Source organism: Haliotis rubra, unplaced genomic scaffold (assembly GCF_003918875.1).
Source record: "Haliotis rubra isolate DU_JTF1 unplaced genomic scaffold, ASM391887v1 Scf41, whole genome shotgun sequence".
Classification (NCBI taxonomy): Eukaryota; Metazoa; Mollusca; class Gastropoda; order Lepetellida; family Haliotidae; genus Haliotis; species Haliotis rubra.
Window position 1 is genome coordinate 578,030 of NW_025767091.1, and position 72,089 is coordinate 650,118.

At 39.8% G+C, this 72,089-nt stretch overlaps 2 protein-coding genes across 2 annotated transcripts in view; both read right to left on the reverse strand.

Moving 5' to 3' along the window:
* Positions 1–11,692: 11,692 nt before the first annotated feature.
* LOC124287959 (serine/threonine-protein kinase Nek10-like) lies at positions 11,693–53,299 on the reverse strand. The gene is made up of 31 exons (XM_046724454.1): positions 53,244–53,299; positions 49,183–49,334; positions 48,450–48,510; positions 48,080–48,204; positions 47,651–47,749; positions 45,721–45,847; positions 45,160–45,238; positions 44,348–44,415; positions 43,361–43,440; positions 41,099–41,188; positions 40,600–40,689; positions 38,366–38,497; positions 36,567–36,663; positions 35,443–35,484; positions 33,997–34,036; positions 33,424–33,569; positions 31,475–31,642; positions 30,690–30,863; positions 29,549–29,690; positions 29,136–29,257; positions 27,993–28,095; positions 27,504–27,582; positions 19,747–19,896; positions 19,184–19,301; positions 18,892–19,009; positions 15,697–15,918; positions 15,265–15,453; positions 14,947–15,050; positions 14,292–14,402; positions 13,171–13,288; positions 11,693–12,634 (listed from the first exon to the last, which is right to left on the reverse strand). The coding sequence occupies exons 2-31, from the start codon at positions 49,227–49,229 to the stop codon at positions 12,447–12,449; spliced, it is 3,429 nt and encodes a 1,142-aa protein (XP_046580410.1). The 5' UTR covers positions 49,230–49,334; positions 53,244–53,299; the 3' UTR covers positions 11,693–12,446.
* Positions 53,300–59,655: 6,356 nt separating this feature from the next.
* Positions 59,656–72,089, reverse strand: part of LOC124287957 (cobalamin trafficking protein CblD-like) — a 14,285-nt gene continuing 1,851 nt past the window's right edge. The window contains 8 exon segments of the mRNA XM_046724453.1: positions 59,656–60,497; positions 60,500–60,652; positions 61,553–61,639; positions 62,030–62,166; positions 68,446–68,545; positions 69,821–70,029; positions 71,018–71,144; positions 71,699–71,744. Of these exon segments, the coding sequence (XP_046580409.1) occupies positions 60,447–60,497; positions 60,500–60,652; positions 61,553–61,639; positions 62,030–62,166; positions 68,446–68,545; positions 69,821–70,029; positions 71,018–71,144; positions 71,699–71,710 (876 nt within the window). The 5' untranslated portion in view covers positions 71,711–71,744 and the 3' untranslated portion in view covers positions 59,656–60,446.

Below are 72,089 nucleotides of genomic sequence, written 5' to 3' on the forward strand. Positions count from 1 at the left end.
CGATGAAGGCAACGTTTGAGACACACTTGGCATGTCATGTCTCTTTCTTCACTGTTAAAATAGATGATAAATCTATATATTGTGTGTAAATTGTGTGTGTAGGACACTGACCATGTTATGTTTGAGAGACTTAATATTTTTCCAAAAGTTGAACCAGGAAAATTATTATTTTGATCAAGTTTTAGACAAAACATTAAAATAAAAAAGGTAATTATGTTGTTATGGAGTCATCAATGCCTAAGCATTAGCAGAATGACTACCAAAATAAATGGTCATAGACTTCTGAACATGACACGGTTGGTTTCTTTGATGTGTGAGATAAGTTGATGTCATCCAAATTGCATAATGTTATTTGTTTTGATGGTGATGAGAGAAAGACTCAGCACCTGTTCTTGGTTACCATTCTTCCCCTGTGTCTGGAAGAAGTGCCCAACACACTTCGCTAAATTGGATAAAATGTTTCAGCTCAGTGACCTCCCCATGTCACCTTGCCCCGAGGCCCCAGTGCTCATGCTTTTAGCCACTGGTTTGCTTGGATTATCTACAGGTCCCCTCAATATATCTCGGGACAGTGGGGTAGCCTAGTGGTTAAAGTGTTCGCTCGTCATGCCAAAGACCCGGGTTCGTTTCCCCAGATGGGTACAATGCATGAAGCCCATTTCTGGTGTCCCCTGCCATGATATTGCTGGAATATTGCTAAAAGTGGCGTAAAACCAAACACACTCACTCGCCCTTGATAGCCAACATACAATCACTTTCTTTTTCCTCAGCACTGGTCCTATGTTAACTATTTTTATGTTCAAGGAGCTTTGCCATTTGCTGAAGAATGATTTTATGAATTATATTATTTCTTATTTACAGTTATGCAATGAAACCATATTTGGTTGTTCCATCCCAGTAAAGTTGTCATTAACAAAGCAGAAGCTTGTGAAAGCCGATTTTATTTTAGGATTGTACCATCAGTCAGTCCTATATTTTCTTCAGAAATGAATGTAAACAGGCAGTTGCTAATGGAGAATATTAGTATGGATATTGTTATGGATTGTTGGAGCCTTGTTTGTTTGTTATGAACGGAATAGCATCTAAACAAACAGGGTTTACATTTGAGATTCTTTTGATATTTGAGAAACTGAGAATGACTTTGGATCATGCTGACAATATTAAGAAGGCTGTCTATATGGAAATCTCATCTGATTGGGCCAAATTTCTGTTCTTCCTGTGTTTTCATTGTCCAATCAAAAGTTTGATCAGGAGGCATCTGATGTAACCTTAGTGCAGATGTTGATTTGGAAGAAATATATGCTGACTTGGGCATCAGTGAAATTCCAGCCAGGCATATATGATCAAAGACCATATGCAATTAGTTTACAAATTATTTTAAGTAAGTACAGAAGTGTAGAAAGGATGTGTAACTGCCCACACTTCAGCAACGCATGGTTGTTGTAAGAGGTGACAAACAGGATCAGGTGACTTTGTTTTCACGTGTCTTCATATCCCAATTGGGTTGATCGATGTTCATGATGTTGATCACTGGTTGTCTGGTCCAGACCTGATTATTTACAGACCGCCGCCATATAGCTGGAATATTGCTGAGTGCGGTGTTACACAACAAACAAACAAAAGCCTAGTAACTATTGTTGACAACATTTTAGTTTCATGGACATTTTAGACATTTCTGTTGTTAATTGCTTATCTCTTGACACACTTATGTTTTTATGGTTTTTGATAACAACCTGTCTTTGCAGATTTTCAAAGCACCTTGTCTTTTTTTGCTGAACAAGTTTATTTTAATGACATTATTTTTGAGGTAGCTATTTTACTTTTGAATGTGTTTTAGATTGTTATTTTTATGCCCCCACCATATATGGCTAAGGGGCATATAGGGTTACCCTCCGTGTCCGTCCGTACGAAACAGGGAATGTACTCTATCCACTTCTCCACAAAGACCGCTCTGTGGAATTCAATGAACTTATACATGGGCTTTCTTGAGACTCTAATGGTGTGCATCTCATATTTTGTTTTGTAAGTTTAGAGACATTTGAACTTAGGTACATTTTGCTGAATTTCTCTATGATGATGGTGTAATAGGGGATTAAGGGATTATCCACTTCTCCATAAAAACTGCTCAACAGAATTGATTAAGCTTATACGTGTGTTTCATTGGGTTTCGAAAGGTGTGCATCTCATAGTTGCATAGATGTTTATTGAACTTCTTCGTGAATTTTGTTCAATTATTGATCTTTATATGATAATAGGTTGTGTTATCTAACCCCTCAACACATTGTTTTTAGTGTTTCAAGTACTTCAGTGGGACCCTGAATGTGTGAACTCTCCCTACAGCAGCGGGGGCATCCGTGTCCCTGGACACAATTTTTGCTTGTTAACATTTGATTTAACTTTTGTTCCAATGAAAACACTTATACATGACATGCATATGTTGTACAAGGTTTAAGTTCATGTTGTACAAGAACTTGGTCAAGGTCATCAAGATGACATAACAGGTCATGAGCATATATGTACTTGAAGGGCATGAAAGTTATCTGTTAGATTATTATAAGTTTTGGCCGTTTGCTGTCATTAAGGAATGGCTGAAATATGAAAATTATTTGTTTGGGTCATACATGACAAGGCCCTGAGCCATTAACAAGTTCCATTTTAACCAAGTTTTTGTACTGAGTACATTGGACCTTGACATGTCCATTCCAAACATGTTACCGTCTGTTCACTTTCTTAAATTAAACTGTTGTTGTCTTTGCGAGTCAAGTTTTTATTACCACTTATTCATGCAGTGGCTGGTTACAAAGTATGAATGTTTGAGTGTGGGGAGAATTTGATTTAATGAATCTGCCTGTGTGATGGAATCCATGACATATATAGTGTTTCACTTCCTGTGTGCAATCTGTTTACAACTGGTCCCTAGCAACCGGTTCGTGTGGTATGAGGTGACTTAATGGATTAAGTGGTTCGGGCTCGAGATTTGATTTTGTGCCATCATAACACTAAAGCTGGGATCACTGTTTATGTTAGTTTGTAAGGTCAAATCTTCATATTTTACAGACCACCATCTTAGCTTTCAGGGTTCGAAATACCCCATATATTAGTGTGCCATGGCACAGTAATTATTGAAATGGCACGGCTAAAAAATGTTCTGGGTGCCCTTTTGACACGCCTGATTTTTCAGAGACATAACTCACATTTAGTCATTTAATCCCCAAAACAATTATTTTTTTCCAAATTGAATAGTACCATACATATTTGAATGCTCATAAACCTATTTCTTTATTTAACAATAAATTTCAAATGATCATCATCATTGTCATTTATTCTAAAAACATGTGGGCATACTCAATTTCTGAAAGGCACACCTAAAATATTTGTCTGGTGCCCTAAGGCACACTGAGAAAAAAAAAGTATTTCTATCCCTGGCTTTAATAGTTGTGTGTGGTGTTGAACATCAAACTGTAAAAATTGCTAATGTCCACAGCGTTGGTCAGTAGCGACCAATTATACATCAATACATTGTTGTTCCATAGCTGACTTTGATATTTTCATCAGCTTTAGTTTTCCCTGGCTAGGAAGCAGCCTTTGACGTTGTCCAGCACAGAGGCTAAATGAAAGGTTTGGTGTCTTGGGAACTATCACACCCAAGAATGCAGGCAGGTGTGCGTGTCATTGGTTTAATGCTGTTAAGGATTTCAGTAGTATCACCGCCTTGTGTAATTTTGAGGGTTTCCAGGGGATCTCTTCACCCGGCCTGTCTACAGGTTTTACAACCAGATACATTGTGTCATGCTGACTATCTTGTGAAGGCCTGTGTGACAGCTAACAGGTACAGACACAGTACAAGGTCAGTGGGAGCTCCTTCAACACTAGTTTGGACATACCACTGCCTTTATAAGACTTAATTGGGAAGAAAAGACATTTTAGTAAGACTTTCATGCCTTGGGTGAAATACAAGAATGCAGGGGTGGAAATACCTTTAAATTTGATAGTGTACTCTGGTACAGTGGCACATGTAAAGTCACTTGCCCTGATAATTTTTCCACTATACTGGCCGTTTTCTTGCTGATTTTTTAAATAAACAACATAATTAACATTGGAAAAGTCAACTGGACACCGGTACAGTGTGATGTACAAATTTGCTTGCCCAACAACAAAAAAACACTGGACTCGGACGTCGGGCAATGGGTTATTTCCACCCCAGGAATGGTAGACGATGATCACTGAGAGTGAGTGAGTTTAGTTTTACGCCGCTTTTAGCAATATTCCAGCAATATCACGGTGGGGGACACCAGAAATGGGCTTCACACATTGTACCCATGTGGGGAATCGAACCTGGGTCTTCAGCTGACAAGCGAACGCTTTAACCAATAGGCTATCCCACCGCCCCTGATCACTTAGAGAAATCTGATGTGTGAGTTAAAAATTGCATATAAGATTATTACACATATAAACTCTTTAAAAAGGTAGGGGAACCTGAACTTTCAATTTGGATAGGAAGTACATGCGTTAACAAACTTTTCAAAGACAGACATCTTATGAATGCACCACCATTTCTCTTTATCACCACTTCTAGACACAATGCATGGTGGGATGCACGTCCACAACGCAGTAGCCCCATACACGTGGGGTGTCATTCTTGATTTTGACGGTTTTCAAGCAGGTCGATAAATCACTGTAGGCCATTAGTTTTGACAATCATCTTCCATCACATAGTTGTTAGTGTTTGATTCTGGCCATTTTGTTTGTTTGAAAATCGTACACTTGCAAATTTCATGTCATACACCACTCATCTTTCAAGAGCGATTACTGTGCAGACAACTACTACGATCATAAGAAAGTGCAAGTGGTGATGCACTCTCAAACCATTCATTATTATCATATCAACATTGACTCAACATTGACTGACTCCGATATACCTCCCATTTTTTCAATTGTAAATTAGAAAAGAAGTTCCCCTACTTTTTTTATAAAGTATGTGACTGCTTGTACTGGTCTGCACTTACGCCAGTTTTGTAGCTCTAACCAACTGGATACCATGTTGCAGCTTCACAGGCATAAAGATAAGGTATAACATAGGTGGATCCAGAAGGCGCAGTGCACAACCACCACCACCCTTTGTGCTGAATGTTTGTTAAATGACCATTGTAACTGGTGAAAATGAAGTGTGCACCCCCTTTCTCAAAAGCTGCATCCCTTTCTCAAAAGCTGTATCCGCCCCTGTATAAGGACACTTGTATGAAGATTGACCAGTCCTCGATTTATTCCTTACATGGCAGATGGTTTCATGGCATAAAGGACAAAAACTATTTCATTTCTCATGTACAATTGTTTACTGAACTGCTTCAAAACATCGGCACAAAATAGTGGTTTGCAGAAAATAAGCTCCAGTCATGATGTACAAATACAACTATGGTATAAGAATAAAATGGACGGCATCAAATAATATTAAATAAATTAAAAACAATCACCTCACGCTATGAAAAAAAAAGAAGACATTGTTATAGTTACCACAAACTAGAGGTAATGAGCACTCAATAAACAATGATGACAATGATCACAAATGTGACTCAAAATAATTCAGAAGTCAATCAGGGCCCAAAAACTGATGTGGGCAATGAAGATGATATTTATTGGTGCATGCTCTGGGAACAATTAACATGTCTTCAAGGCTGAGATAATGCCTTCTGGAGATCAAATACATGGATGAATTATGTGCAGCTGAATTACAACGCAAAAATTATTGGCTCTAATGCCAGTGGACGGAAACAGCTAAGAGGACAAACGGGAAAATGACAGTTCTATATTTTATAAAAATAATTTAAGAGCAGACCATTATTTAGGGAGTGATTAGTTATTATAGGGAGTAGAAGGGGACTGTTAAACAATATACTACTGCCCTAAGAAAAATCCAACAGGCACGACTCCCTGTGTAATGAATTATCAGTCCCTTACAACACAATAATTATGACTCTGTCTTTTTCCTAGTCCTTTTCATATTTCTATTGCTTTGGCTACACCATGTGGCTATGGTTACTACTTCAAAGTGGGTGTGTCTACATAAATATTCAATCTATGTATGTTGTGTAAATATTCATAAATATATGAATGGGACTTATTTATCTTGACATTTGGTGCAAATATGTAACATAATATGCAACAGAAAAAGCGAAAAATTTGTGTAAAGGATGCCAAATTTCACTTTCGAATCTGAATTGCACAACACATGGACGGAATATGTCTTTGGCAAACTGAAACAACAATAGTTAACAGAAGAATATCACTGACTACAGTGAAACAGAATCACACAAAACAGTGGTCATTAAATAAATATACAATAAATATTAATACATCAACACCTATGTGACCTCATCTCAAAGACAAAACAGCTTTCATTTGTAATATTAGCCTACAATCTTGGCTCTCTTTAACAGTAAATACTGAAAATATGTGATATTGATAACCTCATTAAAAACATCGTGCCAAAGCAACTAAGTTAGATCATGGAGTTTGATTTAACACCTTCTTGAACAATATTACAGTTATATCCTGCTTCCTTGAACAGAATTACAGTTATACGCCACTTGCCTGAACAGTATTACAGTTATATGCCACTTGCCTGAACAGTATTACAGTTATATGCCACTTCCCTGAACAGTATTAGTTATATCCTGCTTCCCTGAAAAGTGTTGAAGTTATATCCTGCTTCCCTTAACAGCGCTGAAGTTATATCCCGCTTCCCTGAAAAGTGTTGAAGTTATATCCTGCTTCCCTGAATAGTGTTGAAGTTATATCCTGCTTCCCTGAAAAGTGTTGAAGTTATATCCCGCTTCCCTGAAAAGTGTTGAAGTTATATCCTGCTTCCCTTAACAGCGCTGAAGTTATATCCTGCTTCCCTGAAAAGTGTTGAAGTTATATCCCGCTTCCCTGAAAAGTGTTGAAGTTATATCCTGCTTCCCTTAACAGCGTGAAGTTATATCCCGCTTCCCTGAAAAGTGTTGAAGTTATATCCTGCTTCCCTTAACAGCGTGAAGTTATATCCCGCTTCCCTGAATAGTGTTGAAGTTATATCCCTCTTCCCTGAACAGTGTTGAAGTTAAATCCCGCTTCCCTGAACAGTGTTGAAGTTATATCCTGCTTCCCTGAAAAGTGTTGAAGTTATATCCTGCTTCCCTGAATAGTGTTGAAGTTATATCCTGCTTCCCTTAACAGCGCTGAAGTTATATCCCGCTTCCCTGAATAGTGTTAAAGTTATTTCCCGCTTCCCTGAATAGTGTTGAAGTTATATCCTGCTTCCCCTGAACAGTGTTGAAGTTATATCCCTTCCCTGAATAGTGTTGAAGTTATATCCCGCTTCCCTGAAAAGTGTTGAAGTTATATCCTGCTTCCCTTAACAGCGCTGAAGTTATATCCCGCTTCCCTGAATAGTGTTGAAGTTATATCCTGCTTCCCTGAATAGTGTTGAAGTTATATCCTGCTTCCCTGAAAAGTGTTGAAGTTATATCCCGCTTCCCTGAAAAGTGTTGAAGTTATATCCTGCTTCCCCTTAACAGCTTGAAGTTATATCCTGCTTCCCTGAAAAGTGTTGAAGTTATATCCCGCTTCCCTGAAAAGTGTTGAAGTTATATCCTGCTTCCCTTAAGTGCTTGAAGTTATATCCCGCTTCCTGAAAAGTGTTGAAGTTATATCCTGCTTCCCTTAACAGCTGAAGTTATATCCCGCTTCCCTGAATAGTGTTGAAGTTATATCCCTCTTCCCTGAACAGTGTTGAAGTTAAATCCCGCTTCCCTGAACAGTGTTGAAGTTATATCCTGCTTCCCTGAAAAGTGTTGAAGTTATATCCTGCTTCCCTGAATAGTGTTGAAGTTATATCCTGCTTCCCTTAACAGCGCTGAAGTTATATCCCGCTTCCCTGAATAGTGTTAAAGTTATTTCCCGCTTCCCTGAATAGTGTTGAAGTTATATCCTGCTTCCCTGAACAGTGTTGAAGTTATATCCCGCTTCCCTGAATAGTGTTGAAGTTATATCCTGCTTCCCTGAAAAGTGTTGAAGTTATATCCTGCTTCCCTTAACAGCGCTGAAGTTATATCCCGCTTCCCTGAATAGTGTTGAAGTTATATCCTGCTTCCCTGAATAGTGTTGAAGTTATATCCTGCTTCCCTGAAAAGTGTTGAAGTTATATCCCGCTCCCTGAAAAGTGTTGAAGTTATATCCTGCTTCCTTAACAGCTGAAGTTATATCCCGCTTCCCTGAAAAGTGTTGAAGTTATATCCTGCTTCCTTAACAGCTGAAGTTATATCCCGCTCCCTGAATAGTGTTGAAGTTATATCCCGCTTCCCTGAATAGTGTTGAAGTTATATCCTGCTTCCCTGAACAGTGTTGAAGTTATATCCCACTTCCCTGAATAGTGTTGAAGTTATATCCTGCTTCCCTGAATAGTGTTGAAGTTATACCCTGCTTCCCTGAATAGTGTTGAAGTTATATCCCGCTTCCCTGAATAGTGTTGAAGTTATATCCTGCTTCCCTGAACTGTATTTCGGTACATCCCGTTTCCTGAACAGTGTTAAGTTATAACCCGCTTCCCTTCACAGTATTTCCATTGTATTACTCTTACTTAGAGTTATGGATCTGGGAAAACAGTGAGCACAAGTATGGCGCCAACAAATCAATGAAAACAATATCAGGGCAAACAGGGAAAATGAGCCCAAAATGCAGTTACAATGGTTATGCACAACAAATTACATTTCGCTTAATTGATCTGGACACACTTCATAAAATAATGAGTTGATTGGAGCATTAACTGATCACAGGTTAACACACACGCATGCATGCAACCACACACACATACACACACACTCACATACATAAGATACAGTGCAGGTCTATGAACATATCAAGAACACAAGTCTGAGCTGTTATGCTGCGTCAGGTAGGTTGTTACCTTGTGGAAATACATTCACTGCATTGATATTCAAAAATGATAACAGATAATTATTTAAGGGGAGTTACATCACTCTGAAAGATGTTACTTGGCTTCCATTGAGCTTAAAATGTGAGCTATACCAAACAGACCAACCCGAGAAATTTAAGGGAGCAGTTACAAAATTAATTTTGAGTTTTTAAAAGTTAATTCCATAAGTTCCGAGACCTATCTGAATCCCCAAATGTTTATAGTGAAAGTGGCATCCTCATGAAGAACCCCCAGATACCATTTAAGTAGGAACAAGCCAAAACTGTTCAAGGAGAGCAAGCACCATCCCTTCTAAATTTCATCTTGTTTTACCTATGACAATGATGCTGTTCACTCCCGAGTTAGAGTCTGAACTGAACCCAGAAATATTCAGGAACAGTAATATAGGATGGTTACAACAAAAATAATAATTTGATTGGTTTGCCATGATTCTTGGCAATAATGGCGTACATATGGGGGTACTTGTCTTCTTGTAGATCAGGGAAAGAGGCGAGTAGTTACGAATGGAGTTACATCTGAACTGTTTGATACTTCCTGCATCACTCAGGGCATTGACCCAGAAGACAAGAGCTAGACTACAGATTGAACAACACATTGTGGAAGGTGTCTGGAGTTGATAGCTGATGTTTGTTGATATCAGACCTGGACATGTCTACAGTAATATTATTGAGCAAGGAGGCCAGTCTAAGAGTGGGCATGGACGGACATTCTCATCTTTAGTGCATAAAACATCAATATTTCTGTGAATACAAAGTTTGAGGATGACTAATCTAATTATTTCCGCATCTGCCGTGGCATGAACGGACATTATCATTTTAAGTGTGTAACCATCAATATGTCCAGGAATACAACATATATGTGAATGATTAATCTAATTCTACTGCCAGGGATATGGACGGATATCCTCAATTCTAGTGTGCAAACATCAGTAACTCCAGAAATACAACATATATGTGGATGATTAATCTGCTTCCCCGTCGACTACCATGGACATGGACGGACATCCTAAATTCTAGTGTTCAAAACATCCACATTCCTGAAAATGTCAAGTCGTAGGGAGGACAAATTCTCCCCTCTCGTGATTTGCTAACTAGGCCAAGTCTTTGTCACATAGTCTGACAGAAGAAACCAAATCTCTTCCTATGACAAACAAGTTAATATCACTGATACAAGCAATCACTGTAAATGATGCAAGGTGAGCTGAAGCAGCTGATTGGTGGGTTGACAGCATTCAAGTTTGTTCTCTTGTCAAGACAAGCATGTTATACCATCATATCACACGTCTGTCCACTTCTCATACCAAATACATGAGCTGCAGATGTACATATATAAAATACCTTTTAGGTACTGGGCACCAAAAACATATTCTGTTAATAGTCTAATAAGAAACTTCTATAGGTTTCTTTAGACCTTCACAAATACAGGTATCAAATAAAACAACACACCTGATTGTAATGGCTTTAAATGAGGTGCTGAGAGTTGATACTATAGCTATGGTAAAGTGATAATCCATGCTGATATTGCTCACCACTTAATACCTTAAAGCTCAATATACCATGGACATCTGGGGTAAATAACTAATATTTGGTGTTGTGAGGAATGTTAAAATGTTTTGCCTTTAGTATACATCACATGTATGCTTTCCTTAGCTAAACCGGGAGCAAGTGTCCTGTTTAATGCAGGTATGTGTTTCTGAGGACAGCCAGTTATTTTGGTCAGGCTTCTAAATGGTAAACTAATTTCCTACACAAACTTAAGAATTTATAAACTATGACATTGAAATTGAATCTTAGATAATATCAAAATGGTCATATTTTGAAAGATTTTACCAAAATTTACCCACTTTTAATCTCAACGTAGCATGGAAGACAATATGTTAAATACTAGCTGTTAAAAATAGGAGCAGAACAAATTACATTTATTCATAGGATGGCTGTCCTCTGAAACATACCAGCACCAAAAAACCTATACAATGATATGTTTAATACCAACCGGCTCCTCTGTGGATATGGCCTACTAATCACTCTTATTCTAATGTCCCATGACATAATCATAATATCAGTTGGCAGCATGGAATCAAATTCTAAGATGCACTATAATAAAGAAACAGTCACTTATTACGAGGGAGGAGGAGAAAAGAGCATCATGCAGGTCATAGATTTTGACCCGAAGCTTTTTTTGGGGGACTACAACTGTGAGGCATGCTTTAGAACACTGGACCTCCCTATAGCAGTAAAGGAAACTGAAGGAATGATCACCCAAAGACTGATCAAACAAGTGAAAAAAGATGTGAAAGAAAAATAGGAAAGAATATCAATAGTATTCATATATACTTCTCAATAAGTACTTTGACCATTTAATATCACAGGAAAGTTAAAAATTGAAAGGGGCAAGCATTTAATATGGTAAGGAGGATAAATATTACATATATGACGAGACCATGTTGATCTGGACGGGTGATAAAATCTGATAGACCAAATGTGTAAACTAATCATTTGCACAGGGTGATGTTCCTTTAAGCCTGCACAGATGATCACAAGAAGATTCCGGGGGAGGCATGGTTTGTAGACAAAGGGATGGTGAGTGAGTGAGTTTAGTTTTACTCCGCAGTCAGCAGTATTCCAGCTATATGGCGGCCGTCTGTAAATAATGGAGTCTGGACCAGACAATCCGGTGATTAACAGCATGAGCATCGATCTATGCAATTGAGATACGATGACATGTCAGCCAAGTCAGCGACCCTGACCACCCAATCCCATTAGTCACCTCTTATGACAAGCATGGGTTGCTGAAGATCAATTCTAACCCGGATCTTCACGAATCAAAGGGATGGTGAGATACTTGTATATACAGTGTACACTCACGGATCAAAATACGTCTTCATTCCACATAACAAGAACTGATTTCAAATACTCTTGGTCACACAAACTCACAATACCAGGAACCACTTGCACAAACCAGTCTCTGTGCTAGACGCTTGCTTGTCTATATTAGAGCATGGGAGTCAGGACCATCATAGTCCTATGATCACATTGTGTCAATGGGACCAGGAATGTATCCAATAGATAGTAACCATGGTAATACTGTCTATTATAGTCATAATGCCTGTGTTGAAAAAACAGTTACAACACATCTTAACAAAATACCTTCCAAATATTGCTGTGCACGTTCTTGGGTAACTACAGTGCATGTATTGCATGAAAGAACAAGTGCAAGGAGAAGCTATTTTATAAGTAATTTTTTTTTCACAATTTATCTGAATAACTTGTCAATTTAAACTCACTGAATTTCATATCAATGTGAGTCTAAATAAGTCAGGCTAATAGTAATTTAGATCATTTGCTCAGTGTCCCTGTTGGAAAGCACTTAATTACACCTTGAGTAACTAAACTACAAAATTCCAGCACAAAGACTAATATGATATTTTTTAGCCTAAACTTATTGCAGGTCACTCCATGAAACAATATGTTCCATGTTACGACCCAAAGGAATCCATTCTGCTTCGGAAAACATCATGGACGGATGAAAGGGGTGGTGTCTTCTGCCGTTGCCTTGCCGACACACTGTAGTACCCACAATCCACTAGAGTATCATCTATCATATTTTGCATCTGTTCGTATGTAATTCCGACATCATGAAAGTCTGGATTGTAACTCCGAGTTGCTGCAAAAAAGGTTCATCTTTATTAGCTCAATTCCTTAGTTACATATCTTCAGTGATATTCACAGTGACACAGTAAATGAACTCCTAAAATACATGCAATCATTGTTGAATTACACCCCAAGGTATGCACACATCCCTGAAAAGTAATCATAGCAGTGTGCAGTTATCTCACTTCCTGTCCCCATCATGACCCATGTCCACGTATCCCATCTATGTTACCATATCAGGAATTAGTAAAGGATTCTAATCTGAGTGCCTTTGGCAGGAAAACATGAGAAAAAAATGTTATTTTGTTTGTCGAAACTGGGACTTATTTAAGCCCTAATTTACTCATTTTTTTCTTAAACCTATCTTTCCATGTGTCTTGTTATCACACACTTTTGTCTAGTTACCACACAATGTGTATGTCCAGTTATCACATATGCAATCCAGCTATCACAACCAGCTCCTCTGCACTGACATCCTATCTAGTTATCAGAATTCTGTCAAGATCTTACACTGCTCAGTTCTCATACAATTCTGTTCAGATATCTCACCCAGCTTTTCAATACTGAAGGAGAACATCTCCTGATCGGACAAGGAGAACTTCTGTTTTCTAGGGGTTTCTGGCACTCCCAGGTTCAAGTCTATAACATCACGTGACCCCTGCAGCAGCTGAAATGTTCAATGAGAAGGAGATAGTCATGGTGTAAAGTCTGATATTCTGATCACTTATGTCTTATGTTAATGAAACATGGACATTTAAACATATCCAAGACATGAACAATTACCTTGCCAATGGGATTGAGAATATATTTCCTCAACATGATTGTGAATAATTGTCCAGTCAACTATTGACTCTGATACAGGCATGAGATTGAATGTTGTTTCATCCCACAGTCAGCAACATTCCAGCAACATCAGATCAATCTGTCAGTACTGTAGCCTGTGCCAGGCATACCACTGATTGGCAGCACAAGCAATAATCCATATCATCTGGTTGAAAAGGGAAGTCTGACCAACCTTCCATCACGGGAGACAAGTCTGACTAACTTCTCCACCAAGGAAGACAATCTTGTCTTACAAGTAGCACAAGAAATTATTATCCTATAATAAATTCAAACCAGGGTGAGCACAAAGCATATACTACTGACAAGTCTTACAAGCCTTCCATCAAGGGAGACAAGTCTGACCAACCTTCCATCAAGGGAGACAGGTCTGACCAGTTTTCCAACAAGGGAGACAAGTCTGACCAGCCTTCCAACAAGGGAGACAAGTCTGACTAACTTCTCCACCAAGGAAGACAATCTTGTCTTACAAGTAGCACAAGAAATTATTATCCTATAATAAATTCAAACCAGGGTGAGCACAAGGCATATACTACTGACAAGTCTGGCCAGCCTTCCATCAAGGGAGACAAGTCTGACCAGCCTTCCAACAAGGGAGACAAGTCTGACCAGCCTTCCAACAAGGGAGACAAGTCTAACTAAAATCTCCACAAAGGAAGATTATCTTGTCCAACCTTCAACAGGAGTGAAAAGTCTGACAATCTTCTCCATCAAGTAAGACAATTTTGTCCAACTCTCCAACAAGAAAGGTAAGTCTAACCTATCCCGTGTGACTGGCATTCCTCCAAGAGAAACAATACTTTCAACCAAAGGAGAGAAGTTGAACTTACCTTCCTGAGCTCATTCTTGAGATTCATGGAAGTGCTGTTTGGGGAGAAGAGTGCTCGTTTGAACTGTTCTATCATTCTCCTCTTGCTGTTGGGACATAGTGTTGGAGGCATCTGAAACACAAGAAGCCAACACAATAGTGGTTAGAACTGCTGATTCTTCAAGTTTCTACCTTAGAAATATTTGCACTGGAAAGGTCCCACAATCTATCAGTCTCCTCCCAGGCATTAAAATGGTGAGTGTTGATCACTGGATTGTCTGGTCCAGACATGAGTATTTACAGGTCCCCACTATATAGCTGGAATATTGCTGAGTGTGGCATTAAACAACAAACAAACAAGTAAATGGTTAGTGGGCAGGCACAATGGCAAATTGTGACAATGTTTGAGTGAGTCACAATGCGTTAGTTATCAATGACAATATGACAGATAATGTGAGAGGAAAACTTGGAAGTGACAGCAGATCTTAAGATAGTGATCCCTTTGGAGGAAACCAAGAAGGTGTGACACTGATAAGTCATGATACTTAATCAGGGATTAATCTGGGATGAAAAATAGGTGTCACACATTGTACCCAGACGATAACTTAACCCAGGCAGCAAGACTGACAATGCAACCTAAGACTACCCCACTGTCCCACCTGTTCATGAAGGCTTACCTGAGTGACATAGATGATTTTATGAAGCTGGTGCAGCATCTGTATAATGGGGTCACTGATCTCCCGCAGGCGGTTTGGAGATATTGCCAGTGTGGCCGCGCTTCCTGTAATGGATCAAGGTCTACATGTGGTGTACAGTGAGTGAGTGAGATTGGTTTAGCACCTATTTTAACGGAGCACCTGTACATGAATGCATTCCACTATAAAAAGTAAGATAGAATAGATTTGATAAAATATATTACTTTCTGAAACATTAACCTGAGTAAACACTCAACATGATCCATATTATAATAACCTGAAACATAAGAACATACTTACGGGAACGATTTTCGAGCTTATGAGACACATGAGCTAACACAGTGTCATTAGAGCTCTGAGATCGTCGGAAGTTAGGTTTGTTGTCCCCCCTTCCAACAAGGGAGGGTTCAACTGGAACAGTGATGGGAGACTGGCTGTTATTGGGGGATGGGTCACCGGAACTGAGACCAGAATCTCGACTTGCCTTTGCTGTAACATGGTAAAACAAAAAACATATGTCTTATTTCTTGACAACAGTGGCAGGAAAATGTTTCTGTGAAGGAAACGGACATGTGGGATACATAATCTTTCTCAATAAAACTTTTGTAATAAAACAATTATTTAGCTACATCGAAAATATAATAATTGTAAATAAGATCATATAAAACCTTCCTACCCAAATGATAAAGAGTATCAATATTTGGACTGGTTATCCAAGATTAGAAGACTTACACTGGTTTGGAATTTCTAGAGTAAGCAACGAGAATGGATCTCGTTTTGCTGCTCTACGACGTGCATCTCGGAAGAGTTTGGGTGTACTGGGGGCAGGTGGGTGTGGCACAGATGATGATGATTTACGGGAGCTGACACGCCCCCGTGACCGTGTGCTACCTGCGCTGCTCTCTCGACTCTCACTGCCGCTACTGGGGCAGCTCTCATCATCACTTGTCCAACCTGGGAACAGATCAAATATTTTATCTCACTTATTTTGTTGATTGCCTGCTAATGATGAGTGGCCTACTGCTTGATGACTGCCTATCAATAGTGAGTGGCCTACTGCTCGATGTTTGATTATTGATGAGTGATCTACTGTTTGATGAATGCCTGCTGATGATGAGTGGCCTACTGATTGACAATTGCATACCAAAAGTAAGTGGCCTACTGCTCGATGATTGATTACTAATGAGTGGCCTACTGCTTGATGATTGCCTACCAAAAGTAAGTGGCCTACTGCTCGATGATTGATTACTAATGAGTGGCCTACTGCTTGATGACTGCCTACCAAAAGTAAGTGGCCTACTGCTCGACGATTGATTACTAATGAGTGGCCTACTGCTTGATGATTGCCTACCAAAAGGAAGTGCCCTACTGCTCGATGATTGATTACTAATGAGTGGCCTACTGCTTGATGATTGCCTACCAGTGGTGGCTGGCTCACTGCTTGACTATTGCCTACTGATGGGTGATTAACTTCAGATGGACTACTGTGATAGTCTAGTTTTAGTGAATAACAAACTCCTGGGTGAGTGAGGGATCTAGAGAATGCCCACTGCGGGTGAGTGAGGGGTCAAGACAAGAGTCATCAGAAGATGACATATCCCCCCGGCCCCACCATCTTTGAAAGAACAAATCATCTGACAGTTACTTAAAGTCCAGCTTGATTTTAGACTAAGTGCAAATCGTTTCCATGGAAATCATGAAAAAAATAAATGACAAAAATCTGCAAATAGCAAAAGGCACCACTTTGGGATCTGCCTCACATATCTGCCAAGTTTTGCTGAAAGATATTAAGAAGTTTTCGCTACAGTTCGAAACAAAACCCATCCCTTCCTTTTGAGACTAAGTTCGAATCATTTCCATGGAAACCGAAAATAATAAATCACAAATATCTGCAAATAGCAAAAGGCATCACTTCAATATCTGCCTCACATATCTGCCAAGTTTTGCTGAAAGATATAGAGAGGTTTTGAGTTGTGCTCGAAACGGCCCACCCCTCACTTTTGGGATTAAGTCCCAATCGTTTCCATGGAAACCGGAAAAATAAAAATGCCAAAAATCTGCAAATAGCAAAAAGGCACAACTTTAGGATCTGTTTGATATATCTACCAAGTTTTGTTGAAAAATATTATAATGGTTTTGAGTTGTGTCTCGAAACGAAAGCAATCCTTACTTTTTTGAGACTAAGTCCAAAATGTTTCCATGGAAACCGGGAAAATAAAAATGCCAAAAATCGGCAAATAGCAAAAGGCACCACTTAAGGTTCTGTTTCATACATCTACCAAGTTTTGTTGAAAAATATTGAACGGTTCTTGAGTTATGTTCGAAACGGCTCCACCCTCACTTTTTTGGGACTAAGTCCCAATCGTTTCCATGGAAACCGGAAAATAAAATGCCAAAAATCTGCAAATAGCAAAAGGCACAACTTTAGGATCTGTTTCATACATCTACCAAGTTTTGTTGAAAAATATTGAACGGTTCTCGAAGTTATGTCTCGAAAACAGAAGCCCACCCTCACTTTTGGGACTAAGTCCCAATCGCTTCCATGGAAACGGGAAAAATAAAATGCCAAAATCTGCAAATAGCAAAGGCACCACTTAAGGTTCTGTTTGATATATCTACCAAGTCTTGTTGAAAAATATTGAACGGTTCTTGAGTTATGTTCTCGAAACGAAGCCCACCCCTCACTTTTGGGACTAAGTCCCAATCGCTTTCCATGGAAACCGGAAAAATAAAATGCCAAAATCTGCAAATAGCAAAAGGCACAACTTTAGGATCTGTTTGATATATCTACCAAGTTTTGTTGAAAAATATTGAATGGTTCTTGAGTTATGCTCTGGAAACGAAGCCCACCCTTCTTTAAGACTAAGTCCAAAACGTTTCCATGGAAACCGAGAAAAATAAAAATGACAATTATCTGTAAATAGCAAAAGGCACCACCTTAGGTTATTTTTGACATATCTACCAATTTTGGTTAAAAAATATTGAACGGTCTTTGAGTTATGGTCCGGCAACAAAATGATTACGGACGGACGGACGGACGGACAGACGGACGAGGCGACGACTATATCCCACCGCATTATATGCCGGTGGGATAAAAATGCCTACTACAGGGTGAGTGAGGGGTCTAGAGAATGCCCACTGCAGGGTGAGTGAGGGGTCAAGAGAATGCCCACTGCGGGTGAGTGAGGGGTCAAGAGAATGCCTACTAAAGGGTGAGTGAGGGGTCTAGAGAATGCCCACTGCAGGGTGAGTGAGGGGTCAAGAGAATGTCCACTGTAGGGTGAGTGAGGGGTCTAGAGAATGCCCACTGCAGGGTGAGTGAGGGGTCTAGAGAATGCCCACTGCAGGGTGAGTGAGGGGTCTAGAGAATGCCCAGTGAAGGGTGAGTGAGGGGTCTAGAGAATGCCCAGTGCAGGGTGAGTGAGGGGTCTAGAGAATGCCCAGTGCAGGGTGAGTGAGGGGTCTAGAGAATGCCCATTGCAGGGTGAGTGAGGGGTCTAGAGAATGCCCACTGCAGGGTGAATGAGGGGTCAAGAGAATGCCCAGTGCAGGGTGAGTGAGGAGTCTAGAAAATGCCCGCTGCAGGATGAGTGAGGGGTCAAGAGAATGCCCACTGCAGGGTGAGTGAGGGGTCAAGAGAATGTCCACTGCAAGGTGAGTGAGGGGCCTAGAGAATGCCCACTGCAGGGTGAGTGAGGGGTCTAGAGAATGCCCAGTGCAGGGTGAGTGAGGGGTCTAGAGAATGCCCACTGCTGGGTGAGTGAGGGGTCTAGAGAATGCCCACTGCTGGATGAGTGAGGGGTCAAGAGAATGTCCACTGCAGGGGGAGTGAGGGGCCTAGAGAATGCCCACTGCAGGGTGAGTGAGGGGTCTAGAGAATGCCCAGTGCAAGGTGAATGAGGGGTCCACTGTTGGGAGAGGGCCTACCTTGCTCAGCCATTTCCTGCTCGGTGTCCTGGTGATCAGTACTGGAGGATGAGGAGCTCACTTTCTCCTTGCGAGACTCCATCCCATCGAGAAACACGCCATCACTGCTCTCAGAATCCTGGTGGCATGAAAGAAGTGGGTTTAAATATATTTTGTAAACATTTATCAATACTACCTGTAGAGGTAGTGAAAGTCAGGTATGGTGTTTTCTAAATCTACATTGCGTCACTAGCACTAGTTCATCTATATTCTCATGTCATTCTGTTCCAGATGCCTTCATGTGACATCTCACCTTAAAGCCAGCAGCACCACCACTAGCAGACAGGTTAGCGAGCTTGTCATATCTCTCCTGTGATGCCAGGAATAACTTGTGGTAGTTCTGCATGTTCCGATTGGCTTCAAAGAAATGCCTGTAAATTATAAACCAAACATGAGTGTGATAACAAGAACGTATCTGCCAAGTATGCTGAAAGTAGATTAACTTTCTCTGATATGGTACATAAGTTACAAAATCTCATACCATATACATGAACAACAATATTCTAATATCATCACCAGAGATAGGCTTCATATATTCACACCATGTCAAAAATAGAATGATGGCATTCAGTGTGAGCGATGACTCTGACTGCAGTGATACCTCATCATTCTGAATTTAACACGAAAGCTATATGCTGTTTATCCTAATTATCCTGTGAATGAGCATGCCAGACAGTAACCCTACCAACACTTCAATATATCAGTGAGTTCGTTATAAGTGTTTGATACAAACATGGTGTACTGTAGACCTTTAACTTAAACATATACTGACTCTTGTAAGAAGTGTGCAGTTCTGAAACCAATATGGCTGCTTACTTCTGTGTTCTCTTCCTCTCTCTGTCCAGCTTCTTCTCCAGACTCATCTGCTGAATTCTCAGGGTGTCCATGTTGACCAGGAGGATGTCCACCAGCTTCCCACTGAGCTGCAGGATGTCTGGCCGTGACTCGGGGCATGCTGTGATACAGCTGTAACAGACGTACATAGTTAAACACATGCTGCGACTCAGGGCATGCTGTGATACAGCTATAACAGATGTACAACCTCAAACACATGTCGTGACTCAGGGCATGCTGTGATACAGCTATAACAGATGTACAACCTCAAACACATGTCATGACTCAGGGCATGCTGTGATACAGCTGTAACAGATGTCCAGACTCAAACACATGTCGTGACTCGGGGCACGCTGTGATACAGCTGTAACAGATGTACAAACTTAAACACGTGTCATGACCCAAGGCACCCTGTGATACAGCTGTAACAGATGTACAAACTTAAACACGTGTCATAACCCAAGGCAACCTGTGATACAGCTGTAACAGATGTACAAACTTAAACACGTGTCATAACCCAAGGCACCCTGTGATACAGCTGTAACAGATGTACAAACTTAAACACGTGTCATAACCCAAGGCAACCTGTGATACAGCTGTAACAGATGTACAAACTTAAACACGTGTCATGACCCAAGGCACCCTGTGATACAGCTGTAACAGATGTACAAACTTAAACACGTGTCATAACCCAAGGCAACCTGTGATACAGCTGTAACAGATGTACAAACTTAAACACATGTCGTGACTCGGGGCACGCTGTGATACAGCTGTAACAGATGTCCAAACATAAACACATGTCGTGACTCATGGCACACTGTGATACAGCTGTAACAGATGTCCAAACATAAACACATGTCGTGACTCATGGCACGCTATGATACAGCTGTAACAGATGTCCAAACATAAACACATGTCGTGACTCGGGGCACGCTATGATACAGCTGTAACAGATGTCCAAACATAAACACATGTCGCGGATTCATGGCACACTGTGATACAGCTGTAACAGATGTCCAAACATAAACACATGTCGCGTGACTCGCACGCTTGTGATACAGCTGTAACAGATGTACAAACTTAAACACATGTCGACTCAGGGCATCGCCAGATACAGCTGTAACAGATGTCCAAACATAAACACATGTCGTGACTCATGGCACACTGTGATACAGCTGTAACAGATGTCCAAACATAAACACATGTCGTGACTCGGGGCACGCTGTGATACAGCTGTAACAGATGTCCAAACATAAACACATGTCGTGACTCGGGGCACGCTGTGATACAGCTGTAACAGATGTAAAACCTCAAACACATGTCATGACTTGGGGCACGCTATGATACAGCTGTAACAGATGTACAAACTTAAACACGTGTCATGACCCAAGGCAACCTATGATACAGCTGTAACAGATGTCCAGACTCAAACACATGTCGTGACTCATGGCACGCTGTGATACAGCTGTAACAGATGTACAAATTTAAACACGTGTCATGACCCAGAGCATGCTATGATACAGCTGTAATAGATGTCCAAAGTCAAACACGAGTCATGACCCAAGGCACCCTGTGATACAGCTGTAAGAGATGTCCAAAGTCAAACACGTGTCATGACCCAGGGCACGCTGTGATACAGCTGTAACAGATGTCCAAAGGCAAACATGTGTCATGACCCAGGGCATGCTGTGATACAGCTGTAACAGATGTCCAAAGTCAAACATGTGTCATGTTTCAGGGCATGCTGTGATACAGCTGTAACAGATGTCCAAAGTCAAACATGTGTCATGACCCAGGGCATGCTGTGATACAGCTGTAACAGATGTCCAAAGTCAAACATGTGTCATGACCCAGGGCACGCTGTGATACAGCTGTAACAGATGTCCAAAGGCAAACATGTGTCATGACCCAGGGCATGCTGTGATACAGCTGTAACAGATGTCCAAAGTCAAACACGCGTCATGTTTCAGGGCATGCTGTGATACAGTTGTAACAGATGTCCAAAGTCAAAACACATTTTGTATCATGTTTTCGAAAATCGATCATGCAGGCTCTTGAAAGACCTTTGAAAATATAAAATGTAATTTTTAGAGTAAAATTGATATTTTATACTTATCCTGACTCATGCTCTTTTGCTTGTCTTCTTCTTCTTGCGAACATAGTGGAAACACTTGTATCTCCTTAATTGAAGCTCCCTTCAATGTAAAATCACTAATCAGTACTCACCACGAGTTGCTCCTCTTGATCCCTTTTGTCGGGAAAGGTGTGGCCACCTCCTACCTCGTGCTTCACTCTCTCTTGATTTTGCGAGCCCAACACTTGAATTTACAGGGAAATCCAAAGTGTTATGTGGGGAGGATGGAGGGTTGACTTCATGAGTCAGGATAAGCATAAAATATCAATTTTACTCTAAAAAATTACATATTTTTCCTTATCCTGACTCGTGCTCTTTGTTTGTAGAACTTAATGAACGGAGGAGGAGTAACAGAATACTTTGGATTTATAATTAGTGATTTTGTATATAACTGTAATAACTGGTATGGGAACTTCATGAAGGCATAGACTTAGGATATTTCCTGTATATAACCATAGGTTTTATAATGCCATAATTGTGTATTACATTGATATATATTGAAAAAACCCCATTACATAAATTATATATACATAAGTGACTCTGATAGAATCGCTGTACAACTAAATATAATGTCCATATATACTTAGGGGTGAAAGACCTAAGCTGAATATATATACATAGCTCTAGAACTCCTCAGAGTTATAAGCTAACTAAATTATGTATATAATACATATTAACTTTGTGATTGTAATATTTTAACGCTTCTACGAGGGACTGTCAGCTGTTGAGCGAGGACCAAAGGGGTCAAAATGGTGAATGCCAGAGACATCTCTGTGGTGATATCTCTCAAGTAGTGATTCGCAAAACACCATGTTCGATTTCCAAAAGCATCCTTCCATAATAGTGTTCAATGAACAGTTACCGCAGGGGCTTAGGGTGGAAGCCAGTGCCCTAATCTCATGCGGATTTGATGCTGTTGGTGGGTCCAAGCCTGCTGCCTTGTATGCTGGTATGACAGTCCTTATCCAAATAGATATGGTAGTACGCTGTAGACTTCTGTTTGATCTGCTGGCTTATAAGGGAATGAATAATCTTTTGAGAAATCTTCGCCTTTGTTTTGGATCGTCAGAGGTAAACTTTGAGAGCTCTGACTGGACACAGTGACAAGTCTTGTGTATCTTGTGATCCGGAGAATGGAGGATAGCTGGTACATGGAATAACCTGTCTGGTTGACCTGGTAGTTGATTTTAGCCATGAAATCCCATCTTAACCGAGGTGCGCTTATGTTTTGATTGTCATCAAACTGTATCCTTTCGTAATCCAGAGCTGAATTTCAGATATTCTTGCTGCCGCGGCTAGAGATAGCAGAAATAGTGTTTTCTGTGAGAGAAATTCAAAGTTTGTCGATTCCAAGGGTTCATAAGCCTCACTTGTGAGGTGTTGTAACACTATATTCAGATCCCAAGCTGGGCGGGAACTTCCGCTTTGGTCCTCCAATCGAAAGCACGTGAGTAAGGCCAGTAACTCTGGAGATTTTGTCAGCTTGACACCTGTTCTCATAGTAATCACAGAGCTAAGCTGCAAGATATGTTGATATCGTCGAACCTCTTAAATGTTTGTTTTGCAAGAGGTAACACAAATAGTCTGCCACTTGAGGATGTGAAGCATCTCTCGCTGTAAATCCTTTATTAGCTGCATAATTTTCAAAACTGTGCCACTTGTCGCCGCATTACGAAGTTGAGTGTCGTAGCGCGTCGCGACCGCTTTTGCCGCTCTGGCAGAATATCCTCTCTTGTTTAAACACATTTGTATACAGTCCATACGTTGAAGTTGGTAAACTTCTGGTTTTCCTCGCACTTGTTTTGTGTGTGGATGTATTAACAGGTTTGAGCGCTTTGGGTAGCTCTAATACTGGTTGACCGATTTCTTGAATTAGACTGGGAAACCATATTCTGGCTGGCCAGTAGGGCTAAACCAAAGTGAGTTGTAGACTCTGTGTTTGTTTGATTTTCTGTAATACTTGAGGTATTATTGCTGGCGTATGGAAACGCCGCACGCCGCTGAGGCCTTCCCAAGATATACTTAGAGTCCGCTTCCCAAGCTTGTGGATCTGGGATTGGTGACACTTAATGTCGGTAACTGATTGTTGAATCTTGTGGCTTAATAGATCTATTAGCTGCGCCAAGCTAACGGCTTCTGATTATCTGAGCAAATATTTCCGTATTGAGCATCCACTCTGTCGGTGATGGTAGATGAGGCCGAGATAGCGCCAAGCCTGCTAGTACATTCTTTGTCCCGAATGTGAACTGCTCTGATCTGTAGATTTAGATCGTGGGTTAGGATCAATAGTTGGAAAGCTTAGGTTCAAAAGGTTCAATGATCTCGCTTGAGCCTTGCTTGTTTATGGTGAACGCCACTGTGGAATTGTCTGTATGAATCATCAGGCGATTTTGTAGAAATGTGCTCCAATGTAGAATGGCGCTGATTACAGCTTTCATCTCTAAGTTGTTTATGTGGAGTTTGCTTTCTTGTTGATTCCATATTCCCGATGTCGCTTATTGGCTTGCAGATGAGCTCCCCAACCTTGAAGTGACGCCCCACATATAGATGGGTTTTGAATTCCTGCTCTGCTAAACAAATCCCTTCGCAGACATTCGATTCCTTTGTCCACCATAGTAGATGAGGTCTGAGATGTTTCGTAGACTGAATGGCTGTAAATCGCCGAGATGTGCATTGATGAAGACCTGTAAAGGACGAATCTGTAACCTGCCTCTGACTGTCATGTCTTGGGCTGATGTGAGGAGACCTAGGAGGCTCTGCCATTGTCGGCGGTAACGGAGAGCCGAGAGCTGGTGGAATGGTCTGTTGGATCTTGATCCAACGGTCTTCTGGTACGATCGATACGGTTGAGATTTGTGATAAATCGAATGCCTAGGAACTGTAGGTCTTGTGGACGGTACTAGGTCCGACTTGAGTAAGTTTACTAACCATCCTAGCTGTGTTAGTAGCTTTATGGATGTAATTTAACTGTAGTTTGAGATGCTGTGGATCTTGATCTACTTGTATCCCGTCGCCGAGGTAAAACGCGACCGCGAGTCTCTTTGATGATGAAGATAGTGATAATCGGTTTCGCTATCCTCGTGAAAAGCCAGGGGCTGATGATATTCCGCCAATGGGAGCACTTTCCACTGGTAATGTTGCCCGCCTAAAGTAAACCGTAGGTATTTCCTGGCTTTGGCGCGTATCGATGTGCAGGTAAGCCGCCCTGTAGATCGATACTGCCCATGTAGTCCATGGGGCTTAATCAACTGCCGCAACTGAGGTAAATGTATCATGCGGAACTTCGTGGTTTGGCGAGATAGTTCTTGTTGAAAAGCTCATGTTGTAGATGAGTCTGTATTTCTCCTGGAGTTTTTCTTGGGAACTAGGAAAACTGGGGAGTAGAAACCTGGTTCTATGTTGTCCTGGTCTAGTATTTCTATGGCCTGCTTTATTAAGAGCTGATGTAACAGCCTCTCTAACTTCGGTAGTTGTTGTGTCTGCACGGCCGAACTTGTGAGGGTTGACTGTCAGCGGAGGCTTGGCCTTTAGTGGGATAATGAAAACTGCGGATCTAAGAATGTTGGAGACATAAGGGTCTTGTAATATTCCCCAGTTTTCCCAGTAAAGTTGGAGGCGCCCACCCACTTGAGATGGTTGTACTGGAACGGCTGGGGTGGAAGACTCCAGTCGCTCCAACCTGTCTTTCAGCTGCTTATAGTTGCGGGAACCTCTGGGTGTCCTGCCTCTTCCTGAACCTCCTCTATAGTTGTCGAATGGCCTAATTTAAAAGAATCTTTTCCTCTAGAGCTGGCTATCTTCCTGTCTCGCGTACTCTCTGTAGGTCCGTGAATTTAGATCTTCCTGAGTATCTTTGAGAGGTCTGTCGGATGACGCTGGCTAGTGTGTCCATCGATTTAATCATCAGGACTTCTCTGGAATCCTTAGTGACTTCCTTTGGAAACTTTGTCTATTTCTCCATTAAAGATGGATGTTGAAGACCACGGGCTGTATACAGTGGGGGCTGTAAAGTTCTCACCCCAGTTACAGGAAGCGAGGAGGCCTTGACGACGAGCTAAGGTCAGTGCTGCTGAAATAGATGTAAGATGATCTGTTAGGAACTGCTGGTCTTTCTTTGCATAAGTAAGGCAGAATAAATCATTCTATCATCCTCAGAAGTCGTATCAATAAATCTGGTGATAAGAGTCTCATTGATCGCTTCTAGATCTATTTAAACCAAAAACATACGCCTCGGCCATGGTTTCTATCTGGACTAACTTATGCATCATCAATCTTGTAATTTGTACTTCTGACATCGCTGATCAACTTATAGTTCTCATCGATGTCCTGAGCTTTGACAAAGGGGTCCATGTTATGCGCGGAAAACTTCTTGGCATGAAAGTTTGGTAGATGTGGAGTCTGAACTGCGTGGTTTTGTGGAATGCTGCATCTAGATTCTGTGGAACTGCTGCAATCGGGTCGATCGGGTGGTAGTGTGATAGCATCTGCATCGCCTTCTTTCATCAGATATGTCTGCTTCACATTGCCATTTTTAGATGGTGATGAGAGATCTAGGTTATTGACCATCCAATACCGTGATTCTCCGCGATCGGAGAAAATAACTCCTCCATCATCCTCTATACCATCATCATTGATGAGAGGTTGGTGCTGTTCTGACCGCGTGCTTCTGTCTCTACGTCCGGCGATGCTTGTGCAGCTCTGTATGGTGATCTGTAAGGTGATCTACGCGGTGATGAACGAAGAGGAGATCATCTAGGTGATCTACGTCTATGGGTTGATCTTCTCGGTGACCTGTGAGGAGAACGTTGATAGCTTCGCGGAGTAAGTCACTAACAATTGAACTATTGAGAATCAAACCAGTACAGTGCTGCTTACTGTCAGTGTACTACAGAGAATCAAACCTAAGTATTGTGCTACCTCACAAACCGCTGGGCTACCCTGTTTCCCCAGACCAGATTAATCTGATCTGATCTGACAAATCAGAGGCTTCAGAAGTGAACACTATCCACAATATCAGTCACATGGCCTTTTTAAGGTCATTTCAACAGGGCTTTTCAAAGTGGGTGCCATTCTAAGTCCTTCAAAAGCATGACAGGACAATTGAAGGCATTAAAGAACATTCCCCCAGCATCCCTAATACCTTTGTGGCGAGGGTGAGCATATTGTTGCTGAAGAAGGGTGGGTTGAGTGTACACATCTGGTACAAGATACACCCCAAGGCCCACATGTCGGCCTTCTCCCCATATGGCTGGTTCTGAACTATCTCTGGGCTGCAAGTACAAAAGATAAATCTGTCATAACTACTTTGTTATTGTTTAAAACACCACAGTTAGCCTATATAGATATGAATCATGTTAATATGTAATTATTGATAATATAATAATAGAGTGAACACAACTATCTCCACAACTGATGTCAAGCTATTCACTATGAATATAGTATCATCCCCACAACTAATATTGACCAGCTCACTAAGAATATAGTTCTGTCCCCACAACTGATAATGGCCATCTCACCCAAGAATAAGGTATTGTTCCCATAACTATTGTCGATGGACTCACCATGATTATTGCATTGTCCCCAAAACTGCTGTCGATGAACTCACCATGAATATAATATTGTCCCTACAACTGATGTCATCTTGCTGCAGTCACTTCTCTTCTGTTTGGCTAACCCAAAGTCAGCTAAGAAAATACAATAAATATGTTTGAGTCTTTGAAGGGCATTTAAAAGTGGAATGCATATGGGTTTGAAGAAGGAGCAAGCATACACTCCGAAACATCGTGCTATTCACAATAGAGAAGTTGACATCCATAAATCTTGCTTTTCTTATGAATATGTTTGAGGTAAGGAAGGTCATGTAAACTTACTCAACTGGTACCAGAGCTTAAACTAGTGAGACAGATCCCTCTCTGGATCTTCTCCTGTATGACCTATGTTCGTTTCTGCCTAATATAGCACTTTTAACATAGTCATAACACCAGTGAGCACCTGTTGATGGCTCTAAAGACATCAATTATTATTATTATTGTATTATTATTATCATTATCAACACAAATATTTCTGTACAAATGTGCATGGTTCTTCAACTTACTGAAGGTGACCTTGTCATTCTCCCCAAGCATGATATTGTTTGGGGTGAGGTCCCGATGGACGATTCCCTTCTCCTTGTGCAGATATCTCAGTGCCAGCACCATCTACATCAACAACATCAGAATCAGATACTGACAGGCAACAAGTATTGTAACCAACATCTGACCTTTCGGGGTCCATGAGGTATATATTGCAGTAGGATTTCAATTCAGTCACCCACTGGTGATGACAAGTTCCCCTTCAGACTTAAATAATGCTTTGTTTTTGTTTGTTTGTTTGTTTAATGCCACGCTCAGCAATATACCAGCTATATGGCAGCAGTCTGTAAATAATTGAGTCTGGATCAGATAATCCAGTGATCAACAGCATGAGTATTGACCTATGCTGTTCTTCACAACAGGAATGGGGTGCTGAAGATCAATTCTAACCTGGATCTTCACGAATTGACTTCAATTCGGAATGTCAAACACTTATAAGTAGGTAACTTAAAGGTGGGTGAAGTGCAATATTCTTGATTATTTACTCTGATACAGAAGCCCTCTTTGTGAAGTATACCACTTAGGTCATGTCAGGTGCACCCTGGGTGAACTTTGGTCACCAAATCTATATGAAGGTGTCCTGAGCCATTTAGGTGTCAACTGCACAAACTTATTAGGATGGGATTTTTTATCTTAGCATCATAAAACCCAAACAGGACAGAAATATAAAAAATACACAAAAAATGGTAAAAATGGTAATGCTAGGAAAGCCCAAATTGTCACAGCTCATGTACATTTAACTGTTTGGTGATATAAGCCTGGACAACCCATGCCTTTAGCCCAATGCATTGTTGTTTAATGTCATAATCAGCAATATTTCAGCTATATGAACACAATATATAAATGATCACACTTCAAACAGACAATCCAATGACTGGCATCATAAGCATCAATCTACGCATTTGATATACAATTTGCATCAATCAAGTCAGTGATCTGATCCCCATAGTCAACTTCTACAATAAGCAAGGACTGTTGAAGATCAGTTCTAACCTGTATCTTCTAACACAAGGAGAAAACCAGATTTAAAGAAACATTTGTTTATCATCTGACTCTCACACCTCACTCATCTTGTGATTCTGATGTAAAAAACTGTACTTAAATACCTGCATGAATATATTCCAAATCCTGGTCTCCTGAAACTTTTCCTTTTTCTCCTTGAGTGAGTTGAAATGTTCCCCGAGTGGAGCGCCCTCTATCAGCTCCATGACAATGTAAAGACGCTCACCTGCACATGGTACCAGATCACAATTAGATTAGACGCTCAGCTGCCGTTCTCATGAATATAGAATCACTACCCAATAATGAAAAGCGACCCCCTAAATAACCTTCAAAACTGATGCTAATTCATAAGCAATCCCTATAAGCACATAAATGATCCCTATAATTATTGGCATATTTAATGAGACAAGAATGGGGTACCTCCACTGTTAGTGAGTTTGTGGTTCAATGCTCTGCTCAGCAAAATTCCAGACAAGCCGATGATCAATATTTTGAACACAACTCTAAGTCTACTCACATTCCACGAAGGTCTTGCAGTATCTGACAATGTTGGGATGACGCAGCTCCTGTCGAATGATGTTCAACTCGTTCTGAATCTCCCCGACACTTTCTTCCTTTTCCTTTGCATTCTTCCCAAATGCTGAGTGCTGCAGATTCAGCTGCACAGGAGAAACATGTTATGATTGGCTGGACTACTTTACACATTAGACAGAAACTGAACACTATCTGGTAAGTAGAATGCAGAGGAAATCTGCCAAGTTGGGATGCAGATAAAATCTGCCAAATAGGGGGTATTTTGGTGAATCGACTGTAAAACCAAACAACATTCACCTCTGACCAATCAGTCAGCACAATATCACATCCTTTAAATCTGTGTGTAACTTTTATACTGGGCTAGCCACATACAGTGGAAGCCGTCTAAACCGGTATGCGTTGAGACCAGCAAAAAATGCCGGTTTAGAGAACTTTTCCCTTTTCAACCTGAGAATGATCTTCCGTGTGCTGTAAAATACGACTGAACAATGTGTTGATAGTCATCATATTCTTTATTCATCAATAAAGATAACATCAAAAATACACGTATCCAACACAGATGTAGGTGTTCAGTACAGCTTCCAGTACATTTACGTTATAATTCATAACTCCGAAGTTTCAAGTCCGAAACTGTTTATCCTGCCAATTTGGTACTTAAGTGCAAGATCTTTTTGAGAAGGCTGAGGAATTACATCAAAATATTTTATCAGCTGAATTTTCTGTTCAATTTTCTGAATTTTCTGACTGTCATCGACCCATGCGATATGTCATGCATCAACTAATTATCGGATCTTGTAGTGAGTGAGTTTATTTTTACGCCGCTTTTAGCAACATTACAGCAATATCAAGACAGGGGACACCAGAAATGGGCTTCAAACATTGTATCCATGTGGAGAATCAAACCCAAGTCTCCAGCGTGATGAGCATACACTTCAATCATTCAGCTACTCCACTGCCCCTCGGATCTTGTAAGTTGCCCCTTACCACATGCATAGGATGCAGTAATATCACAACAGTTTTTATTACTATGATGATATTGAAATAGTAAAACTGCCTTCAATATCACAGCACTTGAACAGTAGGATGAGCTAGTATACCCTAACCATGTTAAACTAGACACCTACCTCCTTCAAAGCCAGGAAAGTCTGTCCTGCAGACCTTTTCTTGACCTTGAAGACTGATCCAAAAGCACCACTCCCGAGCAACTCAAAGACAGCATAGTCACCGATATATTTGGATGCTGATCGCTCCTGGTTTGTATCGCAGATACTTTCCCGGATCTCTTCTATCTGATCTTTCTGCAATCGCAAACGTACCATCAATGAAAGCACCTTACCAAACATAAAAATAATACATCTTTATACTCAGGTATTAAATATCTTGAAGGTGAATATATTCAATGTTGAGGATAGATTATTAGGGTGGCATTATCAAACATGATTCATCAAACTAATATATGACTGTCTGTTTGATAACAGCTGTACATTGTCCCAAGGAAACCATCTAGATTAACAAATGTTAATGAAAACTGGACTGACATGAGCTTAAATTTGCGTACCCTTTCCCTTTATTTTATTTCTTACGCAATACATCTATTCAACTTGTGTATGAAAACAACAGAGTTTAGGATCTTGAATATTTTTGTGCTATCGGTCTTCCGTACAAAAAGACCACAAATCCCCCCCAAAACACGCGCGACGCCACGCACACACACACACACACACACACACACGTACGTAAGTGTTCCCAGCTGTTATCACCATAACTGGACTAATGAGATTCCACTGTACAAGAACTGTGCCTCTTAGCAATTATCTTTTGACATTGTAATGTTCTTAATTATTTCCCAAGCATTCATCAATTCATGGAAGTCCTACTTTCAAGAAATAAATTCATTAAAAAAACTTACTGGCAAACTGTTCATCTTATGCACAAGTTTCTTGTAGGCTGACAGATCCTTGTTGTAATGTCCAACATCAATAAACATCTCATATAGTTTTGGCGGAAACAGACACTTGAAGAGCCGACGATTCCTCTCCATACTGAACAGGAATCTCAGAGCACGGAATGCATTTCTCTGAGGAAGAAAAGTGATTAATACATTCAACAACCCTTTCAAACTTGAAATGCTGTTTTGGAAAATATAACTAACTTAACTTGACATGCATCACTGACTGACTGAGTTTGGTTTTACGCCGCTTTTAGCAATATTCCAGCAACATCACGAGGGGGGGACACCAGAAATGGGCTTCACACATTGTATGCAGGATTCAAACCGAGTCTTCGGGCGAGTGGTGAATAGCGCTTTAACCATTAGGCTACCCCACCGCCCCTGACATGCATCAAGTAAGAGGAAACTTGAAGTAAGCAGGTCACACAAGCTTTGGTGAATCCCTTTGAGCTAACAAACCAAGAATCAAACTCAGAGATTTTAATCCCTCATCACAGTAACAGCTAAGGGAGGCAACTCTTTGTGCAGACAACCCACAAAGTGAGTGAGTGAGTTTAGTTTTAAGCCGCATCTAGCAATATTCCAGCTATATGGCGGCGGTCTGTAAATAATCGAGTCTGAACCAGACAATCCATTGATCAACAGCATGAGCATCGACCTGAGCAATTGGGAACCAATGACATGTGTCAACCAAGCCAGCGAGCCTGACCACCCGAAGCCGTTGAGTCGCCTCTTACGACAAGCATGGGTTACTGAAGGTTCATTCTAACCTGGACCTTCACGGGTAGACAACCCAAAAAACACAATCACGGGAAATACAAGATTTCAATAAACAATAAGGGACAAACTGAGGGCTTCCCACTTGCATGGTGCCGGCACTGGGTAAAGATATGGTTTCTAAAAAAAATTACACAGAATACTTTTCAAATAGTTTTTACTTGTGACTAACATATCTTGTTGGTTAGGTAGTAACAAACTAGTCATTAGATTAACACCCAAGCTGCCTCCAGTCTAAGTTAACTTAGGCTCAGTATTATTTGTTACACTGCTATACTGAGTCTAACAAACCCCACTAGAAGGTCGCATCAGCTAACCTTTTTAATTTACCAATCAGAACACAGCTTACCAATCGAAAGTTAACATTTGCACATGTCGTTTAACCTCGAAAACGTTTCCGTACTCCAACAATTCCGAATGCTATTATACATCTGATCGTTTCCAAGTGATACACATGGACGGCACCATTATTCACAACAATGAGGAAACAGTCGTTGAAAATAGCATTTTTGTCCATATTCCAGGATGCCATCAATGCGGAAAAATAAGCTAATAGTAACCATGTCATTAGAAACCCCTAAGCATATATACTGTCAAATATCTGTGTTTATATGCGGGTTTTCATTTGTTGAAGGATCAGTGTCAACTACTGGGGAAGAGAAAATCCGTTTTGTAAGTCATTTTGTAGCAAATGGCTGATTGGTAAAACCGTTCGGCCATCTTGTGTTTGATTGGACAGTCATAGATCGCTCAAAGGTTAGCTGACGCAACCTTCTACTAGGGTTTGTTAGTATAGCAGTGTAACAAATAATTTTACTTACACTCAAGCTGCCTCAATACTAACCACACTAAATAATTATTCTGCCCCAAAGTCTCCATTGTTAGTGCTATTCTACATGTACAAGAGACATACACCAAGTATTTCCAACCAAACATTCGCACTTTGTTTGAATGATATCAGTCAAGATTCACCATACAGACAGTAGAACAGTAGTTTTAACAATAAAACAAAACCTACAAAACATAAGAGAGTTGCCTCTTAACTTTATTATGTCAGATTTGGATGAAACTATTATAATTTATTATTTCAATGTGGTCTCATATTGTTCCTAAACAAAGGTGGGACATACTTGTAATTTCTCGACCGTCTTGGACTCCTTGTGTCCAGCTTCGTGAGGCAGGATGAGCAGTCCGAGGGAGTAGACACCGTTAGCCTGGACAATCTGTTGAGCGTTGGTATCATCCAGGACCAGCTCTGTCAACGCTGCACAGCATGCTGGGACAGGAAGATATCATTGCATACACGAAATGTGGGAAACAGAGCAGTATCTTAACTAGGCAGGAAAACTCAAGAAAGCACTATATAGTACAAAATCTTCAACACAGAATGTTTTTTACAAATTACGTCAAAAGCCATAATGTAAAACTTCATAGCGACCACAAATTATAAAAAAAAATAATTGATGTTCGTTGTATTACACCACAGTCAGTGATATGCCAGAAATCACAGACTTTCCTATAATCAAACCTGGGCCAGATTAATGGGTGGTTGATAAGCAGCATATCCCACCATCAGAGAATAACTGCCAATGAACCTGAACCCGTGGTTCATTTAAATTGCCTTTAATGACAAGCATGGGTTATTTGGGACCAGTTCTAACCTGGAATCCCCAAGGAGCTGTACATGTCAGAAGAAAAGTTACCTGATTTGAGATCATACTGCCTGTACAAGATCTCCTCTTGCTGAAAAGAAAGAGATACAGCATTAATTCACAGAGTAAGGCATACTATAATTAAATTGTGATATATTACAAATCTAACAATATAATGTTTCTGAAAAATGTAAGAACTGTAAGAGTTGTAAAAATATATGGTTAAAGTGATAACATCTTGAGTAAATAAACCAATAGTTGAAGGTGTGTGAGCTATGAGTTATCTTCCCTTTGTATTGGGCACAGATAAGAGTTATCTCTACTTGTACATAGATGAGAGCAGAGACCATGGTCTCTGATGAGAGTTATCCTTCCTTGAATATGTTACAAACAGTGAGTGAGTGAGTTCAGTTTTACTCCCACTCAGCAATATTCCAGCTATATGGCGGTCTGTAAATATAATAATTCAGTGATCAACAGCATGAGCATCGATCTGCGTAATTGGGACAATTGTTATTGTAGAAATATTCTAACAAAACCACAGTGGACACTTGCAAGAAGAGAGGTACTGCATCAGAGGAAAGATCCAACTTCAATGAGACACACAGTCTGTAACTTTCCAGTATCTGAGAGTTATTATGTCTGAGGAAGGCAAATTCGCTGTTACCAGCAGAAGCAACGATCCAAGCCATACAGACGCACAATCACACAGGATTGTATGTTTCATTCAGCAGTGTTTTTCAGCACACAGGGCACCATTTTATACCCAGACTTTTATAAGAAATGTCTCTCTTGTGGAACAAAGTACATTAAAATGCATTCTAGAACGGTTCCATTTCAAAAGTGACTCAGTTGGTGCAATGTTGTAAGATGACAAGCAAACACTGAGGCATGCCAGGTTAATCAGGAAGTGAATATGAAATAATTAATGGCAGACAGATGGGGTTAATAGCCATGAGGAAATTTCATTCATCAGGTGAATAATTATTATCTAATAAGAATGTCCATCAACAAATGGAACATCAGTGTTTTATTTACTATTTTGTTTTCAGTTACAGGCAAAATAATTGGACATTTCTTTCAGTGTTATATTTTCCTTTCCAAAAATCTCATGATCAATAAACTTTAGATATTATAAATCAAAACACTGATAAATGTTGCATGAACTCCAAAGACATGTTAAATTAAAGCACAACAAGTTGCATTACCCTGATAACAGGTATTACAAGTGAAGATTTAAATGGTATTCTTTGGATGAACTTGAACATATTGTTCAAGGGGATGCATAAGATCTGTGTCACATGCAAATGGTACAAGGGTTTGTTAAGGCTAAGGTAGAAAACAAATTAGTAAATGCTTAAAAGTAATGTCAGAGACCAAGTTTGTGAGCCCTCCCCACCTCACCATAAACCACACAGCAATGAATCACGGCACACCAGACCCCTGCATACAAGGCAACCAAGCACACACCCAGCAACCAAGGCACATGCTTCTCACCTTGGTCCTACCACGCTTTGCCCTTCCATAACCCTCCATACCCTGGTGATGTAGGATCATATATATATAATAGTAATAGCAATAGTCATTTATATTGTGCATTTATCCATGCACATTGCATGCACAAAGCGCTGACATATTATCCCTGGTCAACCAGTACAGAACACTCCCTGTGGAGAATACAACCAGTCGCCTGTCAGGCACTCAAGGTTCAAATTCAGACTACCATCGTATCATACCAGGTACCCAATTTTACTGCTGGGTGGACAGAGGCAAGTTTGAACAAACTCACTTGCCCAAAGTAAGACCACATGTATCATGTGTGCTTCATTGTGGGGCAGGACTGATGTCCTAGAAACTCTCAGGAGTCAAGCTGCCAAACATGGTCACCCATCCATGGACTCTCTGCGCCCAACGTTGCTTAACTTCAACTGACTGTGACCTGAGCTCTACACACAGGACCACACACCACCACAGGTACTTTTCAATATGTGTCATTGGTATACAGTAGGTGACTTTAGCCACTTGTCAAAAATGAGGGTCTAGAAAAATTCTGTACAGTCTCATAACCTCAGCTTATAATATGCCATATCATGACAGAATGAATCTGGCACAATATTGAAGCCCCATCTCTTCTTATTTCCACTAAGAGATCATTTGGAGTAATCTTTTTCTTTCTCCTGCATATGCAACTGCACAATTGTGAAATCATGAAGCCAACCTCATCCCTCCTCTTCCTAAAAACAGGACTGCTCAGGATTTCTTATTGGATCCCACATATTCAGCGCCTTGAGCATGCACTATTTGCGTGGATATGTGCGCTATATAAATATCCTATATTAATATTGAATATTACTCAGACAAGGGCAAATTGTGTCACTTAAAACACATGGTAGGTGTGTCATATCATCAGCTTTGGGAGTAAAATACACCTGATATCTATCAGCATGATAAGTAAATTACACATTTAAAATAATGTACAATATCCTGCTTTCAAATGTATTGGTACTTGAACACATGACACGTTTTATGGTTCATGTGTAAATTACTGATAATTTTCATGATGAAATGACTGGTATCCACTATTAAGTTAATGAACACTGATTAACTGTTTGTACACCTACCTCAGCATCTAAGATGGCCGGAGTCCTGCCATGTATTCCCGCACTTGCCATTGCACCATCACTAGCCTCCGATCTCTCCGTCACAAACGTCCGGTCACTGAAACATGACACACTTGATTATCTCCCCTTATACTTAGCATAAAAGATTGACAGTTTCATTGCTTATTAAAACCTAAACTAACATTTTGTTCCAGAAATGATTTCTAAAAAGTTTAAGTTAGTGTTTGCCTCTGATATGGCAATGACCCCTGCCGCTTAAGAATGGAATATCTATATTTACTACTTTTTATTTTTGGGTCACATACAAGATGCCTGAAATGACTGGTGTCTGCATAATCACCCAATGTAGGCTGTCGACATAATTGAAGACATTGGGTGCAATGTTTTATGAGATATCGCGTTTAAATAAGTTTGAAAAGTGGTCAAAGTGCCGTGGTGACCTTGAAGATAAGGTCAAGGTCACCCAAGTCAACTGGTGTCTGCGTAATCCCCCAATGTAGGCTGTCACCAAATTTGAAGACATTGGGTACAACAGTTCATGAGATGTAGAGTTAACAAGAGTTTTAAAAGTGTTCAAACTGTCATGGTGACCTTGCAGATAAGGTCAAGGTCACCCAAATCGACAGGTGTCTAAATAGTCCCCCAATGTAGGCTGTCGTCAAATTTGAAGACATTGGATACAACAGTTCATGAGATATTGCGTTAACAAAATCAGGACGGACGGACGGACGCCACTGAATAAATACATAGTTAGGATTAGGAGATGGCATATCTCCCCTAGTCTAGTCATTAGGAAATGGTGTTTGGCTACTATTTTCTACCAAATTTAACTGTTCATTTCCATTGGCTGCCTTCTGTTCAGTGCAAAAAATAATTTTGGTGCATTTTTGGTTAGCTTCATGTTAAAATATTATATAAATACTTGCTGAAAACCTCTTAACGTAAGCCTAAAATCAGCATGCATTGAAAAGGGCTGCTAGTTCTCACTTATGTTCATTGAAAATGGAAACTATCATAACAATTTCTGAACCTTATGCTATTTTTCTAAATAATGAAGATACGAAAGGCCCCCTGCTATACCTTGTCCACTGCCCAAGCAGTAGTTATGTAGTTCAAGAGGTATTAAAGGCTGGGAAAGTTTGTGAAGTCAAGAGTTACCTCCCATTATCAGGGCTTCTGTTTTATGTTGTTATAGACCTGGATAAACCTGGTTTGTATTTTTTGTTGGTGTACTGTACAAATATAGGTATTGCTTAACATTAAACATTCTCACTAGTTGGCTGAGAATGGGAGTTGTGTTTAACACAGCTTTGAAGAATATTCCCATCACATCATGTACGCCAGCTTGATGTAGGAGTGAGTGAGCAAGTTTAGTTTTATGTCACTTCTTGCAATATTCCAGCAATATCATGATGAGGGACAACAGAAGTGGGCTTCACATATTGTGCCTATCTGGGGAATCGAACCCAGGTCTTCAGCATGATGAACGCTTTAACCACTAGGGCACCCCACCGCCACGCTTGATGTGGGAGTAAAGCATGAAACAACGCAGGGTTCGGACATTTTCAACTTGTGGTTAACAAGCCTAGACACATCGAGGTGATCCAGGCTTCGTATGTTTACAGCCACGTTTTCGCCATGCCTCACTCTACACACTGAATAGCAGAGCCTCAAATGACGTCATGGTATGGTGGTGGTGATCTGCCCAGCATGTAATTCTTGTCAAGATATAAGGGGCTGATACGTTCCTGTAAAGCAAGGTGTAACTGTATGGGAAGAACTACATGTGAGACACTTACTGTAACAGAGAGAGGAGAAGAGGGATCCCGCCCAGCTGTCGGATGTCGCTGCTGGTGTCCGGGTCCGAGCACAGCTGGACAATACACCACACCACATGCCATAACAAGTTCACGTTGTCCGAGTGCAGCTGGCTGCAAGTGTACACTGGTCTCTTAGAACAGTTCTATATTGGTGGAATGACATTAAATCACACTGAAGAGCCATTTTCAATTAACCGATTTACAGGTCCACAGAATTCATTGGTTAACAGGCCCACAAAGACTAAATTTCACAAAAGTAAATTAAAATATTGAGAATTGAGAACGGCCTAAGATGAAGTAAACGCCCTGAAGTAATGTAAACAACTTGATATGATCAAATGACCTGCGATGATGTAATGCCCTGAAGCAATGCAAACAACCTGAAATAATGTAAACGACCTGAAATGATGTAATGACCTGAGATGATGTAAATGACCTGAGATGATGAAAATGACCTGAAGCAATGTAAACAACTTGAAAAAATATGACCTGAAATAATGTAAACAACTTGAGATGATGAAATGACATGTGATGTAATGACCTTAAATTATGTAAATGACCTGAAATGATGCAAACAACCTAAGATGATGTAATGACCTGAGATGATGTAAACAACCTCAGATAATGTAAACGACCTGAGATGATGTAATGACCTGAGATGATGTAAACAACCTCAGATAATGTAATGACCTGAGATCTGAGATGATGTAATGACCTGAGATGATGTAATGACCTGAGATAATGTAAACAACCTAAGATGATGTAATGACCTGAGATGATGTAAACAACCTCAGATAATGTAATGACCTGATATGATGTAAACAACCTCAGATAATGTAAACGACCTAAGATGATGTAATGACCTAAGATGATGTAATGACCTGAGATCTTGTAAACAACCTAAGATGATGTAATGACCTGAGATGATGTAATGTAAACGACCTAAGATGATGTAATGAACTGAGATAATGTAATGTAAACAACCTAAGATGATGTAATGACCTGAGATGATGTAAACGACCTAAGATGATGTAATGAACTGAGATGTAATGACCTGAGATAATGTAATGACCTAAACGACCTAAGATGATGTAATGACCTGAGATGTTGTAAACAACCTAAGATGATGTAATGACCTGAGATAATGTAAACGACCTAAGATGATGTAATGACCTGAGATGTTGTAACAACCTAAGATGATGTAATGACCTGAGATAATGTAAACAACTTCAGATGATGTAATGACCTGAGATAGTGTAAACGACCTAAGATGATGTAATGACCTGAGATGTAACAATCTCAGATGATGTAATGACCTGAGATAATGTAAACGACCTAAGATGATGTAATGACCTGAGATGATGCAAACAACCTTACATGATGTAATGACGTGAGATAATGTAATGTCAATGACCTAAGATGATGTAATGACCTGAGATCTTGTAACAACCTAAGATGATGTAATGACCTGAGATAATGTAAACAACTTCAGATGATGTAATGACCTGAGATAGTGTAAACGACCTAAGATGATGTAATGACCTGTGATGTAACAATCTCAGATGATGTAATGGCCTGAGATGTTGTTAACGACCTAAGATGATGTAATGGCCTGAGATGTTGTTAACAACCTCAGATGATGTAATGACCTGAGATGATGTAATGACCTGAGATAATGTAAACGACATAAGATGATGTAATGACCTGAGATGTTGTAAACAACCTCAGATGATGTAATGACCTGAGATGATGTTAATGACCTGAGATGATGTAATGACCTGAGATGATGTAAACGACCTAAGATGATGTAATGACTTGAGATAATGTAATGTAAAGGACATATGATGTAATGACCTGAGATGTTGTAAACAACCTCAGATGATGTAATGACCTGAGATGATGTAAATGACCTAAGATGATGTAATGACCTGAGATAATGTAAACGACCTAAGATGATGTAATGACCTGAGATAATGTAATGTAAAGGACATATGATGTAATGACCTGAGATGTTGTAAACAACCTCAGATGATGTAATGACCTGAGATGATGTAAATGACCTGAGATGATGTAATGACCTGAGATGATGTAAACGACCTAAGATGATGTAATGACCTGAGATAATGTAATGTAAACGACCTAAGATGATGTAATTACCTGAGATGAAGTAAATGGCCTGAGATGATGCAATAACCTGAGATGAATGTTATTACCTGAGCAGGATCGGGACCCCATCGTACAACCTGACCAGGTCCCTGCTTTGAGCATCAGCACACAGGTACCGCAATAGACTAGCTGACAGCCTGAAACATATACACAGATACAACTGAAAAGCAGTTACCTGGAAATTTTTCATAAACATGACGGCAAAGAGTTTATTATACTTTTGAATTTCTGTAACAATACTTCATGTGGGAATTACGTTCAGTATGAATGAGTTATACATGAATCATACATGTCCCAATGTCATTAACAGGTTTAAATAGACTCATGAGTAAATTACACAGTATATGTTGTATCTGTTTACGGGTAATGGAGAAATGTAATGTATGCCATTATTCTCCATGCTGCAAGCCAAGGAGCTGACATCCCAAAGAATAAGCTCTTATGTACTTTTAATTTATTTCTATCAAAAATGCCTATCAAAGATCTGATCAAGATCGAAAATAATCCTTTTCTAAATCAGCTGTACTAATGTACTCCAACACTTACTTTTTTGACAAGGTATCATACTCCTGTATGAAGCGAAGAAGTATCTCTATACAATAACTGAGTTCACCAATCAGCTGCCTCGGCTTGGGGCTGGAAAACAAATAGTAATGGTGTATCCTTTCTTATAACACAACCAGTAATGGTGTATCCTTTCTTATAAGAGGACCAGTAATGTATATCCTTTTTCATATGAGGACCAGTAATGTATATCCTTTCTTATAAGAGGACCAGTAATGGTGAATCCTTTCTTATAAGAGGACCAGTAATGGTGCATCCTTTCTTATAAGACCAATAATGTATATCCTTTATTATAAGTGGACCAGTAATGGTGTATCCTTTCTTACAAAAGGATCAGTAATGGTGAAACCTTTCTTATAAGGGGACCAGTAACATATATCCTTTATTATAAGTGGACCAGTAATGGTGTATCCTTTCTTATAAAAGGACCAGTAATGGTGAATCCTTTCTTATAAGGGGACCAGTAATGGTGAATCCTTTCTTATAAGGGTACCAGTAAAAGTGTATCCTTTCTAACAAGGGGACACTTTCTTATAATCCTTTCTTATAACACAACCAGTAATGGTGAATCCTTTCTTATAAGAGGACCAGTAATGGTGAATCCTTTCTTCTAAGAGGACCAGTAATGGTGAATCCTTTCTTCTAAGAGGACCAGTAATGTATATCCTTTCTTATAAGAGGACAAGTAATGTATATCCTTTCTTCTAAGAGGACCAGTAATGGTGAATCCTTTCTTCTAAGAGGACCAGTAATGTATATCCTTTCTTATAAGAGGACAAGTAATGTATATCCTTTCTTATAAGAGGACCAGTAATGGTGAATCCTGTCTTATAAGAGGACCAGTAACGTATATCCTTTTTATAAGGGGACCAGTAATGGTGTATCCTTTCTCATAAGGGGGACCAGTAATGGTGAATCCTTTCTTATAAGGGGACCAGTAAGGTATATCCTTTATTATAAGTGGACCAGTAATGGTGTATCCTTTCTTACAAAAGGACCAGTAATGGTGAAATCTTTCTTATAAGGGGACCAGTAATGGTGTATCCTTTTGTATAGGAGGACCAGTAATGGTGTATCCTTTCTTATAACACAACCAGTAATGGTGAATCCTTTCTTATAAGAGGACCAGTAATGGTGAATCCTTTCTTGTAAGAGGACCAGTAATGGTCAATCCTTTATTATAAGAGGACCAGTAATGGTGAATCCTTTCTTATAAGAGGACCAGTAATGGTGTATCCTTTCTTATAAGGGGACCAGTAACGTATACCCTTTATTATGAGTGGACCAGTAATGGTGTATCCCTTTTTACAAAAGAACCAGTAATGGTGAAACCTTTCTTATAAGGGGACCAGTAATGGTGAATCCTTTCTTATAAGAAGACCAGTAATGGTGTATCCTTTCTTATAAGAGGACCAGTAATGGTGAATCCTTTCTTACAAGGGGACCCTTTCTTATAATCATTTCTTATAACACAACCAGTAATGGTGAATCCTTTCTTATAAGAGGACCAGTAATGATGAATCCTTTCTTATAAGGGTACCAGTAATGGTGAATCCTTTCTTCTTAGAGGACCAGTAATGTATATCCTTTCTTATAAGAGGACAAGTAATGTATATTCTTTCTTCTAAGAGGACCAGTAATGGTGAATCCTTTCTTCTAAGAGGACCAGTAATGAATATCCTTTCTTCTAAGGGGGGACCAGTAAAGAGGACAATATCCTTTCTTATAAAGGGACCAGTAATGGTGAATCCTGTCTTATAAGAGGACCAGTAACGTATATCCTATATTATAAGGGGACCAGTAATGGTGTATCCTTTCTTATAAGGGGACCAGTAATGGTGAATCCTTTCTTATAAGGGGACCAGTAATGGTGAATCCTTTCTTACAAAGGGACCAGTAATGGTGAATCCTTTTGTATAGGAGGACCAGTAATGGTGTATCCTTTCTTATAACACAACCAGTAATGGTGAATCCTTTCTTGTAAGAGGTCCAGTAATGGTGAATCCTTTATTATAAGAGGACCAGTAATGGTGAATCCTTTCTTATAAGAGGACCAGTAATGGTGAATCCTTTCTTATAAGAGACCAGTAATGGTGAATCCTTTCTTATAAGAGGACCAGTAATGGTGAATCTTTTCTTATAACACGACCAAAAATGGTGTATCCTCTTTCACTTATTTGTATGCCACTGAAAGCAATTTGAAAATGCTGATTTTCTGAAAAAACTAATATATGAAATATTTACCTCTGAGCAAGTCCAATGAGTGCATACAGAGAGGAGTGAAGAACGAACACATCGCTAGCAGCCAGCAGGAGAACCAGGGTCTATAAGGAAGACAAGATCGACTTTACCACTACGTGTAATAAAAGTGTCAGCTGAACATTGTCTTAAATTTTGTAGCTGTAATATCATCACCATTCTCTTCCCACAGAGGTTACTCCTGTCATATCTTCCTACGTAACCTCTGTTCTAATACGGCCCTTTCATGGTGTGAGCGTTCAAGACTCGTGATTGGAGGCAATCAGATTTAGTTGTGCAATCAGCGACGTTGTTTCAAAAGTGATCATTCGCAAGGCCTCAGTAATTTCCGTATACTTCCGGGAAAACTAAACCTCTTCCCCTGCGCGATGCGCAAACGTTTCTGCTAGACAGAACTTAGTCATATTATGGCGGATCAGTGGCGTCTCCATCGCCCTCGTTGACAACGGACAAGCTAGCCATTAAACGTCTTGTGTGTAACATCAACACAAGTCCCCGGCAGATGGGGGATATTTGTGGCCTCACATTTGCTTGTGTTAGTCAAGTTGAATCTAAGTCGATGTAACACGTGTTCTGATTGGATAGAAAGAAGGGAGATAATTCGTGTTGCAATCTTTTGCCGCTAGGGGATTTTACGAGAACCGGGAAATATGGCCGTATTAGAACAGAGGTTCGTAGGAAGATATGACAAGTAACCTCTGTGGGAAGAGAATGTATCATCACTTGACTTGAGGATTTCAACTTCTTTATTGTTTCAAAGCAATAGTGTGGTTCAGATGACAAGGGACAGAATTCTTCAATCATGGTGTCAATGGCGTGTTGATGGAAAAAAAACCACTGCAACAATTTTTAAACAATCAAAATTTTGTCGATTTTTGTATTTCCTACTTCTGTTGGAGGTTAAACACTGAAAATCAATTTCAGACTAATCTGGAACTAAGCATAGATTGCAGTCAGGGAAAGAGTACCCACCTGATGGGCTTCACAAGCCACCAGCCATTCCCTCTGTTCCGTCACTGCAGACAACTTCTGGAATATATCTGGACAGACACAATAAAATAAAAAATTTAAAACAGGTGCCATTGCAATATAAGAGCATCTATGAGGAAACTATATCATGCCTTCCTGAGAAGAAAATAAGTGATGGAAAGGATATTTTGAGTTATTGTGCATGCAGTGTTCAATATTATGAATGATGAAACTCAGTGGAATGATGTTGTTATGTTAATGGAATAATATCCTGCTGTAGGCACACCTACATGTAGACTCCACAATATATGTGCAAACAATAACTTCAAATGAAGACTTCAAACTTCAAATGAATTGTTAGGATTTGAATTGTACTTCTCAACAAATGTTTGTAACAAGAGACAACAAATGGAATTGGATTGGTGGTCTGGCTTGTTGACTTGGTTGATGCATGCCATCATATCCCACAAAGGTGCTCATGATGTCAATCACTTGACTTTTTAATGTCAATCACATGACTTGATTATTTACAGACTGATATGATATAACAGGAAAACTGCTGAGTGCAGTGTTAAAGAAATCCTAACATTATGCGTGAAAGATTTTTGGCCTCCCCAGATTCAAATACCCGAAGGATGCCAGAATTCAACGGCCACCTTAATTGTGAACATTGTGTATGTATGTCATTGTACATACACAATATATCACATACCATCTATAGAGACATGTTGAAATATTGTTTAGACAACTATGTACTATATCACATATGCTAATATCATGTGTTTTCACACCTCTACTGTCAACCTGCAACTTACTTGTCATCTCCTTCAGTATCTCCAGCAGGAAGGGTTCATCCCCAAACCTCAGGTAACTGTCTGTGGCCTTCTTGAAGTGCTGTGTATGAACAATAGATACACATATCTGAATGCACTATCCATAAATGCCTGTTAATATGGACTCATTCTTTCAAAAGGAGACCATTAATGGGTCCCATATGTAGGCATAACAGATGATTACAGGGGTGGCAGTTGGGTGGGGGGCGCACTGGAAATCTACTCAAACAAGGTGTCCTTATAATTTTAAGTTGACAATTGAATTGATAATTAGATTCTCATTCAAACCTGTAACAACTGTAAGATAGGTGGCATTTGCCTGTTTTCATTTTGAAGTGATCATATGTGAACATAAACTGTCAACAAATATGATTCACATCAAGCGTGAATGTTTCCATGTTTGGTTGGACTATATATCATGATGCAGTATATATCATCAAGTAAAGCAAATAGGAACACTCAGTATTTTCATATATAATTATCTAAGGTGAAACATTTTATAATTATATATTACGGCCCACCATATCGAAGGAATGAACTTACCTCAGACAGGTGCTTGACACCTCCTAGCTGAAAAAATTGTTTCTGGTATGTTGAGTCTCGCATCAAGATCCGGACGCAGATCAAAACACGGAGAATGTTTTCAGGAGGAGCTCGTATTGTCCACTCACTGAAATGGAGACAATGAACTGAAAATATGCCATTTTCAGACACGTTGTAAGAAATGGTTCATTTACCCTGAACTGGTGACACACATGCAACTACCTTCTGTGTGGTGGATAATGAATGATGATAAGAAGTGTTCAGTATCTACTTGATAAAAAGTCCAAGCCCCTTACCTGAAAATATGGCCACTGCTGGTGAACCTGACCACCCAATACACCACCACACACAGTCACTGCTGGTGAGTCTGACCACCCAATACACCATCACACACAGCCACTGCTGGTGAGTCTGACCACCCAATACACCATCACACACAGTCACTGCTGGTGAGTCAGACCACCCAATACACCATCACACACAGCCACTGCTGGTGAGTCTGACCACCCAACCATCACACACACACCATCACACACAGCCACTGCTGGTGAGTCTGACCACCCCATGCACCATCACACACAGCCACTGCTGGTGAGTCTGACCACCCCATGCACCATCACACACACAGCCACTGCTGGTGAGTCTGACCACCCAATACACCATCACACACACAGCCACTGCTGGTGAGTCTGACCACCCAATACACCATCACACACACAGCCACTGCTGGTGAGTCTGACCACCCAATACACACACCATCACACACACACAGCCACTGCTGGTGAGTCTGACCACCCAATACACCATCACACACACAGCCACTGCTGGTGAGTCTGACCACCCAATACACCATCACACACAGCCACTGCTGGTGGTGAGTCTGACCACCCAATACACCATCACACACACAGCCACTGCTGGTGAGTCTGACCACCCCATGCACCATCACACACACAGCCACTGCTGGTGAGTCTGACCACCCAATACACCATCACACACAGCCACTGCTGGTGAGTCTGACCACCCAATACACCATCACACACACAGCCACACAGCCACTGCTGGTGAGTCACCCACACACCCGCTGCTGGTGATCTGACCACCCAATACACCATCACACACACCCTGCATGACCACCAATACACCATCACACACAGCCACTGCTGGTGAGTCTGACCACCCAATACACCATCACACACACAGCCACTGCTGGTGAGTCTGACCACCCAATACACCATCACACACACAGCCACTGCTGGTGAGTCTGACCACCCAATGCACCATCACACACACAGCCACTGCTGGTGAGTCTGACCACCCAATACACCATCACACACAGCCACTGCTGGTGAGTCTGACCACCCAATACACCATCACACACACAGCCACTGCTGGTGGTGAGTCTGACCACCCAATGCTGGTGGGCCTGACCATGCACACACACACAGCCACTGCTGGTGAGTCTGACCACCCAATACACCATCACACACACAGCCACTGCTGGTGAGTCTGACCACCCAATACACCATCACACACACAGCCACTGCTGGTGAGTCTGACCACCCAATACACCATCACACACAGCCACTGCTGGTGAGACCACCCTGACCACCCAAGCCACTGCATCTGACCACACAGCCACTGCTGGTGAGTCTGACCACCCAATACACCATCACACACAGCCACTGCTGGTGAGTCAGACCACCCAATGCACAATCACACACACAGCCACTGCTGGTGAGTCTGACCACCCAATACACCATCACACACACAGCCACTGCTGGTGAGTCTGACCACCCAATACACCACCACACACACAGCCACTGCTGGTGAGTCTGACCACCCAATACACAATCACACACACAGCCACTGCCACTTGGGACCAATTCTTCATTATCAGAATAGCCACAAGAATGAATCTGTAACTTACCTGCAACACAGTCTGTGTTTGGTGAGGGATGAGAAAATTTCTGTAAACCTGGCATGTTGTGGGTGGACACTGAAGTGGCGCTCATTCTGGTACCTCTGACTGCAAGAAATCAAACACAGCAAAATATTATTTGTTCTTATCTTATGGTTTATCAAACTTTTGTCCGATGAATCACAATCAGTCAAATCACTGAGCCTCACCACCTGATCAAGTAAGCTGCCCTATGCGATAGGCATATATTGCTGGGGACCTACTCAACTTCTAATTCCCATGACACTAGATGAGCAAGGTGACTTAATTTGTCTTTAATTGTGTGAATACTATCTGTGTAACAGATGGGTTTAGTTAACAGTGATGGTAATAACCTACCAAATGCTGCCATACAATAAGCATGTTTAGACATTAGAAACCATGGTAACGAGAGTTTACCTGAATGTTTCCAGTGCCACTGCCTCAGTAGATTGGTGCTGATGAGATCCTGACTTGGGCTGTGGGCGTGGCCACTTGTCTCCCCGAGAACCAGTGTCACAAGATTCATAGCTCAAGGACGGTAGCTGAGAAAATTTAGAAAATAAATTACATACTCATTTATATCCAATGTATAATATTTCTATACTATTTGGATAACTAAACTGACCCACTGAAAGTCTTGCTTTGGATCTTGTAACCTTCATCTCTCTTATCACTTACCTAACAAAATACATTTTGCTGAATTATAAGATCATTTTGATTTGGTGTCACACAAATTAAGATCATGATACATCTTGAAACAAGACACTGTAAATGATTCTGTCACTACCTGTTGTTTGCTGGCTGGAGTTGAGATCAGACTGAGGAGCCGACACAGATCCTTGGGCTCTCTAGAACAGACAGAGCAAACTGCAATGTATGGTGTCATATCTATCATTCAAGCAGACATATCTGAGTGAATGAGTGAGTGAGTGTGAGAGAGAGAATTCAGTTTTACGCCGTGTTTAGCAATTTTCCATCAACATCATGACAAGGGACACCATAAATAAGCTTCACAACTTGTACCCATCTGCGGAGACATATCTGACCACTTTTTAAATACAAAAGCCTTTTGTGTATCACCATCATATTCAGTCGTAATTTTCAAATTCTTGTCTCTAAACCCCTATTTTTCACATCACCACAGAGATCACAGGAATCATTAACAATTTTCAGTAACATGGATGTATGTTACTGAAATCAGCTCATGTACCTGCTCTATGACAAGTGACAATAACATTGCCATTTGGAGATTATGAAGACAATTTTGTTTGAAACATAAGGGGCAGAGGGGTAGCCTGGTGGTTAAAGCATTTGTACCTCACATTGAAGACCTGGGTTCAATTCCCCACATGGGTACAATGTGTGAAGCCCATTTCTGGTGTTCCTAGCCGTGAATACTGCTAAGAGCAGCGTAAAACTAATTCACTCACTCGTAACATAAATAAAAATCTGTACTCCAAGGCCTTGAGTTAAACTGATGTAATATGGTAAGCCTCTTCCTGGTTCTGAGGGGAACTTACTGATCTGGATCTGGCGAACTCCTCCTCCTCTTCTCCATGCTAGGCATATTATCAGTGGACGGACGGAATGGATGGATAAGGGCCTGCTTGTGAGTGCCCCTCTACATCATGGACACAAGAGGCCTACAAGCATTGGCACTCAGCTTAACTGCCTGAAAAATAACAGTTGGCAGGAATGCAGTGTACTCAAGGATTACTCCTACAACGTTTTAACCTAGGGATCCCCGAAATGTTCAACTTTTGATTAGTTAAATATTCAATGAAATATGAATGATGGCCTTACTCTCAAAGATATGCATCAATAATCAACACATCATATCTTTATGGCTGTAATAAGCAGAAGGGTACTACAGGGATTGCTAGTTTACAGGTACACAGCTAATACAAGAAGGTGCATACCTTTCAGTAAAGAATCCATGGTTTTAGACAATGAATTATATATGGAGAATTATGAAAGGGAAAGAAAACACAAACGTTAAAAGCATTGAAATATGGATCAGTCTGTTTCTTCGCTAAATACAAATTTGCTTATCATGGACTATTATCTTGACAGGTTTTACTTGTGTTGTTGGGCTGTGCAAAGTGACAGCTATCGGATGATCAAAGATTAATGAGAAGCTGTCTATAATATAACATGATAACAAAGTATATACAATAAAGAGGTACAGACAGACTGACATATGTCTCTCATAATTCTGTTTTTTTTAATGGTTCCTTTGAATGTTTTTTTATAAATGAATTGTATGTACAAATGTATGTGTATTTTATCTGTGCACAGAAGTGTGACATTAATAAACTACTGTCTATCTATGTTTTTGTTGTTGATTAATACTTACAAGACTTAAACTGTGAAGCTATCGGTGAACTTCATTATTATTCACAGTAAAAAAACTACACAGTATGGGACTCAAATGAACAAAAGTACTAGAATCTGTACTTTACTGATAAAGTGTAATCCCAAATATAACATGTGTTACACAGAATCCTTTCAGAGATTCCAGGTAAATGAACAGGTAATAACAAAATTTGTCAATAAAATGTGAAATCTGAGATAAATTATCAATGATAATTTACCATTTACATTGCACTTTCGGTTCTGCTAGGCATAGTTGTAGAAAGACATAGAGATAACTGTGTGAATGTATGTTCTCATAAATTACAACCAAAAGAAGTTACATGTTACATGATGTATATGTATAATATCAGACAGTTACCTTGTTCAAGGAAAATATCCACAAAAATGAATTTTTGAAAGTAAAATTGATATTTTTATACTTATCCTGACTCATGATCTTTCGCTTATCTCCCTTTCTCTTGCGAATGGTAGTGGAACACGTGAATCCCTTGAAGTTCCCGAAGCGGACGTAAAAATACACTCACCCACGAGTTACCTCCCTTTTCCCACGTAAACAGTCATGTGACCAGCCTTACTTGTCACTCACTCCCTTTTCGCCCAAGTGGATGGTTGGGCGAGTTGGAGTCCCGTATACAGCATTATATCCTTTTTATTTAGGTCCTATTCTTCAAAATTACGCTGTATATGGATTTGGCAATAACTATTATGTATTATATGTAAACAATTTGTAAAAATTATTTGTATTTTTGTCACAATTTCATCGTTATGTAACTTTGTTTACATTTCATGAAATCTTGCAGTGTTTGCAGGCACAGGTTATCCATGGCTGATCCTCACCCCCAATGCCTTTCGTGCATAAAACCATGTTCTTCCAGCTTGCGCTGTACTTATTGTGTTGATTTATCAAATCTACAATTTAATCAATATTTGGCTTATATCTATAGACGTGCCATGGATCGGACGAGGAAGTCATCTCAAGTCACGGCTGATAAAACAGGAGATCAGCCTGCAAACCGTATGTTGATTGCTACTGCGGAGATTCATAATACTGGTGCTATGTTGAGTACGTTGCCGGGGCAGTCTGCTGGTACGGGGGCCAAGAAGAGATCGGCTACAACGCAGTTGACTCCGACTCAAGCTAAGAAAAAGACGTCGTCTTCTTCTAAGTCGCAGAAGAAAGCATCTGTTACCAGATCGGAGGGTAAATCTACGCGGCCTAGTAAGTCAACGCATCAGAAATCCTTCAACGAAGAGATATTACCTCTGCATGAAGTAAAAAAATTTTATGATCCCCCTTTACTTCTACCCGAAGTACCTACTAGATCGGCAAATCAATCGACTTCCACGACTACTAGATCGTCTCCTGCAACGGTCACAGCAGGCCTTTTACGTCTGCTTCGGGAACTTCAAGGGATTCAAGTGTTCCACTACCATTCCCACGAAAAGGGAGATAAGCAAAAGATCATGAGTCAGGATAAGAAAAAATGGGAACAATATCCAATGCATCTTAAGCGATACAAAGAAACTTGTTCAATGTCCCATAACAATTTAATATTTAAAAATATCCCTGCATTTTTGGATTTTATATATAACCCGTTTATCTCTCAAATGATCATGTAAATTTGTTTCAGCTGTTACACATCAGTGTCATGTGTCATTGGTGAGCTAAGATAGCACACATGACATCAGTTTTTATGATATCTATGGTTGTTTAAAAAAGTAAATTTCATTAGACATCAATCAACAGTCAGTTAACATATTACTGGCTAATCCTTTGAATACAGTATGTTGTTTTTAGAAAGGTGCCAAGATATAGTTGTATTTCGTCTGCTGTAGTAAACCCACAATAGATACATTTTTGACAAATCCACTGTGCAAAATAACACCGATTAATCAATCAACATATGATTGGTAAATCCTTTGATTGTTATTGAAATTCAACTGGTTATTGCTTTCTCATTGTGTCGTCACATGCATATTACATAACATGCAAGACATTCACCACATTGAACATATTCATAGTCCAATCTTAGATTCAATAATTGCAACTGACATGAGAAATGCTTACTGGGAACAGCTGGTTGCTACACATGTATATCCTTGACACCCTCAGAGGCAGGGGTGAATTTTATTGAGTTATTTTGCATAGTCAAGGTAATCTGAGTGCTGCTGCCACCACTAACTAATTCTTGTAGGCCTTATACCATAAAACATGGATGACTGAAAGGGAATAGTAATTGTTATACTAACTAAACTTCATTGTTGCCAAAATGATGTACGTGCAATTGCTGTATACTGAAATACTTAACTATACATATATATATTTACACACATATACAAGTTTGACAGTTTTGGGTAAGCATAATCCCAAATATATGAGAAAGCAAGGTGATTCAACTGGTTGTCAACTAGGTCCTCCCTAGCCAGTCTAAAACCAAGTTCGTTGAGTCGATGACACTAACTATCACCCAGTGATTACACCACAGGTGCCGGAAAGGAATAAGATAATAACTCTGCTAGCTATCTTATTCACAATAACTATACCATTGAGCATGTTTTGTGTGGGTGTTTGTGTGATATATTACAGAACCATGTAAATATTTGAGTTTGGATCAGACATTCCAGTGATTGAAACATGGGATACCAGCAACCATGACCACCCAAATCTCCTCTTTCGACCAACATAGGTTGGAAGACACGTCAGAATCTTGAGTTCAGTGGTTTGAACATTTTTTTCTTTATGTAAAACACATGTAACCAGTGAAATCTGTTTCGATTTTGATTCTATTTATGTAATTTATACCCCCTATTTTAATATTCATTCAGATATTTCGACATCAAATATATTTTCAAAGGTTAATATCCCACGCGTTACCTGTGAACGTACACTTAAACAACTTTTTGAAAGCGTCTTAACGTGAGAAATATAGATCATGACCATGCAACATGAATTCCACATGTTCGACGATCACCAGTTCATTGTGCAAGACTCGGACTTGGCTGGACCTGTCAGTGTCACAAATGCAATGGCCGACACGATATGTCAACACACACCTGTAATCAACATTATTTGGAAAACTAAGCGCAATGTATCACAAAATTTATAACGACTGCACTACGCACACTTCCCTGTCGGTTTACATTCTGATATAATATCAGCACAGCGCCGAGCGGCCTTATCAAACAAAAATACAGGCTTGTTTACCTGTCTTCATCTTGCCATAGGACATTAGTATTCCCAAAAGTCACCAATCAGATGACAAGTCTCATTCGCCGATTGACTAATCAAAAAAGTTTTTACATATGCCGACTATTTCAAAGGGAGATAAGTTTATAATAGTTAATGTTAACAGCCGCTACAAACTGTATTAGCTCGCTCGCACACTTTTACTTTATTTGATCACGCTTAGTTACACGTAGTTGTTTGCAGGTAGATATCCCACGTATGTCTACTTATGAATAATATCCGTGATAAACATAGATAAACATAGTTTGTTCTCAAATTCTAAATACGTGTTTCAATACATCCTCGTGAAATTCATTTATTTACGGCTTGGTCTCAAGAGATATGGTTACCTGTACGGGCGCGAGAATGTGTGTCTCTTTACAGTGTATTTTTAAAATTACTAATTACATATTTATTTAATGTCGATAATGACATACTTTGTAGAGATTGTTTATGTGTGATCACGTTAACTGTAAACGCCATACCACTGGCTAACAAGCACCATACAGTGCGTTTTTTCTAAAACATTATTGTATTTGTGTAACGATTTAGAGTGTAAGCTCTTGCTTTCTGGGCTGCGTAGTGACTAAGCCGCTGCTCTTACCAACCTCACACGGAAACATGTGACAGCATTCTCCTTTGCTTAACTAAAATCAAAACACGTAATCTTATGCAGTGTGTATGTAATCTGAATTTTAAAAAACCCCATATATGTTACCTTTTATCCGGTATAGATTACACAGTCTGTTCAAATTCAGATTTCAAAATGAAATGATATTAAAAAATTGAATATACAGCAGACGAGCAGCAGTCGAATTTTATGAGCATGAAAAAATTTATGAAACTATGAAGTATTTATAACTCACCTTGTTCGTAAATTCGGAATTAGTCTTCTTGCCGCTCGAAGACGCTCAGCAATCCCTCCCAATGTGACCCAGTGAAATTTAAAAGTGAAATATTTGGTGTACAAGAACTTTTGAACAGATAAGTGAAGGGACCATTCCTTCATCTTTCAAGCGAAAATTTATTGTGGCTCGTATATCAATTCACAAGTTACATTATTCTTAATTTATGTATCAAAACCTCTCCAAAACTAGTTCTCCGTTATACATATTATTGACGAAAGCAGATTTAGTCCCTTGTTGTTAAGGTATCCAAATAAACCAACAAACATCAATGAGGCAGTCCCTCTCAAATCTCACAATTATTTATCCCCAGTACGAGGAGGACCGGATGAATCCCCAGGGTTTCGATGTTGGGTGTTGTCTTATCGGGATTTTATCAGCTTTTAGGGGAAGTGTCATAACGTCAGGGGTGTTTGATTGACATTTGATGAGTGGTTTATCTTCACCCGTTGTTGTCACCCAGATTATCACCGTTATTCACTATAACTGTTGTCATCGGATCACGTGATGCCAGAGCATGACACAACATTGAGTGAGTGAGTTGCGCTTTACGCCGCTTTTAGCAATATTCCAATAATATCGCGTCACAGGGTAGTAGGGCTGTTCTTCACCCGTTGTACCATGTGGGGAATCGAACCCGTTTTTCGACATGACGACGCAGTTTTTTAATATAGATGTATATTAGCAATATGTCCTAAATGAAAAGGTTGTTGGCAGTGGCGAAACCAATTAATAGTTTGTTGGTGAAATACTCAAACGTAATTCTTTTTTTGTTCATGGTGAAATGATATATTGTTTGATGACGGTGATTGCTGAATGAAGCTGTGAAAATAGATTGTGGAAGGTTTTTGATGTCCTGATTAAAGTTAATTATACCCTCCCCTAATGTTTGTTATACACGTTTATCTTTTCCTTGTTTATCCTTTATACGAGGAATCGAACGTCGGGACGACGTGCATACTACTTGCCCCCGTTGACGCTTTCTAGAAGGGGAATAAACAATAATCGTCTTAATGGGATAACTTCGTTAAAAACAACATCGCTTTCGATAAAATATATTTGTTGGATACTGATGTCCGGAAACGTGTCTGAAAACACATCTTTTGTGGATCTTCCTTTTGAAGAACAGTTGAACTGTTCATGTGTTGCAGGGTGAGAAGGTATTTATTTGAAACTAGCATAAACCTTATAAAGCACGGGGTTTTCTAAGAAGTGATGGAGCAATTGCTGTTCGGTTTGTGGGCACCATTGAAGTCTGAGGAGATGATCTTCGCTCTCCGAGGAAGAGGACAAGTTTGGTTTCGCGACTTCTTCCAGACTTGAAGGTTACTCTGTATAGAACTAGTGTAAGTCTTTGACTTATCCTCGGAGGCTGTAGCTAGTCCTGATTGAACAGGATAAAACTATTGACCATGTTTACAGTATTATTCAGCTCCAATTTGTACCTATCCACAATAACAGACCTGAACTGCTGGCAGCCAATCAATCACGACGACACCATCGTGGGACTCGCACCTGTCCTCAACACATTAGGCCAAACATCACTTGGAACCAGTGTGAGACTTTTAGAGCCACAAAAGGGGTGTTTTTGTTTGTTTGATGTTGAACACCGCACTCAGCAATATTCCAGCTATATGACGGCAGCCGTAAATAATCGAGACTGGACCAGACAATCCAGTGATGGACATCATGAGCATCGATCTACGCAATTGGGATACCATGACGTCATCCACGTCAGCGAGCCTGACCACACATCCCATTAGTCACGTTTAACGACCAGCATGGGTTGCTGAAGACAAATTCTAATCGGTATCTTCATGGCCTCTCTGACATCCACACAATATTATTGTTTACAGAGGGGAACAGCTGGCAAAATCCCAAAATCATTATCCACAGATTGTCACGAGGTTTAGCGCAAGATTCAGATTGGAATTACCCAAAGGCGCTTTTGCCCGAGTTTGGCCATGAACAGATAGATGATGAAGTACGCCAGATTTCAGACATTATTGAAGCTGAAGGCAGAATGCAACAATCACTTGGAAGGATATGGTGGAACAATCATTTACATCACTGAGACTGGCAGCATAATCCATGAAGGCGCCTCTTACAGGGGCGTAGCTACCAATATTAAAAAAGCCTGGGTTTACATATGATTGTTGCTAAAAAGGTTGGACAAGCCCTCAATACCAGGGGTTCAAACCCACATTCTCTGAGTCAGGCACCTAATCACAAACACACAGTCAGTGATCTAACCCACTCAGCCACCGCATCTGCTTAAAAAAAATTGATGCCTGGTTGTGTAGATCATCTACTTCACAAGTGTAACTTTGCAGGGCAATGCCATTTAGAAGTGGTCAAACCAAGCTTATTGTGGCAAACAGGTTAATAGTTCTATTATGTTACTGTGGGAAATGCATATTTTTGGCATCAGTCTATTTGCTTGACTTTGTATAAGGTATCAGTGATGTGTTTTGTTACATTAAAAACCGGTCTTGTCTGTAACTCCTTAACTTCTATAGACACAAACACAACAATTTGTAATGATAACAGCCTTTATTATCTTCACACATAATCTGAATGCCACTTAGCATCTACCACAGCAATGTAACCATGGTAAAATAAACAATGCCCCATTCACACTTCCATACTAATACAAACAGTTTGACTTGGTTGGTACACTTACACCAGTAATGTATAATTCTAGGTTAGACAACCCCAGTCTTTGACCACACCAACAAAATCAGGCTCTCAAACTCGTCCATTTCCCGCTAGCTATTCAAACATCTTTGAGCTCAGCAGTCCAGCTCAACCATTTGCAAATGGCTCAGGACTACTATTAAAACTTTACTTTTTTAAATAATTATTAGTTTAGATAGAAGAGCTTCTGAACACTAGTCATGGAGGAATGTAGTGTTCTAAATATAATACAAAAAAAAACCAATTAATGTCTGGCTGACTGACTGAGTTTAGTTTTACGCCGCTTTTAGCAATATTCCAGCAATATCACGGGGGGGGACACCAGAAATGGGCTTAACACATTGTGCCCATGTGGGGAATCGAACCCGGGTCTTCGGCGTGACGAGCCAACGCTTTAACCACTAGGCTACCCCACCGACCCCCCAATTAATGTCACAATGATATTAAAGAAAAGTACAAACAATCGCAAACTCATAAACCCCCAGGTCAACATGATTGGTGTTTAGCTATATTAAGAAAATAATTACCTCTGACATAAAGTGACTCCATCAGAGTCATGAATGGATCAGTTTAAAGACCAAGTGTTTCAAACTTTGCAAGTTCATGAATTTAGAAACATAACTAGCAAAAAAACTTCACATTTTAACAATTTACTGATGTGTTTATGTTTGTTTTGCCCACACACTCTACTGCTGCTTGAGGTAGGAAACAGGTAACCTAGATTTACACAGATCGCCCTATACATTCAGCATGATGGATGTTTTTGCCTTTATATGTGTTGGAGAACAGTTCAGGTCATTCAGCAGGAACTTTGATTTCATAAAACATGAGGTGAAAAAAAAATATGTCTTTCAGCATTTTCTTTTGAGGTAATACATTAGGCCAGACTATTTGCGTGGTGTGGTACAGGCAAAAGGCCCACAACTTAAGACATTTTAGACACTTTTTCTGGACATTTTCAAAATTTTAAGCATGAAAATGAGTGCACAAAGATCTTGAAGATAGATTTCCAGGTATTAATTACATTATTTTACATAATATCATTACATTTGGAGTAAATGAGTATTTGTTTTTTTAACATTTTACATAATCCTGTTCGACCTACAGCTTTTCATCATTTCATTATGTATGCAAATATACTGGAATCTGCGAATATATTGGCTGAGTTTAAAGAAAGTCTGGCCTTACTTATGAATACTGTGGTTGTACGACATAAACGCTCATACGTCACACATTCCACATAAACTGACACCTGACATCTTGCGACTGAATTCAATCCACACATTCACACATACAGGACAAGATGCACCAAAATGTCTAAAATATTCCTATGTACATATATATCTGTATATACTTCTGGATACAGCAACTGATGACACATCCTTAAACTCACTGAAACTCAAACCCATATGGTTTATAAATAACCTCATCTAATGGAGACAAATCTTGGATTTTATGAAAAAATAACCGAGATCTAACATAACACCGGAAACACTAGACTCAAATACTGAGTAAAAGAAATGGCAACACTTTTCGCACATCCACTCACAGTTTCACTTCAAAACATTGGAGGTTTGCAATGTGACTTCACAATTACAGTCCAAGATATGTTTAAACATATTTTTGGTATGTCATAAGCATTTTGAATAACTAAGAGTATGCAGTGTATGAAATAAGGCCCGTCCGACCGCCTGAGACGGTCTAGATTTCTGATGGATGGTCTAAATTTACAGCTAGCCAGCTCGATGGTCTGGTAAAAAATTAAGATGTTCCATACATCTTAGTAAATTACCCATATTTGGTCTGGTTAAATCCATTTTGGGCTGGTAACATTTTGAAGTTACCAGCCCTGATGTTTGGCTGGATGTTTGGCTTATTTCATACACTGGAGTATGTGACACTATGCTTCTGTACATTTCTCTGTACAGTGTTGACACCAAAGCATGGTTTGTCCTTGTGAGACACTGACACATCAGCAATATTCACACTACCATCACAACTATTCCCCACCATGTTATGTTACAGTTCACAGGTACTATTACCGGGGTATTTAAAATCAACATAAACAAATGCAAGGCAAGAACTGCACACAATATTATTCAGTCTGTATTTAAGCTCACATCATACAATTTATCCTGACATTTGTTTGAATTCAAGAGAGATATGCAAATTTTCTACACTAGACAATTTATCTAATGACAGCTCATGAGCAGATAAATGGTTGAATGTTTCAGTATTTGTCTACTTCAAAACCTTGGAAGGTCTACTTTTCAAAGGAGGTAATTTTACATTTAAATTTGCAATTTGTATTCATAATTTAATTCCCTATCCCTGAAAAATACTTTCTGATAGATTCCGACCAAATACACTGCAAGGGAATCTGTGACATATAATTGGCTAACCAAGTTATGTATTTTTGCATTCATGTGTCAATACACTTAAAAGATCTAATGCAGACAAGTATTTTGATGACTGGTTTCTAGTGGTGGTCTGATTAATTGAAAAAATCGAAGATTGGTCGCAATGACTAAACGACCAAGCAATCGATCATGTTTTCTCATAATCGAACACAAACAATTCTGGAACACTTTTTGCATTAACAATATTTTTCACACGGTTGGTTTTGTCTGTTACATTTCATGAACAGGACATGTTGGTTTACATTTCATGAACAGGACATGTTGGTTCCAAGTCACAACTGAATTTATTTTAAAGACGACAAGAAATTTATGTTCCTAACACACAAGTCATCCTTTAAAGACGTGCAATTTGCAAAAATTACCCCAAGGAACTGCACATATTTTCTTTATTTTTTGTGCATAACAAAAATAACCAGGAAAATTTCATAAATGACGCTAACCAATTATTTTCGATGATTGATCGGTTGTAATGAACCAATCTTCAATTACGAGATTTTAACCTATTCCCAACACTACTGGTTTCACATAGATTGCCTGAGGTTTGTGTCGCACCATTGCACTGAACCATGTCACTGATATTGTATTTTTGTCTTCAATGTTTTCTGTACTAACATATAAACAAGCAGTCTGTGATGGTATTATTGCTGACATTTTATAAAAATTGACTTCAATATGTTTGTTTGCATTTATAACTCATATACACAAACAATAGTGATGTCAATTCTTCAGTACAAATATGTCTATTGTGTATGCAAGTGTCAAACATTATTGCTTAATAATAGAGTGTCAATAGAGTTGTTGAAATACAAAATGTAATTCCACAGAGATAATCCATAACCCCCTACATAGGAAACACAGTGGTGTGAGGACTAGTCACTTGGGGCATCAACTTGAAATAGTGCCATTTTACCACACAGGAAAGAGATTTTGCCTACACGAAAGTAGTCTTATTTTGCATGGAAAATTGACTTGTTATACAAGCCTCTAGGACATTCATTGAACAAGTTAGAGATTATAGCAACATCTCTCCGTGAAGATAAAGCAAACATATCACATCATCACAACAGAATCATGACAGCACTTTCCTTGCCAACAATATACATACAAACTTTTCAAAAATAGTTCATTCCAGAAGTATCTACATTTGTAACATTTGATGACTATGACTTGTCTGGTTGCTGCATCTGCTGGATCACGGGATGGTCCAGGGGGGGGCGTTGGTGAACAGACAGCCCACGTAGGCGTGCGTCCCCCACAGGTGGTGCTGTATCACCTTGCAGCACCCTAGATCCTCAATCTCGAACCCCAGCTTCCTGTAACGCTCATCTGTTTCAAACAGCGATGAGTTGGTGTGTGGTCCTCGATACTGAAACAAAAACATGAAACACATATGTGAAACAAAGGTGAAAAATAAAGGTTAAATGCAAAACACAAATGTGAAAACCAATGTGAAACACATAACGAAAACTAAACATGAAACAAACTTAAAACACAAAACATGAAACAAAGGTGAAACAAGGGTGAAAAAAAGGTGAAACAGAAAAGTGAAACATAGAAGTGAAACAAACATAAAACTAAAACTCTTGACAATATACAGCACAAACCAAACTATCAAGGTTTAAAATTACTTGCAACTCAATACCACACTGGGCAGTTGGGTCAATGAGGGAGGGAGTGATTGTTACTTGCAACATCACATCTGGACACCAAATATGGACTTGACACATTGTACATCGAACATGGGTCACCAGCATGACCAGCGAACGCTTTAACCACTAGGCTACCCCACTGGCTCTGTAACATTCTGATAATGCATTGCAGCATAAAATTTGGAGGAATAACAATTAGTATGAGTATAAACATCGGGACACCATAGTCTTGTCAGGACAAGGACTGACTGACTGACTGAGTTTGGTTTTACGCCGCTTTTAGCAATATTCCAGCAACATCACGGCGGGGCACACCAGAAATGGGCTTCACACATTGTACCCATGTGGGGAATTGAACCCAGGTCTTCAATGTGAGGAGCAAATGCTTTAACCACTAGGCTACCGCACCGCCCCTGGAGGACAAGGAACCTCTGGTGCCTTTTTCTCAAATATAAAAGTTTTCAGGGTTAAAATACATTGCAAGCACTCTTTCAAACTGAGTGCTAAACATTGGTTTGAATATCTTTGCTCACTTTATCAAGGGTTCATACATACTCCAATGAACTGACACTTAGTGAAATGACCCAAAGTGAAAGTAAACTCTACACTCGACTCACTGGTTTGCCGCAGGATGGATCAATAAAGTCGGCCCAGTACCCTGCCTGTTGTAAAGCATCACAGATTTCTGTCGCACCCTGGATAAACTGAAAGAATAAAATTAAAGGGATGAAACCATCAGTTGTGGGAGTGGGTTTATCGCAACATTCAGCAATTTTCCAGTTTTATCGTGGCGAGGAGGGAGTCATCAGAAAGGTTCTCATGTAATGAATCCAACTCACATCTTCATATGGAGATTGAAAACCAAACAAGGAACAGGTCATCCAAACTGTAGAATTGAAAATTTTAACTATAACTTGTTTCTGCTAGTACAAATAAGCTGTTTTCCTATCAAACACCTAAAATCTGTTAAACATGTTTTTATTTCCTCTTACTATTTATTTCCTCTTATAGAAACGTCCTTAAATGTCAAGTGTCATTTATTGTATCATGATATGCATCACATCAAAGGGAGTGTACTGTTCTTCTGTACTCACAGTGGCTAGGAGTGTTTCCCTCTCAATGTCCACCTGCGTGGACCACCCCGTCATGTCGTGCTGTGTCCGCTGGGAGATGGTGATCACAGTGAAGGCTCCCTCCATGATGTCATGGCCAGGGAACAGATCGGTGAAGTCTGGACAGAGTGAGCAAGGTAGTCCGTGAGTAAGGGAAGTCATCAGTGAAGTCATAACGCCATCAGTGAAGTCATAACATCATCAGTGAGGTCTTAACGCCATCAGTGAGGAGGTATTAACGTCATATCATCGTCAGTGAGGTCTTAACGCCATCAGTGAGGTCATAATGTCATCAGTGAAGTCATAACATCATCAGTGAGGTCATAATATCATCAGTGAGATAATGTAATCAGTGAGGTCATAACATCATTAGTGAGGTCATAATGTCATCAGTGAAGTCATAACGTCATCAGTGAGGTCATAACATCATCAGTGAGGTGATAATGTCATCAGTGAGATAATGTAATAAGTGAAGTCATAACATCATCAGTGAGGTCATAATGTCATCAGTGAAGTCATAACATCATCAGTGAGGTCATAACATCATCAGTGAGGTGATAATGTCATCAGTGAGATAATGTAATCAGTGAGGTCATAACATCATCAGTGAGGTCATAACATCATCAGTGAGGTCATAATATCATCAGTGAGATAATGTAATCAGTGAGGTCATAACATCATCAGTGAGGTCATAACATCATCAGTGAAGGTCATAACATCATCAGTGAGGTCATAATATCATCAGTGAAGTCATAATATCATCAGTGAGATAATGTCATCAGTGAGGTCATAACATCATCAGTGAGGTCATAATATCATCAGTGAGATAATGTCATCAGTGAAGTCATAACATCATCAGTGAGGTCATAACATCATCAGTGAGGTCATAATATCATCAGTGAGATAATGTAATCAGTGAGGTCATAACATCATCAGTGAGGTCATAATATCATCAGTGAGATAATGTCATCAGTGAAGTCATAACATCATCAGTGAGGTCATAACATCATCAGTGAGGTCATAATATCATCAGTGAGATAATGTAATCAGTGAAGTCATAACATCATCAGTGAGGTCATAACATCATCAGTGAGGTGATAATGTCATCAGTGAGATAATGTAATCAGTGAGGTCATAACATCATCAGTGAGGTCATAACATCATCAGTGAGGTCATAATATCATCAGTGAGATAATGTAATCAGTGAGGTCATAACATCATCAGTGAGGTCATAACATCATCAGTGAGGTCATAATATCATCAGTGAGATAATGTCATCAGTGAAGTCATAACATCATCAGTGAGGTCATAATATCATCAGTGAGATAATGTAATCAGTGAGGTCATAACATCATCAGTGAGGTCATAATGTCATCAGTGAAGTCATAACATCATCAGTGAGGTCATAATGTCATCAGTGAGGTCATAATATCATCAAGTGAAGTCATAATATCATCAGTGAGATAATGTCATCAGTGAAGTCATAACATCATCAGTGAGGGTCATAATATCATCAGTGAGATAATGTAATCAGTGAGGTCATAACATCATCAGTGAGGTGATAATGTCATCAGTGAGATAATGTAATCAGTGAGGTCATAACATCATCAGTGAGGTCATAACATCATCAGTGAGGTCATAATATCATCAATTGCGAGATAATGTAATCAGTGAGGTCATAACATCATCAGTGAGGTCATAACATCATCAGTGAGGTCATAATATCATCAGTGAGATAATGTCATCAGTGAAGTCATAACATCATCAGTGAGGTCATAATATCATCAGTGAGATAATGTAATCAGTGAGGTCATAACATCATCAGTGAGGTCATAACATCATCAGTGAAGTCATAACATCATCAAGTGAGGTCATAATATCATCAGTGAAGCTCATAATATCATCAGTGAGATAATGTAATCAGTGAGGTCATAACATCATCAGTGAAGTCATAACATCATCAGTGAGGTCATAATATCTGTCAAGTGAGGATAATGTAATCAGTGAGGTCATAACATCATCAGTGAGGTCATAACATCATCAGTGAAGTCATAACATCATCAGTGAGGTCATAATATCATCAGTGAAGTCATAATATCATCATCAGTGAGATAATGTCATCAGTGAGGTCAGCAACATCATCAGTGAGGTCATAATATCATCAGTGAGATAATGTAATCCAGTGAGGTCATAACATCATCAGTGAGGTCATAACATCATCAGCGAGGTCATAATATCATCAGTGAGATAATGTCATCAGTGAAGTCATAACATCATCAGTGAGGTCATAATATCATCAGTGAGATAATGTAATCAGTGAGGTCATAACATCATCAGTGAGGTCATAACATCATCAGTGAGGTCATAATATCATCAGTGAGATAATGTAATCAAGTGAGGTCATAACATCATCAGTGAGGTCATAACATCATCAGTGAAGTCATAACATTATCAGTGAGGTCATAATATCATCAGTGAGATAATGTAATCAGTGAGGTCATAACATCATCAGTGAAGTCATAATATCATCAGTGAGATAATGTCATCAGTGAAGTCATAACATCATCAGTGAGGTCATAATATCATCAGTGAGATAATGTAATCAGTGAGGTCATAACATCATCAGTGAGGTCATAACATCATCAGTGAGGGTCATAACATCATCAGTGAGGTCATAACATCATCAGTGAAGTCATAACATCATCGGTGAAGTCATAATATCATCAGTGAGATAATGTAATCAGTGAGGTCATAACATCATCAGTGAGGTCATAACATCATCAGTGAGGTCATAATATCATCAGTGAGATAATGTAATCAGTGAGGTCGCCATAACATCATCAGTGAGGTCATAACATCATCAGTGAGGTCATAATATCATCAGTGAGATAATGTCATCAGTGAAGTCATAACATCATCAGTGAGGTCATAATATCATCAAGTGAGATAATGTAATCAGTGAGGTCATAACATCATCAGTGAGGTCATAACATCATCAGTGAAGTCATAACATCATCAGTGAAGTCATAATATCATCAGTGAGATAATGTAATCAGTGAGGTCATAACATCATCAGTGAGGTCATAACATCATCAGTGAGGTCATAATATCATCAGTGAGATAATGTAATCAGTGAGGTCATAACATCATCAGTGAGGTCATAACATCATCAGTGAGGTCATAATATCATCAGTGAGATAATGTCATCAGTGAAGTCATAACATCATCAGTGAGGTCATAATATCATCAGTGAGATAATGTAATCAGTGAGGTCATAACATCATCAGTGAGGTCATAACATCATCAGTGAAGTCCATAACATCATCAGTGAGGTCATAATATCATCAGTGAGATAATGTAATCAGTGAGGTCATAACATCATCAGTGAGGTCATAATGTCATCAGTGAGATAATGTCATCAGTGAAGTCATAACATCATCAGTGAGGTCATAATATCATCAGTGAGATAATGTAATCAGTGAGGTCATAACATCATCAGTGAGGTCATAATATCATCAGTGAGATAATGTCATCAGTGAAGTCATAACATCATCAGTGAGGTCATAATATCATCAGTGAGATAATGTAATCAGTGAGGTCATAACATCATCAGTGAGGTCATAATGTCATCAGTGAAGTCATAACGCCATCAGTGAGGTCATAACGTCATCAGTGAGGTAATAACATTATTAAGACAGTTGAAATGCCAAGATGACAGTAGCCCTATACCCTTAACATTATTAAGACAGCTGAAATGCTAAGATGACAGAAGCTCCTATACCCTTAACATTAAGACAGTTGAAATGCTAAGATGACAGTACCTCCTATACCTTAACATCATTAAGACAGTTGAAATGCTAAGGCGACAGTAGCTCCTATACCTTAACATCATTAAGACAGTTGAAATGCTAAGATGTCAGAAGCTCCTATACCTTTAACATTATTAAGACAGTTGAAATGCTAAGATGACAGTACCTCCTATACCTTAACATCATTAAGACAGTTGAAATGCTAAGATGACAGTAGCTCCTATACCTTAACATTATTAAGACAGTTGAAATGCTAAGATGACAGTAGCTCCTATACCTTAACATTATTAAGACAGTTGAAATGCTAAGATGACAGTAGCTCCTATACCTTAACATTGTTAAGACAGTTGAAATGCTAAGATGACAGAAGCCCCTATACCTTAACATCATTAAGACAGCTGAAATGCTAAGATGACAGTAGCTCCTAGCCTTATCATTATTAAGACAGTTGAAATGCTAAGATGACAGTACCTCCTATACCTTAACATTATTAAGACAGTTGAAATGCTAAGATGACAGTAGCTCCTATACCTTAACATTATTAAGACAGTTGAAATGCTAAGATGACAGTAAAGCTCCTATACCTCCAACATCATTAAGACAGTTGAAATGCCAAGATGACAGTAGCTCCTATACCTTAACATCATTAAGACAGTTGAAATGCTAAGATGATGGTAGCTCCTATACCTTAACATTATTAAGACAATTGAAATGCTAAGATGACAGTAGATCATATACCTTAATATTATTAAGACAGTTGAAATGCTAAGATGACAGTAGCTCCTATACCTTAACGTCATTAAGACAGTTGAAATGCTAAGATGACAGTTGCTCCTATACCTTAACATTATTAAGACAATTGAAATGCTAAGATGACAGTAGATCCTATGCCTTAACATTATGTAGATCGCAGGTCTGGCGAGAAGAAATATCGGTCATTACCACCCTGGTACGCCCTGAGAACGTAAACTGGGTGAGGGAACCTCCCCAAAAGCCGCCTCAACGCTCTCAGATAAATAGGAATCCGACGAAGCCGTCCATAAATCTTCGCCAGTACAGACGGCCGATTGAGAACGGTGAGCAGTGAGGGTCGGGTGATCTAAGCATTGTTTCTTAGCGGAGATGGACCAGACCCCGCAGAAATAGTCCTAGCCCTATCTGCCAAACGTCTGGCACAAGCACGCTTTTTGTAAGATTTAAACGCCTCATTAGACAAACCTGAACACTTAGGACAGCGTGGTGTCCCAGTCACAAACACCCACACAATCAACACACGATGTGTGAGGGTCCCATGCTGAAAATACTTTTTACAACGGACGCCAAAACTTCCGTTTACTGGCCTTAACAGGCTTAACCATTTTGAGCAATTCTCAGACGAAAATTTTTCACGTCCACTCAGTGGAGCGACAAGAAAGAGAATGAGTATGTGAGGTGATCACGTGGGTGAGGACTGCGCATGCCTCGTGCTGTCATGGACTAGTGAGCTCGACTGACAGAAGGCACGCACAGCACGGGAGAGGGGCAAGGTAGGCCTTGGAGCAAAGTTTTAATTCGTTTCCACTCATGGTCGAATGAAGAGAGAGAGGTGCTAGTCGTGAGATAGGATAAGTTTAAAAATTACTTGTTTCTGCTAGTACAAATAAGCTGTTTTCCTATCAAACACCTAAAATCTGTAAAACATTTATTTCCTCTTACTATTTATTTCCTTTTATAGAAACGTCCATAAATGTCAAGTGTCATTTCATTGTATCATGATACGCATCACATCAAAGGGAGTGTACTGTTGCAGCGCTCCTCTGTACTCACAGTGGCTAGGAGTGTTTCCCTCTCAATGTCCACCTGCGTGGACCACCCCGTCATGTCGTGCTGTGTCCGCTGAGAGATGGTGATCACAGTGAAGGCTCCCTCCATGATGTCATGGCCAGGGAACAGATCAGTGAAGTCTGGAACAGATTCAGCAAGGTAGTCCGTGAGTAAGGGAAGTCATCAGTTAAGTCGTAACGTCATCAGTGAAGTCATAACGTCATCAATGAGGTCATAATAAGGTCATAACATCATCAGTGAGGTCTTAACATCATCAGTGAGGTCTTAACATCATCAGTGAGGTCCTAATGTCGTCAGTGAGGTCTTACCGTCATCAGTGAGGTCATAACATCATCAGTGAGGTCATAACATCATCAGTGAAGTCATAACGTCATCAGTGAGGTCATAATGTCATCAGTGAAGTCATAACATCATCGGTGAGGTCATAACGTCATCACTGAGCTCATAATAAGGTCATAACATCATCATTGGGTCCTAATGTCATCAGTAAGGTCATAACGTCATCAGTGAAGTCATAACATCATCAGTGAGGTCATAATGTCATCAGTGAGGTTATAACATCATCAGTGAAGTCATAACGTCATCAGTGAGGTCATAATGTCATCAGTGAAGTCATAACATCTTCAGTGAAGTCATAACGTCATCAGTGAGATCATAACGTCATCAGTGAGGTCATAATGCCATCAGTGAAGTCATAACGTCATCAGTGAGGTCATAACGTCATCAGTGAGGTCATGTTCCAACTGTAATCTTTCCTTTCATTACCTTTCCTCAAGATGTGGGGGCAGTCCTGAGCTACACACTCCAACATGTCAGATGGTGTTGGGATGGGAGGCTCCTTCAGGTAGCCAGAGTCAGCCTCGATCTGGAGACACAGCAAAACATTTTGACAAAACTACAGGTTATAGGAACTACATCAAAACTAGTGAGTGAAGAATAGTTTTCCCTGCTTTTGTTCCAGCAATGTCACAGAAAGTGACACCTGAGGTTGGTTTCAGATATTGAACCCATGCAGGGAATTGAATTAGGGACTTTGGCTTCATGAGTGAAGTGTCAACCTCTTGACTATTAGGGCCGTGTATTGGCAAATAAATTGTATTGCAGTATTTCAGTTACAGGTATCCGCATTGTGGTATGAACTGCAATATATTGGGAACTAAAGTGTTTGACAACGAGTGACACTAGTTGTACATATTTAGGCCAAACTCAGTGACTATCATCATCCATGCCATCAAGTCAGAGACTGTGGTTGCCTCTCTCAATCAGCACAGGTGGATAGGGTCTAAAGGTGAGCTAAAAAGTAAGGCTAACAACTTAAGAAGAATGTATACTGTAGCAGGGCTCCAGATAAGGGCCGTATCGGCGTATGTACGGATAAAACATATGCACGACACGCTAGGAAATAATTTGGAAAACGTAGCAGATATGCACGACGACAATTGTCCTAGAATCATTTACAAACGTATGTATCTGAAAAAGTATTGTTTTATTGTTTATTGACCTGTTTACACAAGACTAGCAATGTTGTGGTGTATATATGACACGAAACACAAGGTTACTGATACGCCATTAAATTCAATTCAGTACTCTAAGATTTTCAAGTACTCCTATATTGAAAAAATAAGGAGTACGTACTCCTGATGTTGAAAAATTATCTGGAGCCTTGCTGTAGGTTCTAAATTAGACTTCTTCCTGACACCATAGACATTGGACTGGCATCCCTTGAATTTACCAATCCAGTGAGTTAGTTAACAATACTCCAGCAACATCACGGCCGGGGACACCAAACATGGGCTTCACACATTGTATCCATGTGGGGAAGCAAACTCGGGTCTTCGATGTGACGAGGCGGTGGGGTAGCCTAGTGGTTAAAGCATTCGCTCGTCATGCCGAAGACCTGGGTTCCATTCCCCATGTGGGTACAATGTGTGAAGCCCATTTCTGGTGTCTCTCGCCGTGATATTGCTGAAATATTGCTAAAAGCGGCGCAAAACTAAACTCACTCAATCACACTTCAATGTGACAAAGGAAGGCTTTAACACTAGGCTACTCCACTGCCCCTTTCATTGAGCCAAGTCCCAACACCAAGGAACAGAAATGCTCACAATGCTTCAATAAAGGTTAATTATGTTAATCTCACCTGTTCTGATGATATAATGAACTGCTCTGTTATTTGGTAGTGCCTCTCTACAGCAAGGGGAGGTAACACCCTGTCTGGTTCCGCGTGAGGCTGGTGTTTGAAAGGTTGTTGCAGAGATGAGTTTGTTCCTACGAGTCCCGGGAGAGGGAAGCGCCGGTCTTGTGGACCAAAGGGCCCCAGATTTGTGTCTGGCCAAACTGTCTGTGTGTCTGCAGCAGAGAGACAGGGGTCAAGGTCACCACCATGATCTTATTCGAAGTCACAGAACTATCATCTGATTTAAGTTAAAAGTACTCAGAGTTCATTCACCAAAGACCTAGAAAGTACCATATCTTTCAATGATTTTATTGTTTCTAGGTTGGGCTGCACCATACCGGTGTTTAGACATAAAATGTCGGAGACCTGCTCTGCTTCTGGCTTTCCTTCCACATCGACATCACCCAACGGACACATATTAAACCCAATTCATTGATGCATCTTAGAGTAAACTTTGTTAATAACATATTATGATGTTTTCATAATTTGACTTAATAATTACAATTAATTAACAAGTTTCATCATTTATCAGATTGGAACAATGATTATATATTTAACCAAGCACTGTTATCTTACATCCGTATGTATCTGCAGTGCAAGCCCTTGTCAGTGAGTGAGTGAGTTTAGGTTTACGCCGCACTCAGCAATATTCCAGCTATATAGTGGCCCTTGTCAGGGTTACCAGTATTTTTTCAACTGCTCAGAATTTATTTTTTTTGAAAATAAACACTGCACTCATTAATGTTATGGCTATCTGGCAGTGGTTTGTAAATAATCGAGTCTGGACCAATGATCCAGAGATCAACAGCATGAGCATCGACCTATACAATTGGGATGACGTGTCAACGAAGCCTGACCGCCCTATCCCATTACTTGCATCTGATGACAAGCATGGACTGCTAACTGCTCAGAAAAAATCTTGAGGAATTAGACTGGACATTAACCCAGCAGAAAATCTGGTAGTCCACTGTGGAATGTCACAAGTTCTTCACCAACAAACCCAGGCTGGCTGATGACCTAAAATCTATAAGCTATGAAATCCAACAGGTGTTTCCTTGGGTATCATACATATATATACACCGGATGTTACAAGATATATGACATGCATGTATCAGTCCATAAAAACAATGTCCTTAAAGCAATGACTTTACTCAAACTTACTTGTAGCCTCCACAATATAGTGCTCCGTGTGGTAGGGTTTATTATGGGATGAGAATTTTCGGAAATGCCCAACAGCTGCCTGTACACAAGGGAGATAAGCCACAACCCGTCTCTGTCCAATCAGCAACTACACAACAGATAACAACATTGGTCAAGCTAATCACCATGGAGACAGGGTCGGTATCAGGAGGTGCTGTTGACCAGTCAGGGGAAATGACGATGTTTTTAAAGTATATGACCAGGGGCATGAGGAAAGATGTTTTTAAACAAGAAGAATACTTTTCTTTGACTGTTTGCAGTCAATTGTTTCCCTAATGCTTATGTTGTGTTACACTGACTGGTCTCTACTCAGGGTTCCAAACTAAGCATGAAAGTCTATAGGTCCATGTAAACTAAACCACAGAAATATTTTTGTGCAGAGAGCATAAGCATGAACATCATGATGAATAAGCAATTCTACGTTCGGTTAGGTTTATCATGCACTGTGAGAAGTATGAAATTTAATTTCACCGATATTTGTGAACACAAGGAACTGTCAACTACATCATGATACATGCCACAGAGAACATTCATGTTTCTTTTCACAATATTCATGTTCCACAGTAACCATGGGTACCGTAATTAAATGAGTATTATTGAGGTTATACTATCATAATAATGACATACTTGAACTTTACTCACTTGAGCAGCCATCACAGACCAGAGCTGCTCAGTGTTCTGTATATATCTGCAAGCAAAATTCATATGTACTCAAACCTAAACAAAGACACAATGTAAAACACATTCAAATGAAATGTACAAATCTACGCTGCTACTTACATTTTTTTAAGATTACAGTTACAAATGTATATCTGTTATATACAGGGATTTGTCCAGAATCGGAAACAAAATAACATCGACAGTGTGTGATATTGACTCCCAATTGCAGGTTTTACATGCAAATGTGTGTCCAGTATGCACAAATGTAACGAAAGGACACAGAAAAACAATTCACTGCGTCCACATGGACACACAATATTATTCACTGTAACCACAAAACATCTCTTGCTAAGTGTTTGGTTGTTTCTTTCAG

Bases quoted from the DNA above. Each gene is read 5' to 3' on its own strand.
- LOC124287959 (XM_046724454.1), bottom strand. From the start codon at position 49,229: ATGCCTAGCATGGAGAAGAGGAGGAGGAGTTCGCCAGATCCAGATCA. The intron at 28,096-29,135 runs GTATTTAAGTAC...TTGTTGATGTAG, and splicing joins TTTGGAATATATTCATGCAG to ATGGTGCTGGCACTGAGATA. The intron at 19,010-19,183 runs GTGAGATGTCAC...TCATGCCACCAG, and splicing joins GTGGTGCTGCTGGCTTTAAG to GATTCTGAGAGCAGTGATGG.